Source organism: Rosa rugosa, chromosome 3 (assembly GCF_958449725.1).
Source record: "Rosa rugosa chromosome 3, drRosRugo1.1, whole genome shotgun sequence".
Lineage (NCBI taxonomy): Eukaryota > Viridiplantae > Streptophyta > Magnoliopsida > Rosales > Rosaceae > Rosa > Rosa rugosa.
The window spans coordinates 24,433,340-24,490,692 of NC_084822.1; the positions used below are offsets into that span (position 1 = coordinate 24,433,340).

The 57,353-nt window shown below is 37.1% G+C and overlaps 4 protein-coding genes and 1 non-coding gene across 8 annotated transcripts in view; 3 read left to right on the top strand and 2 right to left on the bottom strand.

Moving 5' to 3' along the window:
- Positions 1-207, top strand: part of LOC133740304 (protein ROOT HAIR DEFECTIVE 3-like) — a 1,658-nt gene extending 1,451 nt beyond the window's left edge. The window contains exon 3 of the mRNA XM_062168233.1: positions 1-207. This exon is cut by the window's left edge and continues 486 nt beyond it. The gene's annotated coding sequence lies outside the window, so the exon portion shown is untranslated.
- A 27,087-nt stretch (positions 208-27,294) lies between these two features.
- Positions 27,295-27,894, bottom strand: LOC133737458 (uncharacterized). The gene has a single exon (XM_062165002.1). The coding sequence runs from the start codon at positions 27,892-27,894 to the stop codon at positions 27,295-27,297; it is 600 nt and encodes a 199-aa protein (XP_062020986.1).
- Positions 27,895-29,958: 2,064 nt separating this feature from the next.
- Positions 29,959-31,633, top strand: LOC133737459 (uncharacterized protein At5g03900, chloroplastic-like). Its single transcript, XM_062165003.1, has 4 exons — positions 29,959-30,450; positions 30,533-30,619; positions 30,703-30,766; positions 31,556-31,633. Exons 1-4 carry the CDS (start codon positions 30,320-30,322, stop codon positions 31,631-31,633), a joined length of 360 nt encoding a protein of 119 aa, XP_062020987.1. The 5' UTR covers positions 29,959-30,319.
- A 2,009-nt stretch (positions 31,634-33,642) lies between these two features.
- LOC133741642 (small nucleolar RNA R71) lies at positions 33,643-33,749 on the top strand. The gene has a single exon (XR_009862075.1). It is a non-coding gene; the product is annotated as a small nucleolar RNA R71 (small nucleolar RNA).
- A 1,878-nt stretch (positions 33,750-35,627) lies between these two features.
- LOC133739689 (uncharacterized) lies at positions 35,628-44,634 on the bottom strand. 4 transcript variants are annotated; one of them, XM_062167478.1, is made up of 5 exons: positions 44,226-44,626; positions 43,308-43,427; positions 43,111-43,194; positions 42,056-42,109; positions 35,637-35,867 (listed from the first exon to the last, which is right to left on the bottom strand). In XM_062167478.1, exons 1-5 carry the CDS (start codon positions 44,227-44,229, stop codon positions 35,821-35,823), a joined length of 309 nt encoding a protein of 102 aa, XP_062023462.1. In that variant the 5' UTR covers positions 44,230-44,626; the 3' UTR covers positions 35,637-35,820. The 4 variants fall into 4 exon arrangements, with proteins under 4 accessions (XP_062023461.1, XP_062023462.1, XP_062023460.1 ...); XM_062167476.1 differs by having other exon boundaries at positions 35,642-35,867; positions 44,251-44,624; XM_062167479.1 differs by having other exon boundaries at positions 35,643-35,867; positions 44,240-44,620.
- Between the last annotated feature and the right edge of the window lie 12,719 nt (positions 44,635-57,353).

A 57,353-nucleotide genomic window follows, 5' to 3' on the forward strand; every position in this document is an offset into this window, starting at 1 on the left:
ATACCAAGCAATGAAGCAAAATATATTTTCTTTCATCATGTAAATTCAACTAGCTAGGAAACTTTATAGCAATGACATGTTACTTGGATTCAATATTTGGTGGATATATTGGAATTTTATTGATGTATCACATTGCTTTTGGCGTAAATATTAATCATTGTTCATTGGATAATGATTTCAAGCACTAATATAGTAAACTTCACACAATTAGTCACTGTTCATTAGGTAAAATGGAGCATTATTATCAATGCACAAAATCCAGAAAAGACGATTATCACACAACAGAATTTCTAATGTTAATAATGTTGTCTGAAGTAACAATTTGGATGTTCACACAATGAATCCTTATATAACATGCAACGGTTCTAACAAACATACGTTGTCTGATTTACAATCACACAACTGTAATAACTAGAATATGTTATCTAAAACTAACACACAACAATAAAATTTCCAAAAGTGAAGTGTGAGGATAACTCATACAACAGAGAAAATAAAATGCTGTTGTCTGATTCGCCTTTCATACAACGGCTCGGAAACAACTTTCGTTGTGTGAATGATGCCAATGACATGTGCAGCATGACTGCGCGGCAACTGTGGCTGCCATCTGTCGAGAGAATGCACAACAGTTTTAACCAAATAAGTGTTGACTGTTTGTGATTCACACAACGGGTTTCCACCGTTGTGCCATTTTTCATCACACAACGCTCCGATACATAATGGAGATCGTCCAAATCACACAACGAATTTGGTCTGTTGTCTGTTCGCTTTTTTGGCCTAGTGTGAAAAAGGTCCTAAGTGTGAAGACAGTTCAACAAGTGTTAATAAAGGCCACCCTCAACCTTAAGGGACCTGAACTAGGTACCAATAAGGGGTTTAGGCCAATATTAACAAACGCGACTTCACCTATTCCTCTCAAATTACAACTTACAATTAAAATTCGTGTTCAACAATAAAAATAACAACCTAAGTAATTTAAATTAATCTAAGTTTCGAACACAATATAATCAACAAATATTCACAATTTAACAAGTGATTTTTCAATCCCCGGCAACGGCGTCAAAAATTGATACGCTCAAAGCAAGCATATAATTTAACTCTATAAGATATCATTGTTAGTATGTAGTAAATAGGAATCGTTCAAATCTGAGGATTGAGGGTACACCTGTCATTGTAAGAAAAATAAAGAATTAAAATAAAACAAAGTATAATATTTACAAGAATATTCACAAGTAACGAAATTAAGGGGGGTGTTAGACTTAGGGTTTTCGAAAATAAAAAGAAAGAAAATAAACAAACACAAATACAAGAATGAAACATAAGAAACAAAGATAAAAACCAATTCCATAATCAAATTCTATTCAAACCCTACAATTGTTCTTCTAAGTCATGAGAAAGAAGTTGATCATGTAAAATATTCGAAGCAAATGATTTTCCATATTTTACTTTCCTTTACTAATTAACTTAAGTGAAAGCACTTAGATCAATCCTATTAAACATGCAATCAAAGTCTAGAAAGCTAGCTAATCAAAACATGTTCAACGCAATACACATAGAGAAAGGTTATCAACTTAAGTGCACAACCTAGTATGAATAAGTTCATCTATTTGCAATCCTTTTCAATTGAATTCGATTTTTGTCCAAAACTTTTACTACTTTTGATTTAAGTTCACAAAACTATTAGGTGAATCATTAACTTAAATCTAGCACCAATTATACATAAACCCTAAAAGTTTCGAACCAATTAGAATAAACATATAAAAGATATCAATCAAGCAAATTTAATTGAACAATCTCACATAAGCAACTATAGAATCACAATCATAAGAATCAAAAACTTCTTTCAATCATAAGAATTCGGATTTAAACTTTGTTCAAACATTGATGTCAACTAGAAACAATTCCAACGAAAATCAAACAAGGTTACAAAGAAAGAGGGCGAATTACACCGTGAGATGGAGATGGGGATGGAGGCTTGATGTTGGATTCTTGAATCTTGGAAGCAAGTCTTCAAGGTGGATGATGGATGATGATGCTCACGGCTCCTTCTTCTCTTCTTCTTCCTTGCTTGAAAACCGTGATGCTTGCACTAGAGGATGGAGAGAGCTTTGACGTTTATTGTGAATTTCTGAATGGGAGGCAGTCTTTCAACGTCAAAGAAGGGGAGTATATATAGGGAACGTAGGCCTTGCTCTCCAAGCTTCATGAATCTTCTATTATTTTCCAAGGAATTATTAAATAATTCCACATAGCTTCAACCAATCACAAATTGCCATGTAAGCCCTAGTGTGTTGTCCAACCAATCAAAAGTCTTCAAAATAAAGTCCATATCCCTTGAAATATATTATTGCCGAAATATATAAGATTTATTTCTGATTTTCTTCACCAATTTTGGCCATAATATCTTTAGAGAAAGTAGGGAACGAATCTAGACTTGTTTTGAACCTTTTCTTGTTGCACACACTTCTTCTTTCCTTAAAACTCTCCCTTGAATATCTCCAAACGTAATCTTTTATTCTCTTCTTGATTTTCACGTTGTCTCCTTCTTTCTCTCTTGGTATTTCACGGCAAACACATATAATTCTTCTCTTATGCGTCACAAACCCTAGTTCCAATGGGCTTTTATCCATTTTGCCGAAATCCACAACATTCTAGAAGGGTCTTGGGCCTCCATCCGTCATATTCAAGCCTTGATGCCTCCTAACGCTTCCAAGAGTCATTTCACTTCATTATTTCGATCATACTTCTTGGACGGCTTAGGAGTCTTGCTTTGTCAAAGTTTCCTCTTCTGAACAGGATTTCCTGGTTGAAACAGGAAACTTCATTTCAGCTCATTTATGCAGCCCTTTGTGTCTTGTCTTTAACTCCCTCCAACGTTGACTAGCTCCTTTTTCCACTTTTGAGCTCATTTATGCCAAGGACCTGAAAATAGAAACTATTACTAAAAATAGAAACTTTCCTAAACTAAAATGGAAAGTTTCTAGAAATAGGAAATAGAAACTTTCCTAAACTAAAAGGATTTTTTGAAGGAAATAACTAAGTAAATATGAGGAAATAACCATTAAAACGTCGCATTAAAATGCTCATATAAATAATGTATAATGTGCAATGAGCTTCTCGTAACACTTCATCCCTTAAATCAGGGGCGTCGGGGGTACAAACAGTCTCTCAACAAATTTTAATCCCCAATTCGGAATAATTGTCCAACCCTCTACCGCCTCCTCAAACAAAATTCGATTCTTTAACTCTTGATATTCGACATCCATTGTTTACTCTTTCAAAAAAATTTCCACCAGGATTGGGCGAGAAATCACGTTGTAAAGTACCCACGATTTCCCCGCATTTTGACATGTAAATCAAATTCCTGAATCGAGTCTGCCATTTTTCACCTTTGAATAAACAATCTCGCAATATAGCTGCGCGACATCCTACTCAAGGCATCGGCGACTTTGTTGGCTTTTCCAGGGTGGAAATGCAACCCGAAATCATAGTCTTCTAAGTATTTCATCCACCGACATTAATTGTCTCCAGTTCAACTCCGTTTTTTTTAAGAGATATTTTAGACTCTTGTATGAAAAGAGCATAAAATGCGGCAATTTTAATGTTTATATTCCCAGATTTTGCTAAGTATTTCCTTTACTTAATCATTTTAAACTTAGTTTTCATTTTCTAGGTACATTGGAGCAAATGACAAAGAAATGAGCTTAAGACACATAAGAAGCATGTGAGACGTTGGAAATGACATGTGCAAGGCATAAGGACACAAAAAATGATCAAAATGAAGAAATGAGGTATTCCCAATCCTATTAAGAAAATGATTTCAAGTTAAAGTAGGATTCCTGAGTCAACTAGGAGTCAAGCTCGGTAAAATGTGTGAAATGATGGAAGTGGAGTTCTAGTTGGACTAGGATACCTAAACCTTGCAGGAATAGGAAACTTGGTTGGACAAGAAAACTTGAAGGCACTAGGAGACCATGTGGCGTCGGGATTACTCAAGAATGTTCAAGAACACTCTAGAAGACTTCTGTATTTCGACAAAAAGGAGAAATCTAAACCAAATAAACCTATTTGGTTTAGAAAACATCAAAGGAAGAACCCTGAATCAACAAGGAAGCCTTGTTGCCATGATAATCATGAAGAATCTAGACGATTGACGTCATGAGGAGGAATTAGGAAAAGATTACAACTTGTATGTGATAAGGAAAGAAGAATAGTTATCATATTTGGATTCCTTATTGCATAAATATTATTTTGGTCAATATACTTCTCAGATTTATTATTGGATTCTACTTGCTCCTAGAAGACTTCTATTGGTTGAATGGTGCAGAAGAGATGACGTGGAATTATTTTATTGGCTCTTGTTATGTGGACCAATAAATTAATTCGTTGAGTTGCCAAGATGAAACAAAGTTGGAAAAGGAATTGTAGGATGTCGTCCCCTATATAAAGAGGCTATCTTCAACGTCAAAATCACAATTTAACATCCTATTCTCTCACACAAAATCCAAAATCCCTCTCTACCTTCCATAGTTATGCGTTTTCAACCAAGGAGACGAAGAAGCATCACGAGTATGAAAAATATGTGCAAATTTGTGTGATGTTCCCTACTCCCAAGATTAGGAGGTCAAGTTTTAGTAAAGAGCAAAAGTAAGAGTATCGTACCCAAGGGATTGAGTAACTCTACCCTAAGCTAGATTACAGCGAAAATAAAACCTAGAAAACACATGCAAGTCTATCCTTTTACAAATTAATAGTCTCGGCCCTTTGGAAGCCAAAAGTATCAATAATGATATTTACAATGATAAAGTGGTGAATCGGTTTTGTTGATTTTAATTTCTATAAAGTAAAATAAGTTGAGCAAAAATAAACTAAGCTAATAAAAATAAAATAAAATAGAGACTTTGATCAATGAGATAAATAGAAGCTTAGCTTTCACACCTAGCCTCCCTCATGCATATAATATAACCCAATTTTCAAATAACAACATGCTTTGATAAATTCTCCCTCGGTTTTCGCTAGAGAAACCGAGATACCAACTAATCATGCAACCTAAACGTGTCACTAAAGCAAAACTAGATTACACAACCTTAGTCCCATTTACATTCGCTAAAACATAAAAGGGCTTTGATGCCGCAAAACTTAAGGCCTCTGGACTCTTAAACTCATGGCACCAAGCATTAATTTTAAGGTAAGGAACCCAAGCAATCTAGTTCTTCCCGTAAGAATAAGCTAGACCACCATCCTTCTCGGTTACAACAGATTATCAAACTTAAGTTTCCGATTTCATTAATTCCTACAATATGCTTCTAGGTGACAAATCTAAAAACACATGTAAGAAAGCATTAAAGTAAAGTAGCTAAAGGATTCAAAACATGCATATTCAACAAAGACATGGCATCACATTATTTTATACATGAGTTTGGCTAGGGCTAAACCCTAGTCCCAAATTTATTCTACTCACAACCCATACTTACATACATCAAAGCTATAAACATAATAAACATCAAGAAAAAGAGAGGAAGACTGGTGAAAGTGGTTGGTTACCAAACTAGCTCCCTTTGATGCAAAACTGGTGAGAAATGTTTCAAAGTATGGAAGTTTCATAGAAATTCACAAAACTCTTAGAAACTATGAAGAACAAGGCTTGAATCTATAGAATCTAGAGTGTGATTGATTAAAGATATATAGATTCTTCGGTTTTAGAACAAACCCAAGAAGCTATACACTTTTATCTACACAAAGGCTAAACAAAACTACGTAAAAGATGAAGAACTAAGGAAAATGGAGAGGAAATGGAGAGATAAAGAAGATGAAATGGATGATGGAAGACATGAAAAACATCCAAAGTGAGGGGAGGGTCTATATATAGGCCAAATGTGATGAATGGAGGGTGGAGATCAAATAAAATGAAAGGTTGGATGTGATGGACAATTATGTAAGCACAAAATGTGGATCTAGTCTTTAAATCCACATTAAAATGACTTAAAAGCCCATAAATATTTTGGTGGAGGAGATAAAGTAAGGATATGAGGGTCATTGTGTAAGGGAACAAGTTAATAAATGGGACACAAATGTGTAAAATGTAAGAAGGGGACCACTTGTCATCTTTCAAATTTTGAATTTCAAAATAACCTAGACCTAAAGTCTCTAACTCTAGTCAGCTCTTCCCTGTCCTCCACACATGTTCTTGGCCGGCCAACTTGGCCGGAAATGTCCGAAATCCAGCGTTGACCTCTGTTGACTTCTTTTTCGTCCTTTTGAGCACTTTCTTCTCCTTTCTTCCTTCACTTAGATCTCCACCAAGACTTCCGAATTAACCTTTGACTTCTTCATACCAAATGTTACTCCATGAGTGTAGATAATCCTGGTAAAATTTCAGAGCTTAATTCACCATGGTGTGGCCGAAAATGCTGCCGGAATTCTTACAGGTCCGGTTTTGCAGTTTTTGTCTTCTAGTGTAGAAACTTGCACTGATCGTTTGAAGGCCTTTCATTCCAAAATAGCTCTTGCACTCTTCATAACAAATCATCCTTAGGATGTCTAGAATATATCTGGAAAATTTTAATTCATTTGGAGTTCATTTGGTCAATCTACCGCTCCTCCTTCCTTGCCTAGCTCGGTTTCTCCTAGTCGGAGTAGGAAAATGTGCTAAAGTTGAGTTTTTAGGAAATTTCCAAGCTTTTCCATTATTTCCTTGCATGATAAGGAAAACATAATAAATATATATAAATAAACATAAAGGTTAAGTAAAAGTGCAAGATTAGGGGAATAATTACTAGGTAATTATGGACCTAACAAAGCCATGCAATACATCACCAATCCTTGCTGTCTACCTCCTTTGTGGCATCACCTTGGAGTTGCTTGCTTTGAAGATCTTCCAGTCAACTTTTCAAAGTGTTGATCTTCATCCCTTCACAGTGTATTTCGTATTTTTCTTTAGAAACTGTTTGTTTGTTTGTTATTTTTTTTTTATTATTTTTTTTTCCGGTTGTATTCGTAAACTATATGTAACTAGCTAACCTAATGTTAGAGGAAAAGTTTGAAGTTCCGTTTATGTGATTGATAATATAGTTTTTCTACATCTTGATTTCGAATTATAGATATCTTTTGCATGCTTGTTTTGTGTGGTTCGAAACATATAGGATTTGCATGTAATTGAAGCTAGAATTAAGTAAACAATTCACCTAATAGTTTTGTAACCTAATTTCAAAGGTAGTAAAAGCTTTGGGCAAAAGTTAAGATCAATTAAATAGGATTGCAAATAGACAAACTTTCTTATACTAAGTTGCGCACGAAAGTTGACATCATTTCTTTGTTCTTATAGCGTTGAATATGGTGTTGATTAGCTAGCTTTCTAGACTATGATTACATGTTCAATAAATTTAATTTAGGTGCTTTCACTTAGATTAAATACTCAAGGAAAGTAACATAAGGGAAATTGTTTGCTTTTAACGTTTCACTGAGTCAACTTCTTTCTCATGACATATGCAATTGAACATAGAGAATATAACTTATTTCCTTCATATATTTATGGTGGATTTTTTTTATTTCTGACATTCCTTTCATCCATATCATTGTAAATCCCGAATTATTTATTTGTTCTATTTTATTATTTGCGTGAGTTCCCCCTTGTTTATTTTATGTCAAACTTCTTCTCTCCTTTCTTATTGTTTTTATAAATATCTTAATTCATTATTTGTTTACGTAATTACTTGTGTACCCTCAATCCCCGGCCTAGAACGACTCCTACTTACTCTATACGAATGATTAACACTTTTATGCATGGTTAAGTTGAGTGCTACTTTAGCATATCATTGTGATCCGAAAACAGTTCAAGTCTTTCCCCGTACAAGTAATGCCTCCATGTCTTCAGAGCGTGGACGTTCGCCGCCAATTCTAGGTCATGTGATGGATAGTTCTTTTTGTGAGGCTTTAATTGGCAGGAAGCATAGGCAACAACTCGATTTGACTGCATTAATACGCAACTCAATCCACCCAAGGAAGCATCGGTATAAATGATGTAATGGCGTTCATCAATCGCTAGTATGTTGCTCCGGCGTTCTTCATCCGAAAGGCATGACATTGTAGTAGTATAGGCCTTTGTCGGTTGTGAAGGTGGTGCATTCTTGGTCACTGGGGTGCATCTTGATTTGGTTGTAACCGGAGAAGGCATCCATCATGCTAAGCAGCTCGTGTCCCGCTGTTGCGTCGACTAGCTGGTCAATGCGGGGTAGAGGGAAACTATTCTTGGGGCATGCCTTGTTAAGACCCTTGAAATCTACGCACATTTGCCATTTTCCGCTGGGCATCTTTACCATGACTAAGTTGGAATTCCATTGGGGATAATTAACTTGGCGGATGAACCCAATGCCCTGGAACTTTGCGACCTCTTCCCCTACTGCACGATATCTTTCTTCGTCAAAGGCTCTTCTCTTTTGTTTGATTGGATAGAAAGATGGTTTAATACTTAACTTGTGCGTGATGATTTCAGGGGAGATGCTTGGCATGTCTGCATAGGACCACGCAAATACGGCGGCGTTCTCCCGCAGAAATTGTGTGAGTTCCGCCACTATCTCAGGGGCGAGCTAAGCGCCGATGCGGATCGTCCGTTCAAGGTGTTCGTCGTCTCTGGGGTCTTTAATTATGTCCGTCAGCGGCACATGATTTTCTACCGTTAGGATCTCATTGCGGCGCATTGACCGCGCCACTGTTGTCGAGTAGCATTCTCGCGCTAGCTGTTGGCTTCCTGTTAGGTCCATAATTACCTAGTAATTATTCCCCTAATCTTGCATTTTTGCTTACCTAAGTTCATATATTTATTATTTTTTCCTTATCATGCTAGGAAACAATGGAGAAGCATGGAAATGCACTAAAAACTCAACTTTAGCACATTTTCCTACTCCGGCTAGGAGAAACCGAGTTAGGTAAGGAAGGAGGTGCGGCAGACTGACCAAATTAACTCCAAATGAGTTGAAACTTTCCAGATTCATTCTAGACATCCTAAGGATCATTTTGTATGAAGAGTGCAAGAGCTAGTTCGGAGTGTAAGGGCTTCAAAATATCAGTCCAATTTTCTGCACTAGAAGACAAAAACGGTAAAACCGGACCTGTATGGATTCCGGCAGCATTTCCGGCCAAACCATGGTGAACTAAGCTCTGGTATTTTTCCCGAATGATCTACCTCATGGAGGAACATTTGATATGAAGAAGTGGAAGACCAATTCTGAACTCTCGATAGAGATCTAATTGAAGGAAGAAAGGAGAAGAAAGTGCGCAAAAGGACAAAAAATCGGTCAACGGTGGTCAACCATGGATTCCGGACATTTCCGGCCGAGTTGGCCGGCCGAGAACATGTGTGGAGGACAAGGAAGAGCTGACTTGGGTTAGAGACTTTAGGTCTAGGTTATTTTGAAATTCAAAATTTGAAAGATGACAAGTGGTTCTATTCTTACACCTTACACATTTGTCTCCCATTTATTATCTTGTTCCCTTACACAATGACATTTCTACCCTTAATTTTTCTCCTCCACCAGAATATCTATGGGCTTCCTAGGTCATTTCTATGTGGAGTTAAAGACTAGATCCACATTTTCTGCTTACACATTTGTCAATCACATCTAGCCCTTCATTTCCTTTGATCTCCATCCTCCATTCATCACTTTTGGCCTATAAAAACACCCTCCCTTCACTTTGGACGTTTGACATGTCTTCCTTTATCCATTTCATCTCCTTTTTCTCTCTATTTCCTCTCCATTTTCCGTAGTTCTTCATCATGTAGTTCATGGTTCTTAGCTTTTTGTGTAGAGAAAAGTGCATAGCTTCTTGGGTTTTGTTCTAAAACTGAAGAGTCTATACATCTTTGATCAATCACACCTTAGTTTCGTCATCTCAAGCCTTTGTTCTTCATAGCTTCTAAGAGTTTTTTGGATTTGTATGGCAATTTGGGTTTGAGAAAACTGAAATTTCCATACTTTGAAACATCTCTCACTAGTTTTGCATCAAGAGGAGCTAGTTTGGTAACCAACCACTTTCTCCACTCTTCCTCTCTTTTGCTTGATGTTATTATGTTTATGGGTTTGATGTATGTAACTATGGGTTGTGAGTAGAATAAATTTGGGGCTAGTGATTTGATGCCTAAAATGCAACTTACGCATAACAAGGACACAGTCATCAAAGAATTGGGAAATATTTATACCCGGAAATATCGTACCTCGGGGATCTTGAGCTAACTCAAATCCAATGGTTTATGGGTCACAAAAGTCACTTGCTGAACTACAAGAAAAATTGTAAAATGGCTAAGTGAGACACCAAGTCTCACACATGCACGGCTTGGGTCTCCCGAAGCCAAAAAGTAGCCAAGAACTCACCAAAATAAATTGTTAGGCTCAAGGCCTTATGGTACTTACAATGAAAAATGTGAGCAAATATTTGGGGCAATTAATTTTTGGTTTTGGAAATTAAAAACTAGGAAATTAAAATTTGCAAAAAAGTGAAGTGCTAGAAATTTAAAGGTTTGGAAAACAATAGACAAAATTTGGGTACCAAGGTATCCACTCTAGCAATCATTTACCGTAACAACACAATTTTGGCACACAACAAAAGGGAAATGGTGCAATCCCTAACTCTAAGCCGGACTAGGGCCTTAGAGCGATAATGCAAATCCAGACTAGGGCATTCACATTCTCATAGTACAAAAATAATGTAAATCCGGGCTAGGGCATTCACATTCTCATCACACACACATTAAGACCGGACTAGGGCTCCTAACATGCGTAAAATGGCATTAAGTCAATTTTTAGAGACTAACAATTTGCTCATTCATAAAATCAAGCCACTAATTAAATGAATTTCATGATGAGGACAAGAACTAGTCATAAAATTGGCCAATTGCTATAACAAATTCCCATCGAAAATTACGCAAAGTCATGAACAAAAACCACATCACAATTTCATTAAGCACAAAAAATTAATGTCATTACATGGTAAAAATTGCTAGGGCTTCAAGCCCTAGACCAAAATAAGAAACTACTCACAACCCATCAACATACCCACAAAGAAATTCATCAATTACAAGAAATTAAAGAAAGAAAAGAGTAAAGAAAAGAGAGAGACCAATACTAATCACAACTACACTGAAGAGTGAGCATGACTAGCTTGGAATTATACTCTCTCTTATACCTAAAAATCCGAGATCTTGAAAAATTGATGAACTTTGGGTGAGTGATGATGAAGAATAGATGGGAGGAGAGTGAGTAATTGGGTGGGTCGGTGTTAGAGGGTAGGAAGAAGAAGATGGGTCGGCTGTAAGGTTTAGAGAGAGAGCCGAATGGGTGATACGCTAAAAGTAAGCGCATAATTTAACCCTGAAATGTCATTAGTAGTATAAAGTAAATAGGGATCGTTCTATTCCGGGGATTGAGGGTACACCTGTCATTGTCAAACAATTAAACAATTAAAATTAAAACAAAGTATAATATTCACAAGAATTATTTACGACTATAAACACTATTTACGAAAATAGGGGGGATTTTGTTTTGGTTTTCTTTTTCCGAAAATAAATACTAAGTTAACTAAATAATTAAAATGCAAAAATATAAAAATACAAATGGACTGCAAGAACAAAGATCAAAGTCGAAACTCATGATTAAAATTGATTCAAGTTCATCATTGTTCATCATAGTCATGTAAGAGGAGTTGATCATGTGAAACGTTAAAAGCAAACAATTCCTCATATTTTACTTTCAATGCTAATTAATCTAAGTGAAAGCACATAGACTAATCCTATCAAACATGCATTCAAGCCCTAGAAAGCTAGTCAATCATACATGTTTAACGCAATAAGCACCTAGAAAGGCTATCAACTCAAATGTGCAACTTAGTATGAAAAAGTCCACCTAATTGCAATCTTCTTTGATTAAATTCGGTTTTTGTACAAAACCTTTACTACTTATTGAGTCAAGAACACAAAACCAAAAAGTTGATTCATGTTCTTAAATTCGTAGCAACATTCACATAAAAACCCTAAATGTTTCGAACCATTCAAGATTATCATACAAAAGATTTCTATCATGCAAATTTAATCAAACACTCACACAAAAGCAACCATAAATCGCAATATATGAATCTGAAAATTAACAATTAATCATAGAATTTCAGAAATCAACACTTGTTCAAACATATGTGTCAACTAGGGTAAAACCAACGAAAATACAAAGCAAAGTTACAAGGAGAATCGGATTACACCGTGATGAAGGTGAGATGAATGAAGTGATGATGTGGTCTCTTGAATTTCGAAAGCAATCTTCAAGGTGGAGGATGGATGGTGTTCACGGCTTGTCTTCTTCTTCCTTGGCCTTGCTTGCACTTCGTGGTTGCCCTAGAGGATGGAGAAGAGCACGGCTAGGCTAGAGAGTTTTCTGGTTTTTTCTAAGTTGTAAAATGTATGGGGGAGAGGGGGGGGGGGGGGGGGGCTTGACGTTGTGAATAAAGGAGTATATATAGGAGCACGGCAAACTTGGTCCCCAAGCACATATTTTCTGATTTATTTTCCAAGGAATTAAGTTAATAATTCCACATAGCTTCAACCAATGAGAAATTGCCAAGTAAGCCCTAGTGTGTCATCCAACCAATCACAAAACTCCATGGAGATTCCCTAATATATTCTTGCCGAATTCCCTTGATTTTTTTCTGATTTTCTTCTTGCAATTTCGGCCAAAATATACTTAGGGTTTCTAGGAATGAATCTAGACGCCTTTTGGTGCTTTTCTTGATGTCCACACTTTTTCTTTCCATAAAACTCTCCCTAGAATATCTTTTTGCCGAATTCTCTAGGGTTTCTTCATGAATATCACGGCAACTTCCTCCTTTTCCTCTTGGCTTGGACGGCAAGAGTCTCCTAGGGTTTATCTTTCCATTAAAATTACCCTAGAAAATCTCTTGCGTAATCTTCTTTTAATTTCTGATTTTCACGCCATCTCCCTTGTTTCTCTCTTTAGTTTTCACGGCAAAACATCTCTAGGGTTAGGGTTTTGCGTCACAAACCCTAATGTCATGGGCTTTGATGGGCCTTGGTCCAATTTGCCGAAAATCCATAGAGTTCTTGGGCCTCGTTGCTTCATCTTCTAGCCTTCTTATTTTCCAATGCAAAACACTTCATTTCTTTCATTTCTTTTCATAGTTGCGTTGGAAACTTCATTGGTAAGCTCTCCTCCATTTCGCAGGGTTTCCTGGTTGCACTAGGAAAGCTTGTTTCTTCATTTCTGCTCAAATGTGTGGACCGTTTTCTCTCATATTCGTTCGTCTTGATGTTCGCAAGCTCCTCTTTCCATTTGTGCGTTCATTTCCACTTTTTAGCTCGGAGGTCCTGAAAATAGAAACTAGTATGAAAAATAGAAACTTACCTAATTTGAAAAATAGAAACTTACTAAAAATGAAAAATAGAAAGTTACTAAAAATGAAAAATAGAAACTTGCCAGAAATGAGAAATGAAAACTACAAAAATAGAAACTTTCTAAAAATGGAAAATAGAAACTAAGAAAAATGGAAACTTTCTACAAATAGGAACTTTCCCAATCAAAGAATGGAAACTTTCCTAAGCAGAGTTTTACTAAGGAAATGACGCAAGAAATGTAAGGAAATGCAGTTAAAACGTCGCATTAAAATGCTCCTATCAAATTCCCCCACACTTAGCTTTTGCTAGTCCCTTAGCAAAATCAAACAAAGACACACACTAAGACTCAATGAAAATTAAAGACTCAAACAAATACAATGACTCTATTGCCCTTCAACTATTTGTCTCAGCAATCTCTTACTTTCACAACACCAAGATTAGCACTCCACCAAGAATCAATGTTTAGGCATTCGAGAGTTAATTAAAACACATAATTCACGTATACACAAGTAGGTCTTGGTTGGAACAGTGGTGATGGTTTCTGTTAAGCATGCTTCAAACAAGTTTGATTCAATTCCTCACAAGGTATATCCACTCTTTCTTCTCTCAGATCATGGCAATGCTTAAAAGCTTATACACTCAATTATATGTGAAAGATAGCAAGTATATCACATAATGCAAGAAACGAAAGCACAAGTATAATTTTCTTTAAAGATCTCATGAAGGATATCAACTACTTGCACAAATGGACTGCCATAGGTTCAACTCTTGTAACTCATCTCCACATCAAGGGCTGTCCCATCTTAAGGATCAAGAAGGTCTTCTCAAGGGTTATAATGGGGCCAAGGCTCAAGGTTTAAAGAAACGAAAGGTAAGGATTTATCAAAGTGTCCTAAAAACCTAGTAGAGCTCATGTGAATGTAGAGACCTCAAGAAATTCCACCAAGGCATTGTAAAAACGTCACTTCCCCTAGAGGTGATCATAAAAGGGCCTAATGTCTTCATGTTGGGCCCAATCTTCATTGTAAACTTCCCTTGAACTCTAGTGAAATGGACAAAGGCCAAATGTTTCTGTAGTGGGCCTTCAATTCAAATCAAACTCCAAAATCACTAAGTATGGGGGACTAAAATCCATAGATATTTCTTTTTTTTCTTTCTTTTGAGCCGTGACATTTTTCTTTTCTTTTCATTTTTTCGGCTTTCTCATATTTTTTTTTTCTTTTCATGGACAAGTCTATCCCCACACTTTAACTTTCACCTCTTCTCAATTTTCATCCTTAGCACCAAACCCATGTAATATGTCTCAAAAGATAGCTCCACTAAGTTCTTAGAACAAAGGGTAGGGTTGTAACTATACTAAGCTTCGTGGTTAAGGATTTTAAGGGTGATGAACGAAAAGGCTTAATGTAGGCTCAAAGGGGCTTATCTAGGGGGGTCCCACGACGGGCACAATTAGGGACACAAGTTTATATGGCAATGGTGGTAATTCCTAGGGTGCCTCTATCCCTTCCAGAATCAGGGCCATGTATTGATATAACGTCTCAACAAGCACAAGAGCGAATTCTAGCATTCTCTAGTCCATTAAACTTAATCTATGGCAAGCAGTCAATCAAGATGAAAGAATAATGAGATCACAAAACATCGCCAAGAAATTAAGAATATATTTTCATTTTCACTCCAAGAAAAAGGGACATGGCTCAAATATCTCACATTGGCTTATTAAATCAAAACTCATCTTAACATGCTCATATTCTGTACCAAGGTCATGCAATCCATATCCACTACACATGCATGCATTTTTCATATATCTCAATTAACCAAAGAATACCATGTTAAAATCATCTCGATATTGTGGTCCTCTTTTAGCCATAATTTCAGAGATATAGAATCATCCTAGACAGTTGAAAGGCATCCTATGACTCAAAATAAAAACAAAAGCAACGAATTTTTTTTTTTTTTGACATTTTTCGATTTTTTTGTATTTTTCAATATATATGACTCAAAATAAAAGACAAAAATATAAATCCCTTCCCCCACACTTAAATATTGCATTGTCCTCAATGTAATCAATTATAACCATGCAATGAAATACTTAAGCATATAGAGATGAAATTTACGAAAATAACTACTAAAACAAAGAGAAAATGAAGAAGTAAAAGGGGAAGAGAAAGCAAATCTGCGTTGATGACTCCTCCACAGCTACTTCTGAATTGGGTTGCCTCCCAAGCAGCGCTTAATGTTTATAGTCTATCAGCCTAGACTTGGTTTCCTCTCGTCCTCAGCTGGTTGGGCCTTCAAAGCCTCCTTTTGGATTTGGAATTGTGTTGCTCGGAAGCCTACCAGTTTCATGAAACTTGGTCATGAAGTCCACCACTTGTCCCATCTGCTTCTTAAGGTCAGCAATGTCCTTGGTGTGGTTCTGTTGTCCTTGTAGCAAAGTCTGTGTGGCACTAGTCAATGCCTGAGTGGAATTAGTCAATGCCTCAATCGTCTTATCATAGTGAGAATTTGAATTCCCTTGGTTTTGTTGAGGAGGCATGTAAGGCCTTTGCAAAGAAGGTCCTTGGAATGAAGGTCCTTGAGGACGTTGGAAACTCCCACCAAGAGGGTTCTGAACATTCTCATTGTTGGTCCACTTGAAGTTGGGGTGGTCCCTCCATCCAGGGTTATAGGTATTCGAATATGGATCATACCTTGGACGTGGGGGACCTCCTTGATTTCCTTGATATCCTCCTATGGCATTCACAGACTCCCAACCACCATTTTCACTTAGTTGAGGACATTGATCCGTAGGATGTCCTTGGGTAAAGCATACCTCACAAGCAGAAGATCCTCCTTGGACTTGAGTAGTCGCCACTTTGTTCACAAGAAGGGTGAGTTTGTTCAATTGATCCGCAATGGCAGGACTAGTGCTCACCTCATTGACCCTACGAGTGGTCTGTCTCACACCCTCATACTGTTGAGTGTTTAGGGCACGATTTTCAATAAGTTCCCTCCCAGCTGCAGGTGACTTGTCCACAAAAGCTCCTCCAGCTGCAGCATCAAGCATTTGCCTTTCCAAGGGTAAGAGTCCTTCGTAAAAGCAAGTAAGTAGGGTCTCATCCTTCATCTGATGTTGAGGGCATTGTGCAAGTAAGGAATTGAACCTCTCATAGTAGGCTCCATAGGACTCATCATGGGCTTGCTCAATTCCACTGAGCTTCTTCCTGAGTGTGATGACCTTTGAAGCTGGGAAGTATTTTTCCAAGAAGGCCTTTTTCATTGTGTCCCACGAAGTAATACGTCCAACAGGTATCTCATATAGCCAATCTTTGGCTCTGTCAGCTAAGGAGAATGGAAATGCCTTCATTTTCAGAATGTTTTCATCTGCTCCTTGTGGTTGCATGTTAGAACACACAGCCTGGAATGTTCTAAGATGGTTATTGGCGTCCTCCATATTAAGCCCATGGAAGATAGGGAGTTGGTGCAATAGTCCACTCTTCAGTTCAAACTCTGCTTGTCTTCCTGCTGCAGGGGCAGGGTATACAATGCCTGTAGGGGGTCCTCCCTCGACTGTTGCTGTGGATAGTTCCCTAATAGATGCCATTCTTTCTTCCCTTACTTCTTCAGGTGGTGGTGAAGGTGGTGGAGTAGAGTTGGATGAAACCACAGGTGAAGGTGAACGTGAAGGAGGAGATGGAGTAGGAGTAGGTGGAGTAGATTCCTCAGAAGAATAGACCCTCTTCCCTTGCTCGTTAATTGTGTACTCTTTGAATGTCAAGGAAGATGGTCTTCTGTACTCAAGTGTAGGAGGATTTTTCAAACGAGCGAGCCTTTCTTCAATCTCTTTCTTGCTAGGAAGTTTAGAAGGCTCGGACATACATGGAGATTCTGAACAACATTAAGATGTACAAAAGTTAGTAACTTACAAAAGACAAGAAATACAAGTTAATCTTTATACAAAAACGTCACTATTCACAAGCAACAAAAGAAACTTACAAATTTTGTACAAGTAAGAGAAGTAAGAAAACAAACCAATTTACAATTGAAAGTTATGTACAAGTATTTTATTTTTACATGGAAACGCTATAAACAAAGTTAATAACTCAATTGATTCCGAATTGTAAGTCGAGCCCAATAGAAACCACTACTATTGGTGAGCTACGATATAGGGATAGTCGCTTAGACATAAGTCACTTTCCTTTGTTGTTTCAGAAGGCCAGATAGCCAGATTAAGAGGTAAGTGAGAGGGAGGACTCATTTTAGTGATACTACGGAGGCTACTTCCTCATTGAGGTTTACGCCCCTATTGGCTACTTCCACATTGTGGTTTACGCACAGTCTATAGTATCTCTGAGATCCAATTTGAACCCATCACCCAGGGTCTCAACCTAAGACACCATCTGTAATGCCCCTTACTCAGCTTAGAAAATAACTCATGTGTTAAACTGTTCTCCAAGTGCTAATAAAGGCCGCCCTCAACCTCATAAGACCTTAAAAAGGTACGAATGAAGGGTTAAGGCCAATATTAACAAAAGGGCCCTTGTCTACTCATACGATTTTACACACTCACAACAATTAAGTATTTAACGAAATTCATAACTCCATTTTTATTTTCTTTAAGTAAATTTCTTTACAAATATAATTAGACAAAATATGTACCTAAACTCAAGTACAAAACGTCACTATTCACATTTAATTAATATTTTTTTTTTTTTGTTTTTTTTTTTTTTCTTTTCTTTTTCTCTTTTAATTGACAAATATTTTCAACACTTAGGTACGGGAACAGGGAATCTCGGAGTGCAATGGGCTGTAACAGCTCCCTTTCCAAGATTATGTTTAATCCAATATACCTTAATGTATCACAACATATTTCTTACATTTTCTTTTGTCATAAATATTATTGATATCAATTCTAATTCCAAGCGGTAAATCAAGTGGACGTGCGGCCCAAGTATAATCGTCTAGACACTAAGTCCCTCCTACATCCTTTGAGCAACCTTACTGAAATGGCCAGGTAGGGGAGGACGAACACAAGAGGTAGGATCCATTTTGGCATAGGCTACTCCCACATAGTGGTTTACGCCCATTTGTAGCACTTCTGAATCCAGAACCCGTTATGAACGTTGTCCCCTTCCTAGACACCACCCCACATAGGCTATACTTACTTGGATATAAAATGTCCTAAGTGTGAAGACAGTTCAATGAATGTTAATAAAGGCCGCCCTCAACCTTAAGGGACCTGAACTAGGTACCAATAAGGGGTTTAGGCCAATATTAATAAACACGACTTCACCTATTCCTTCTTTAATTTACAACTCACAATTAAACTCGTGTTCAACAATATAAATAACAACCTAAGTAATTAATTAACTAAATTTCGAGAATTACAAAATAATTAACAAGTAATTTTTTTTTTTTTTTATTTTTATTTTTTTTTTTTTCGGTCACAATATAAACAAAACATTACAAATATTCACAATATGACAAATGATTTTTCAATCCCCGGCAATGGCGCCAAAAATTGATACGCTAAAAGTAAGCGCATAATTTAACCCTGAAATGTCATTAGTAGTATAAAGTAAATAGGGATCGTTCTATTCCGGGGATTGAGGGTACACCTGTCATTGTCAAACAATTAAACAATTAAAATTAAAACAAAGTATAATATTCACAAGAATTATTTACGACTATAAACACTATTTACGAAAATAGGGGGGATTTTGTTTTGGTTTTCTTTTTCCGAAAATAAATACTAAGTTAACTAAATAATTAAAATGCAAAAATATAAAAATACAAATGGACTGCAAGAACAAAGATCAAAGTCGAAACTCATGATTAAAATTGATTCAAGTTCATCATTGTTCATCATAGTCATGTAAGAGGAGTTGATCATGTGAAACGTTAAAAGCAAACAATTCCTCATATTTTACTTTCAATGCTAATTAATCTAAGTGAAAGCACATAGACTAATCCTATCAAACATGCATTCAAGCCCTAGAAAGCTAGTCAATCATACATGTTTAACGCAATAAGCACCTAGAAAGGCTATCAACTCAAATGTGCAACTTAGTATGAAAAAGTCCACCTAATTGCAATCTTCTTTGATTAAATTCGGTTTTTGTACAAAACCTTTACTACTTATTGAGTCAAGAACACAAAACCAAAAAGTTGATTCATGTTCTTAAATTCGTAGCAACATTCACATAAAAACCCTAAATGTTTCGAACCATTCAAGATTATCATACAAAAGATTTCTATCATGCAAATTTAATCAAACACTCACACAAAAGCAACCATAAATCGCAATATATGAATCTGAAAATTAACAATTAATCATAGAATTTCAGAAATCAACACTTGTTCAAACATATGTGTCAACTAGGGTAAAACCAACGAAAATACAAAGCAAAGTTACAAGGAGAATCGGATTACACCGTGATGAAGGTGAGATGAATGAAGTGATGATGTGGTCTCTTGAATTTCGAAAGCAATCTTCAAGGTGGAGGATGGATGGTGTTCACGGCTTGTCTTCTTCTTCCTTGGCCTTGCTTGCACTTCGTGGTTGCCCTAGAGGATGGAGAAGAGCACGGCTAGGCTAGAGAGTTTTTTGGTTTTTTCTAAGTTGTAAAATGTATGGGGGAGAGGGGGGGGGGGGGGGGGGGGCTTGACGTTGTGAATAAAGGAGTATATATAGGAGCACGGCAAACTTGGTCCCCAAGCACATATTTTCTGATTTATTTTCCAAGGAATTAAGTTAATAATTCCACATAGCTTCAACCAATGAGAAATTGCCAAGTAAGCCCTAGTGTGTCATCCAACCAATCACAAAACTCCATGGTGATTCCCTAATATATTCTTGCCGAATTCCCTTGATTTTTTTCTGATTTTCTTCTTGCAATTTCGGCCAAAATATACTTAGGGTTTCTAGGAATGAATCTAGACGCCTTTTGGTGCTTTTCTTGATGTCCACACTTTTTCTTTCCATAAAACTCTCCCTAGAATATCTTTTTGCCGAATTCTCTAGGGTTTCTTCATGAATATCACGGCAACTTCCTCCTTTTCCTCTTGGCTTGGACGGCAAGAGTCTCCTAGGGTTTATCTTTCCATTAAAATTACCCTAGAAAATCTCTTGCGTAATCTTCTTTTAATTTCTGATTTTCACGCCATCTCCCTTGTTTCTCTCTTTAGTTTTCACGGCAAAACATCTCTAGGGTTAGGGTTTTGCGTCACAAACCCTAATGTCATGGGCTTTGATGGGCCTTGGTCCAATTTGCCGAAAATCCATAGAGTTCTTGGGCCTCGTTGCTTCATCTTCAAGCCTTCTTATTTTCCAATGCAAAACACTTCATTTCTTTCATTTCTTTTCATAGTTGCGTTGGAAACTTCATTGGTAAGCTCTCCTCCATTTCGCAGGGTTTCCTGGTTGCACTAGGAAAGCTTGTTTCTTCATTTCTGCTCAAATGTGTGGACCGTTTTCTCTCATATTCGTTCGTCTTGATGTTCGCAAGCTCCTCTTTCCATTTGTGCGTTCATTTCCACTTTTTAGCTCGGAGGTCCTGAAAATAGAAACTAGTATGAAAAATAGAAACTTACCTAATTTGAAAAATAGAAACTTACTAAAAATGAAAAATAGAAAGTTACTAAAAATGAAAAATAGAAACTTGCCAGAAATGAGAAATGAAAACTACAAAAATAGAAACTTTCTAAAAATGGAAAATAGAAACTAAGAAAAATGGAAACTTTCTACAAATAGGAACTTTCCCAATCAAAGAATGGAAACTTTCCTAAACAGAGTTTTACTAAGGAAATGACGCAAGAAATGTAAGGAAATGCAGTTAAAACGTCGCATTAAAATGCTCCTATCAATGGGCGAATGGAATTAATTCTGGGTCTGCGGCTAAATTAGGTCTAATGAATATATATGGAATGAGGTAAGGTCCGCTCCTTTTGTTTCGGTGAAGAGAGGATGGGGTCTGTCCCGCGGTCATGGTGAGAGGAGAATGCAAAGGAATAGATGAGGTGATTGTGAGGTGGCACAATCTGACTGGGTTAAGGAAGAAAGAAGGAAAATTGTGGCTGGTGGGTGCTTGCACATGCAGCTGTGCGTTTTGCCAGCAAAAGAAACAAAGAAAGGCTGCTATCCGGCTATCCCCCCCCCCCCTTGCATAATTAAGCCCCAATGCTTAATTGTATTGCTGCCATGTGTGAAAAGGATAATAAAGCAGTGGGTGCCCATCTTTCCTTGTATGCTGCACGTTTTGTGCTTAATTAACCAATTAAGCTTAATTGCATTAATCAATTAACTTAATTGCTTAATTAAGATTTCCACAATTTCGTCCTTTTGCTAAAAATTCCGAATTGCTCCATTTTGCGTCATTTTCTCACGATCTCCGTAACTCCGCTTATTTCCTACAAAATAAATAAAAATGGATTAACTATATATTAATTAACTTGAGGATTAGCTTAATTATAGTATTTTAGATATAATTACACGTATAAAAATGCGTGTAATCACACCCCCACACTTGAACTTTGCTTGTCCTCAAGCAAACTAAATGAAATCTAATCCAAAAATCTACTAACTTACAAAAATAAAGAAAGTGTAGTATTAGCCTTTCCAACCAAAACCCTCGGAGAACTAATTATGTAGATGACCATGAAGTAGGTATAAGCACAACATAAGATTTTCAAATTTCTAAGGCAATTAAGATGCACATGTGAGACATGCTCAAATATATGCATGTGTTGACCATGTGCCAAATCAATCCACCATAATCAAATAGGCATATAGAAGACCCGATATAACCCACTAAACTCACAAAGGTTCACTAAATATTACCGCTCAAGTGTTTACGGGTTATATATATTTCACTCAAAAGCAATTTCACAACACACATCGCCATATGCTTGCTCTTTGATCTCATCTCCGCTAGGTAGCCCACAACATTCAAGATCAAGAGGTCTTTTATTTGGTTGTAATGGGGCTAAGGGTAAGTGGCTAATAGAAATGAAGGATAAGGAAAGACAAAGTCCATGGAAATCGGTGAAGCAACTCTCTCTTGTAGAGATATATGACTTTTGCTTTCGAATGCTAACTCACTCACTCTAATCCCAATGTACAACCCACACTATACTACGTAAAATTTTTATTTTTTTTTTTCACACGAGTTTTTCTTTTCTTTTTTTTCTTCTACTTTTCTTTTCCTTGAACTTTCTTTCTATTTTCACAATTTTTTTTTTTTTGAACAAACACACATACTCACCCCCACACTTATTCTTTTGTAACCTCACACTTTTAACTTTTTCTTTATTTTGAAGCACTTAAACTTAAAGTCATTCTCTCGAATCGCTTCACCAACTACCATGGAAGGGTAGGATAAAAGTGTATAGGCTAGGTAGGAATTTGTGGTGCAAATGAACAAAAAGGCTAAAAATATAAATAGGCTCAAAGTGGCAATCTAGTGGTAAATATCTTTGGGCACATGCTTCTTTGGCTATGGTGGTATTAACCTAATTGCCTCAATCCTTTCTATCCCGTCGCAAGCTCAAAGTAGCCTCGAGAGGTCTCAAGCAAGTTCTAGATACGCAATGTCATGAAATTCTACACACATGAAAGAATAAGTGAATGAACGATGCATACACTATAGATATAAGCACAAAAGCTCACAAATAAGGGCATGCAAGTCAATCAAATCATCTATATGCTTCTCTAATTATGATGAACCAACCTAACCATAGGCTATGTGCACACATATAGTCAAGCATAGATCATATATACACTTAATCACAAAACAAATTCAAAGTCCTAGATCATGCTTAATCTATCCACAATCATAACAAGTTAAGTCCATGGCTCGTCATTGGGGTTGGAAAAGGCATTAACCACTAAATTCTAATTACAAAAAAAAACAAATCTAATTTTTTTTTTGGGATAGGGTACCCTCACCCTCACCCCCACACTTAAAACCAACATTGTCCTCAATGTTGCAAAGTGAGCTCGAAAGCCAAATCCATGTCGGATTTAGGCATGAGAGTGAAGTTCGGGCGTAGGCACAAAAGATAACTATGAAAATGAAAAATCTAAATACGGAGAAGAAATGCGAAAACCCCCTTTTTGAAGACATCCCATAACGCGCGACCTTCGGAGAAGACCAATAGACACCAACCTCAAGGCATAAGCCTTGACTTCCTTTGCGTATGCTCCAAGCTAGGCTCCATGGTGCTTAAATAGTTCAAGTCTCCATTTTCAAGTGAATGTGGTCCTTGGAGCTTCAATCCTCCCCAAAATAAGTATCAAGCTTCACCCAAAAACAAACTCCATCTCCATACCCTCCCAACCTCCAAAAACATGGCCAAGAAGGCCTTATTCAACTACCTACTTCGACAAAAAGGATAATCAAAATTTCAAAATTTGGTAGGGTTGCCTCCCCACTAGTGCTTCTTTTTAGAGACCTCTAAGCCGGTCTATCTCATATTGCTTCTCACTTCAAGGTGGTGTCATCAAGGAATTGCACCTCTTTAAAAGCCTCATAAGTATGGTCAAAGTAATGCCTTAGGCGATGCCCATTGACCTTGAATGTTTCCCCATTCCTCAAGTTCTTGACTTCAATGGCTCCATGTGGGAATACCTCAACCACTTCATACGGTCCACTCCAACGAGATCTTAATTTTCCGGGAAAAAGATGAAGCTTAGAATTGTATAGGAGCACCTTTTGATGAGGCTCAAAGATCTTCTCAACAAGTCTTTTATCATGTGTTACCTTTGTCCTCTCCTTAAACGATTTGATACTATCATAAGCCTCCCTTCTTATTTCCTCCAACTCATGGAGATCAAATTTTTGCTTCTCACCCACTTTGGCTAGATCAAAATTTAATTGCTTTATTGCCCAAAATGCCTTGTGCTCAAGCTCTACGGGTAAGTGGAAAGCCTTGCCATAAACAAGTCGGAATGGAGTCATGCCCAAAGGGGTCTTATATGCGGTACGGTATGCCCACAAAGCATCATGAAGTTTGGTACTCCAATCCTTCCTTGAGCTATTCACCGTCTTCTCTAGAATTCCCTTCACCTCCCTATTGGAAATTTCAACTTGCCCGCTTGTTTGCGGGTGGTAGGGAGTGGCGACCTTGTGTTTAACCCCATATTTCTTCAAAAGTGAAGCAAATGCTCGGTTGATAAAATGGGAACCACCATCACTTATGATGATCTTGGGTGTGCCAAATCTAGTAAAGATGTGCTCTTGGAGGAATTTGAGAACTACCTTAGCATCATTGGTCCGAGTTGCTTGCGCTTCTACCCATTTTGAGATGTAATCCACCGCAACAAGAATGTACTCAAACCCATTTGAATTAGGAAAGGGCCCCATAATGTCTATTCCCCATGTGTCAAAGATTTCCACCTCAATGATGTTAGTCAAAGGCATTTGGTCTCTAGAGGTGAGTCTCCCCACTCTTTGACATTGGTCACACTTCTTGGCATAATCATGAGAATCTTTGAATAATGTGGGCTAAAAGAAACCGGCTTGTAGGATCTTGAAAGCGGTCTTCTTTCCACCAAAATGTCCACCACAAGTGTGGGAATGACAATGCTCAAGAATATTAGGAACTTCCCATTGTGGCACACATCTTCTCAAAACTTCGTCTTGACCAACTTTCCATAAAATAGGGTCATCCCATACATACTGACATGCATCTCTTCTAAATCTCCTCTTGGTTTGATAGTCCCAATCCTCCGGAATAAATGTACCACCACTTGCCCAATAATTGACAATGTGAACAAATCATGGAAGCTCCTTTGATGTAACGGTAAAGAGTTGCTCATCCGGAAAGGAATCAACAATAGGAATAGTACAATCATCTCCCCCATCAATAAGTCTTGACAAATGGTCCACTACAACATTTTCCTTGCCGGCTTTGTCATGAATCTCTATGTCAAACTCTTGTAGAAGCAAAACCCATCTAATAAGTCTTAGCTTGGACTCTTTCTTGGCTAAGAGATACTTCAATGCCGAGTGGTCCGTGTGCACAATCACTTTAGAACCCCAGAGATAACTCCGAAACTTTTCTAAAGCAAATATGATAGCCAAGAGTTCTTTCTCCGTTGTTGTGTAATTCACTTGAGCTTCATTCAAGGTTCTACTTGCATAATAGATAGCATGCATCAATCTCCCATGCTTTTGTCCCAACACCGCCCCTAAGACAAAATCGGAAGCATCACACATCAACTCAAATGGGAGTGACCAATCGGGAGCACACATAATAGGAGCACAAGTCAAGAGTCTTTTGATTTCATTGAAAGCAATGAGGCAAGCTTTGTTGAAGTCCCAAGGAGCATCTTTTGCCAACAAATCACATAGAGGCTTGGATATCTTGGAGAAATTTGGGATAAATCATCGATAAAAACCGGCATGTCCCAAAAAACTTCTTATACCTTTGATGTTCACCGGTGGAGGTAGCTTTTCAATTACTTCAATTTTTGCTTTGTCCACTTCAATTCCCCTCTTAGAAACCACATGACCTAAGACAATGCCCTCTTCCACCATGAAATGACACTTCTCCCAATTCAAGACCAAATTGCTTTCTTCACAACGCTTCAAGACTAGGCTCAAATGGTGTAGGCAATCATCGAAAGTGTTACCATGAACCGAAAAATCATCCATAAAGATGTCCATGAATTTTTCGGTCATATCATGAAATAGAGCCATCATACATCTTTGGAAGGTTGCCGGAGCATTACATAAGCCAAAGGGCATACGCCTATAAGCAAATGTACCAAAAGGACAAGTGAAAGTCGTATTTTCTTGGTCTTCGGGAGCAATCACAATTTGATTATATCCACTATAGCCATCTAAGAAGCAAAAATAGGAATGTCCCGCCAATCTCTCCAACATGTGGTCAATGAAAGGTAGAGGGAAATGGTCCTTTCTAGTAGCACTATTCAACTTCCGGTAATCTATGCATACCCTCCAACCATTTTGCACTATTTGAGAAACATCTTCTCCTTTGTCATTCTTCATCACCGTCATTCCTCCTTTCTTAGGAACGACTTGTACAGGAGAAACCCATTTTGAATCCGAAATAGGATAAATCACACCGGCATCTAGAAGCTTTGTCACCTCATTCTTGACCACTTCCATCATAGGAGGGTTAAGTCTTCTTTGAGCATCTCTAGAGGGCTTGCTATCTTCCTCCATGTAAATGTGATGCATACTCTTGCTAGCACATATTCCCTTTATGTCTTCTATAGTCCACCCCAAAGCTCCTTTGTGCTCTTTCAACACTTTCAATAACTTGGCTTCATCAACGTCACAAAGCTTGGAAGAGATAACCACCGGCAATGTGTCATTAGGTCCCAAAAATGCATACTTGAGAGTAGATGGGAGAGGCTTTAGCTCAAGTGTAGGAGGAGAAATAATAGAGGGCAACAACTTCGCTTGAAGATCAAGCATGCTAATAGGAGTGTGTGAGGAAGAGGTGGGCATAGCAACTTCAATAGTGGAATCATCTTCTTCAATACTTTTGTCATTGAACTCTTCTCCATGATGCATAATAGAAGCTACTAAAGAATCCTTGGCACTTGTTTGAATGAAAGTCTTCTCAACCATGGAATCAACCATATCTACCCGAAAACACTCACCTAAGTGAAGAGGACTTCTCATGGCATCAAAATTTCGGAAGCCAATAGTAGTATAAAAAACGGTCATCGTCAAGATTCCCTTCTTTACACTAATGTTGGTATCGGCAGTGGCCATGAATGCTCTACCAAGCAATATAGGAGATTCATCCTCCTTAACATCAATACTCTTAGCCATGTCAAGAACAACAAAATCCGCCGGCACATAGAGAGAATCAATCTTCACAAGCACATCTTCTAGCATCCCTCTTGGGTAGACAACACTCCTATCCGCCATTTTCAATGAAATTTTTTAAGGCTTAAGATCATCAAGACCAAGTGTTCGATAAATATCATATGGCATCAAATTAATACTTGCTCCTAAGTCCAACATCGCCTTGTCAAAGAATCTTGACCCAATAGTGCATGGCATGGTGAAACTACAGGGATCTTTAAGTTTAGGAGGCAATTTTTCTTGAAGAATAGCCGATACACTCTCACTTAGACAAACTTGCTCATGCTCCTTAAATGCTCTTTTGTTTGTGCACACATCCTTTAAAAACTTAGCATAAGAAGGCACTTGCTTTATGGCTTCCAACAAAGGGATATTGATGTTGACTTTCTTGAACAACTCAATGAACTCTTTCGTTTGTGCTTCTTGCTTCTTCTTTAACTCTTGCTTTCGCTTCACTTGAGGATAAGGCAATGGAATCTCACAATCCGTCATATCTAGAGGAGGCACACAAATTGGACCCTTTCTTGGCTTTTGAGCTTGAGTAGATGCTTGACCACTTGATGGATCCCTAGGGTTACTCACGGCTTCATTGGGGTCTCTACCCTTTATAGCCTCGCCCAAATTATCAAGAGCCATGGAATTCCCATTCTTAGGATCTACGACATCACTAGAAACCATCGGTTGCACAATAGAAGGATTTGTAGTCTTGTCTTGAATAAGAGTGGGAGAAACCGAAGCTTGGCTAGTGTGAGGCTTGTCAACATTAGAAACTCCTCCGGAGGGTACATTTTCTTCCCCTCCGGCTACCTTATCCTCCTCCTTACACTACTAAAAAAAATTGCATTTGCGACGGTTTTTTACTTCGACAGCGATTTCCGTCGCAATTGTTATCAATTGCAACGGCAAATATTCCGTAGCGAATAATTTTTATTATTAGCGACGGTAAATCTTTACCATAGTAGAATTAGTTATTAATTGCGACGCATTTTCATGTTGTCGTCGCAAACATATACATATCTAGTTTATTAAAAAACCACCTCCCTATCACTCCTTTTCCTCACTTAACCACCACTCCCTTCCCAAACCTCAACTGTCGATCACACCCTCCTCTCACAGATCCATGCCCAAGCTCGACCTCCACTGCGCTGCCACCGAGCCCAAGTTCCAGGGAGGCCGCTTCGAGGAGGGCATCACCGACGCCATCGAGCGCTTCACCGACGCCGTCGAGCCCTTCACCGAGTCCATCTCCTTCGACAAAGCCCTCTACAAGCATGACATCATGGGCAGCAAGGCCCACGCCTCAATGCTCCCCAAACAGGTCCTTCACTTTAGTTTCTCCATTTTCAGTTCTCTCAATTTCTCAATTTCTAGGGTTTGATTTGGCTACTATTAGGGATTCATCACTGTCGATCTGATAGTTATGAACTGAGTTGGATGGAATTGATAACTCGTTTACTGTTTGTATCTGAGTCTTTAGCTTCCAGATCTGATTTGATTTCGTTTTTTTTTGTCAACTTCCAGTCTTTAGCTTCCAGCTCGATTTCTCAACTTCCATAATGCCGCTCGGCTCTTCTCCGATGCGCCTCCTCCCTCCGGAGAGCCTCCGTCGATTCCACCGCCTCCTTCAATTAATATGGTTTCAATTTTTTTTGGGTGATTGGTTTGTTTTGGGGTGCTCATGATTAGTTTGTTTTGATTTTGTAGGTTCTATGCCTCAGACACCCTCTACTCCGCGCCACCTTCAATCTCTAACTCTCTGAACGTAAGTTCCAACTTTTAAGTTTGAATTGGTATTTTAGTTAGTGGGTAGTTGGGTACTGAATCTATTTTGAATTGGGGTTGAAATTTGAAGAGAAGAATTTGTTCTTCAGTTCTTCACTTCTTCGTATCTGTTTGAAACTTTGAATTGGTTCTTCGTCTTCACTAATTGGTTCTTAAACTAAAATGTTTGCACTACAGGCATGTTGTTCTTCCTCCAGAAGTGTCCAAACTACTTCCAATTTTCCAAAGAATCGGCTTCTTTCTTTCTGAGGTAGTTTTTTTTTGTTGGATTTGTGTTGGCCTTTTGGAGATATGTATTAGCCATATAAGGTCTCAAAGATTAGGGAATGATTATTGTTAAAATTCAAAGAGATTGTATCCAGTTCCTTTTGTAACTCGGTATATGTATTTGACTGCTGCATTAGTTTTTCAGGTCTAATGTTTGATTCGATATTTGGTTGTTGTCCTTCTCCTTCGGTGCCAAATGTTTTCTCTTTTTTCTTTTCTAGATTGGGTTTATTGATTTAGTATCATTTTGGATATTTAACTGGGTGAATGCATCAATTTATTGTTTGCGGCACTACATCTAGTGGTGGACTGGTGGTTAACTTGCTTTTTTCTTTTTAGCTTGTTGTGTGTTTGGTTTATATTGAAATTGAAAGAGGAATAAGATAGTGACATTATGTATCATGTATCGTGTACCATGTTCTTGAAGCAAAAATAGTAATTAATTTTTGAGTGCAATGTGTTGATGACTTAATGTTGGAATCCTAGTCCCTGAAATATAGTTATAAGTTCATAACCCAGATTTTTGTGCTAGCTCTGTTAATGCTCTGCTATTTCAATTCTAATCAATTATTATGTTCCATTTAGTGCTTTCTGTTAATGAATTATGATCATGGCATTCTGTTTGTTTATGGGAATTATGGCTTAATGCTTCATGCTAGCCTGTTAGTTCAATTCTATTCTTGTTAATGCTGCTGTATCAGTTTTGGCCTTTTGGAGATATATTGTAAATGTGTAATGTATCTTGTTTTGAGGACTCTTTTGAAATATGAATATTCTAGATGCAATTTTATTACTCCATAAGTCTTTCCATATTTTTATTTATATAAATAAAGAAGTATTGGAAAAATCAATTTCTGTTTTGGACTGTGATATCCTTGCAATTTATGAGATTATCACATTAGTTAGTAGTGTTTCTTGCATGGTGTTGATACTATTAACTCTTGGGTCTCAAGCCATTATGCTTCATGCAATCCCACTCATGCCTTTTTTAATGGCTTAGTTCTCTTAAGATAAGGAAATATATTATTCATTCAGAAATATTTAAATGTAAAAAATGCATATTATGTGGGGAAACATTCTGTACCAGTTTCCATCTCTACGGCGCATAGCTTCTAGGAAGATGAGAATATGTCCAGAGTTTGTTGGAAGAGCTGATAATTTTTTTAAGGAGAAATGGCAATTCAGGTCCTTATTCTATTTGCCTTTTCCAATTGTTCCGTGAGTTCCATCTGCAATTAAATTTAGCAATTAAGCTTTCTCTTTGCAGAAAAACTAGTAATGCTAAGAGAGCAATGGTCGTTGGACTTGGTGGACTCAAAGTATTTGGGGTTCTCATTCTAAGAGGCCTATTAAAGTATGTTTGACTTGAACTTTGTTATTGCTTGCTTCTGTTTGCTCTATATTTTTCTTATCTCACCAATCCATTCTCATTCAAAGGGATCCTATAGTTGCACAAGTTGGCTTTATCAAGTTTATTACAAGCATAAATCCTCTACTTCAGGTATAATTTAATTGCAGTTAAATAGAAAGTTCCTACTTGTTGCTCAGTATGTACATATTTTTGTGAAATACTTGAGCTAGAAAGTATTATGTTGTGAATACGATGCAACTGTGAATACATACACCGAAACTTATGTTGTGAATTGCTAGCATCATCTGAGTCGATAACAGATCAACTGCTCATAGAACTGTGATTTTCAATTTCATTATAATATCCTGGTATCAAATATAATCTATTGCATAGTATTATTGAACAATGATTGCAGATTGGGCAAAAGTGAAGATTATTTTTCAATCATATTTCAATACAAGGACATGTGTGAGAGATGCATGCTTTAAAATTTTAAAATTTGTTTGTAGAACAACTCAAAGCATGCATCTCTTGCAGCAACTAAGGAGGTTTGAATAACCAAAATGATAGTTTCTGAAGTTTTAGGAAAGAAAAAAAAATGATTTCTGGTATGTTTAGGTGCTAATATCAGATTAAAAAGTGTTTCGAGTGTTACCTGTGTGTAGTAACTAAGTTGACATGAAGGTTCAAGATATGGATCCTATATTAGTGATAGGTTTTCAGGAATACATTCCAGAGTTCGATAAATTTGTGTCATACCCCTATGTCAAGTATGACCATATCATGTGGAATGAGAAATATTATGGAGCTGAAGATTTACTTTCCTTCAAAGAAGACAAAAAAAAAAAACATTCTCATTTTGTCTCATTCGATCCTTACCTTGCACTCTGCATTCCTGATTTTTATGAATCTCTCTCTTATATTGTGTTCTTTTAGCAGGGCAAATATCCAGTCTCATATACATGTGGTGCACTTTGTCTGCAACTTCTCTGTGTATGTGCATCACATATACTGTAAAATATTTTTTTCAATGTAACTATATTTCCTTCGAAATAAATCTGGAAAGCACTTGGGATTAGATCTCAGGTGACCAAATGATCTAGATCTTCTGTTATAAATGATTTGCCGTCAGAATATTGTACATTGTGCTTCTCTAATGCATGTACAATAATTTTCATTTTTGCATGTTCTTGTAATGAAAATATGGTGCAATTTTACACCATATTTTTTTTTTTTTAAATTTCTTTTTTTGCGACGGCAACCTTGCCGTTGCAAATACCTCCACATGGATTATCCTGAAACAGACATTGCGACGGAAGTCACCGTAGCAAATAGCCGTCGCAAAAAAATAACTGATGCGACGGCAAGAGAATACCGTCGCAATTAGCTTTTGCGACGGCATTTTACCGTTGCAAATGGATTTTGTGACGCCACCTATTGCAACGCCAACATTTTCGTCGCAAAAGGCTCAATTTTCCGTTGCGAAAAGTTTTTTCCGTCGCAAAAGCCCAATTTGCCGTCGCAAAAGCAATTCTTTTTAGTAGTGTTATTTCTTCCTTTTGCATTCAAAGCCACATCACCCACTCCAATTCCCGGGGGTATATTTTCTTCCCCCCGGTTCCCATCCTCCTTTGAATTAAAAGCATGCAAATAATCATTATTCAAATTGCCACGAGATACATTTTCTTCCCTCGTGGCACCATCATGCATATCACTATCATATTCCTCAACCAACACATAACCATCATTAGAATGTAGAGAGGTAGAGTTGGGAACATGTGTGGAAGGGGAAACACAATTACCAAGAGAATGTGATATAGTAGGAGAGGGAGCATTAAATGGGGCATTCACATGCAAAGGGGATTGAGAAGATGAAGGTAAATATACCTTATTGTCGTATGTCCTCCCGCTTCGAAGAGTAGTAATAGCCTTGGCTACATGCTTCGGGTTCTTCTCCGTTGTGGAAGGAAGAGCTCCCATTGGTCTCTCACTCAAATTGGTGGCTATTTGGCCCATTTGTATCTCTAATTTAGTCATGCTTTGTTGTAGACTTTGATACCCTTGAGCTAGTGAAGAGATGTTTTGCTTGGTCTCCACATTGGTAGAAGTTTGAACCTTGAGGAACTCACCCATCAATTCTTCAAATTAGGCTTCTTTGGTTCACTTGGAGCTTGAATCGGCATGCCTTGAAGAATAGGTGGGGAATTGTAGCTCTCGCCTTGATTTGGACCTTGAAATGAGCTAGAATTGCCTTGAAACTTGCTACCACTATAGCCAATACCTTGTGTAAACCCGGGAGAGACATTTGGAGCTTGGAATCCTTGTGAAAAAGTGGCTTGACCATGAGAATAAGGCATATATGCTTGCTGCCTTTGTGAAGAAATAGGCATAAAATGAGTGTTTCCTTGGTGCACATTGCCATGGGGCATGAAATTGGATGATCCTTGGCCTTGGTTGCCTCCAAAGCCTTGCTTTCCTCCTTGGTGCATATTAGAAACTCCACCTTTATCTTTCCAAGAAAAATTGGGGTGATTTCTCCAACCGGGGTTATAACTGTTGGAGTATGGATCATTTCTTAGGTACCTTGGCACAAAACTACCCACTTGGTTAACATGCTCCTCCATAAATTCTGGATATTGAGAAGATAAATGGCTCTCTTGAGTGGAATGTGCTAGGCTCTCACAAAGCAAACATGGTGTAGAAGTCACCATCTTGACTTGTGCTTGAGGAGGGTTCCAGTTAACTTGATTTAGAAATTGGTCAATCTTACCTTCTAACCTTTTGAATTCATGCATAGAATGCCCGGTTGATGTCCCTTGAACCTAATAAATACCACCTCGATTAGGTATACTCTCCTTGTATCAAGATCATCCCATTGAAGGGAGTTGAGAGAAAGCTCCTCGTATGTGTCCCAAGCGGCATCCGGGAGTTTACTTGCAATAGTTCCACCACTAAAAGTGTCAACCCTTTGCCTTTGATCCGACATCAATCCTCTATAGAACTTATCCACAAGGAACCACTTCTCTAACCCATGGTGAGGACATGACATCTCCAAGTCCTTGAATCGCTCCCAACACTCATTAAAACTTTCTTGTGGGAGTTGTTGGAATGCAACAAGCTCATCTCTAACATTGGAAGTTCTTGAAGGAGGAAAATATTTTCCCAAGAAAGTTTCTTGCATCTCAATCCATGTGCGTATGGATCTAGGAGGCAACTTACTTAACCACTTCCTCGCATAGTCCTTGAGTGTGAAAGGGAACAATCTAAGCTTCAAACCATCGAGATTGAGACCATGTAGTTGAACGGTAGTACACACTTCTTCAAACTCCGCAATATGATCATATGGATTATTTGAGGGCATGCCATGGAATACGGGTAGAATGCTCAAAGTTCTTGGCTTGATCTCAAAATGATGCTCACATGGAGGGAGCACAATACAAGAAGGATGATCAAAAATTGTGGGACTAGTGTATTCCCTCATTGTCTTTCGCTCCCCCATGGTGTTTGTAGGTTGTGACCTTAATGGACTCGGTGAAAGACTTCTTGGATGTACTGGTCTAGGAGGTGCTCGCTTTCTTGGACGACCTCTTTGTCTCTTTGGAGCTTCACTCATGCACCTCGCAAAAATATGACCACGTAAGAAATACTCAAGAATTCACAAAATAAGCAACTTGAATCCAATTTCACGCTTCACAATGAATGAGAGATGTAATAAGATAAGGTAAGACAACAATTAAACGAGAAAATAAAATAAATTAAAGCAAATAACAAGTGAAAAGCTAACAACTCAAGAAACTAACGACTAATTAGAAAATGTAATAAAAAGCTAGCAAACAAGTCAAGCCAAGTGATGATCGCTATCGATGCTCATGTCTTACATGTACTACAAAGTAATACAAGGGCCGTCACTTCGATAGAAATAACCACAATGTCTCAATAACAAATCACACAAGTAAAAAGTAACAAAAATACGCAAAGTAAAACAAACAATCACCAAATTATTATTATTATTATTTTTTTAAGCTACACACAAAAAGAAAAATTAACTACAACTAAGAAAATAATGCAAGTGGCCTAACATCCTAAAACCAAGGGATTAGAGTGTAATATCTCTAATCCCCGGCAACGGCGCCATTTGATTTGATGCCTAAAATGCAACTTACGCGCAACAAGGACACGGTCATCAAAGAATTGGGAAATATTTAAACCCGGAAATATCGTACCTCGGGGATCTTGAGCTAACTCAAATCCAATGGTTTATGGGTCACAAAATTCACTTGCCAAACTACAAGAAAAATTGTAAAATGGCTAAGTGAGACACCAAGTCTCACACATGCACGGCTTAGGTCTCCCGAAGCCAAAAAGTAGCCAAGAACTCACCAAAATAAATTGGAAGTCTCAAGACCTTATGGTACTTACAATGAAAAATGTGAGCAAATATTTGGGGGAATTAATTTTTAGTTTTGGAAATTAAAAACTAGGAAATTAAAATTTGCAAAAAAGTAAAGTGCTAGAAATTTAAAGGTTTGGAAAACAATGGACAAAATTTGGGTACTAAGGCATCCACTCTAGCAATCATTTACCGTAACAACACAATTTTGGCACACAACAAAAGGGAAATGACGCAATCCCTAACTCTAAGCCGGACTAGGGCCTTAGAGTGATAATGCAAATCCGGACTAGGGCATTCACATTCTCATAGTACAAAAATAATGTAAATCCGGGCTAGGGCATTCACATTCTCATCACACACACATTAAGACCGGACTAGGGCTCCTAACATGCGTAAAATGGCATTAAGTCAATTTTTAGAGACTAACAATTTGCTCACGACAACATGCTCATTCATAAAATCAAGTCACTAATTAAATGAATTTCATGATGAGGACAAGAACTAGTCATAAAACTAGCAATGTTGCCCGCACTTTGCTGCGGGGATTGGAGCTAATTCTCCCGTGCGATGGTGTGGGTTTTTTTTTTTTTTTTAGAATGATAATTTTGAGCAAAGATATAGTTCAAGATTAAACTAAAATCAACCACTACATAATTGAACAATTACTTGCTTGGACCTAAAACTCAGAGCATAGCTTGTATACATAAAAATATGATGTACATCATATCATATTACAATTGAGCAAGTAGAGAGAGATTTCATGGATTGCAGCTTTAAGAAAATCAATGAAGCCCATCATATTTGTCAGTGTTCAACCCCTTCGGTCTCCATATCCTTGTAAGTTGTTGCTGTGTCCATCTATGATAGGAGCATTTTAATGCGACGTTTTAACTGCATTTCCTTACATTTCTTGCGTCATTTCCTTAGTAAAACTCTGTTTAGGAAAGTTTCCATTCTTTGATTGGGAAAGTTCCTATTTGTAGAAAGTTTCCATTTTTCTTAGTTTCTATTTTCCATTTTTAGGAAGTTTCTATTTTTGTAGTTTTCATTTCTCATTTCTGGCAAGTTTCTATTTTTCATTTTTAGTAACTTTCTATTTTTCATTTTTAGTAAGTTTCTATTTTTCAAATTAGGTAAGTTTCTATTTTTCATACTAGTTTCTATTTTCAGGACTTCCGAGCTAAAAAAGTGGAAATGAACGCACGAATGGAAAGAGGAGCTTGCGAACATCAAGACGAACAAATATGGGAGAAAACGGGCCACACATTTGAGCAGAAATGAAGAAACAAGCTTTCCTAGTGCAACCAGGAAACCCTGCGAAATGGAGGAGAGCTTACCAATGAAGTTTCCAACGCAACTATGAAAAGAAATGAAAGAAATGAAGTGTTTTGCGTTGGAAAATAAGAAGGCTTGAAGATGAAGCAACGAAGCCCAAGAACTCTATGGATTTTCGGCAAATTGGACCAAGGCCCATCATAGCCCATGACATTAGGGTTTGTGACGCAAAACCCTAACCCTAGAGATGTTTTGCCGTGAAAACCAAAGAGAGAAACAAGGGAGATGGCGTGAAAATCAGAAATTAAAAGAAGATTACGCAAGAGATTTTCTAGGGTAATTTTAATGGAAAGATAAACCCTAGGAGACTCTTGCCGTCCAAGCCAAGAGGAAAAGGAGGAAGTTGCCGTGATATTCATGAAGAAACCCTAGAGAATTCGGCAAAAAGATATTCTAGGGAGAGTTTTATGGAAAGAAAAAGTGTGGACATCAAGAAAAGCACCAAAAGGCGTCTAGATTCATTCCTAGAAACCCTAAGTATATTTTGGCCGAAATTGCAAGAAGAAAATCAGAAAATAATCAAGGGAATTCGGCAAGAATATATTAGGGAATCTCCATGGAGTTTTGTGATTGGTTGGATGACACACTAGGGCTTATTTGGCAATTTCTCATTGGTGGAAGCTATGTGGAATTATTAACTTAATTCCTTGGAAAATAAATCAGAAAATATGTGCTTGGGGACCAAGTTTGCCGTGCTCCTATATATACTCCTTTATTCACAACGTCAAAGGGGTTCCTCTCTTCCATACAATTTACACTTTAGAAAAAATCAGAAAAGTTCTCTAGAATAGCCGTGAGTTCTTCCATCCTCTAGAGCAAGCCACGAGTTCAAGTAAGGCCAAGGGAGACGAAGAATTGCCGTGAGCATCATCATCCACCACCATCCTTGAAGCTTGCTTTCGAGATTCAAGAGACCACCACATCAATCGTTCATCACCATCTCCATCTCACGTTGTAATCTGATTCTCCTTTGTAACCTTTGCTTTGATTTCGTTGGTTTTGCTCTAGTTGACATATATGTTTGAATGAATATTAATTTCTGGAATTTTTTATGATTGAATGAAATTTTCAGATTCATATTATTGTTCTTCGAAAGTTGCTTATGTGAGTTTGGTTAATTAAATTTGCTTTATAGATAACTTTTGTGTTTTAATCTTATGTGGTTGCAAACACTTAGGGTTTTGATATGAATGGTGCTACAATTTAAGAACATGAATCAACTTTTTGGTTTTGTGTTCTTGAATCGAAAAGTAGTAAAGGTTTTGTACAAAAACCGAATTTAATTAAAGAGAATTGCAATTAGGTGGACTTTTCCATACTAAGTTGCACACTTGAGTTGATAGCCTTTCTAGGTGCTTATTGCGTTGAACATGTCATGATTGACTAGCTTTCTAGGGCTTGAATGCATGTTTGATAGGATTAGTCTTTGTGCTTTCACTTAGGTTAATTAGCATTGAAAAGTAAAATATGGGAAATTGTTTGCTTTTAACGTTTCACATGATCAACTCCTTTCTCATGACTTAGATGAACAATATTAGGGTTTGAATCAATTTTAATCATATGTTTCGGTTTTTGATCTTTGTTCTCTCATTCCATCTTTATTTTTATGTTTTTGCATTTTAATTGTTTTGTTAACTTAGTTTTATTTTCGAAGAAAACCAAAATCAAAAACACCCCCTTTTTCGTAAATAATGTATATGTGTGAATATTATACTTTGTTTTAATTTTAATTGTTTAATTGTTTGACAATGACAGGTGTACCCTCAATCCCCGGAATAGAACGATCCCTATTTACTTTATACTACTAACGACATTTCAGGGTTAAATTATGCGCTTGCTTTGAGCGCATTAATCTACAATAAAAGAGTAAGTATGAGTAGTTAGTTTTTTTGTATCAGATTCAATATGTTAACTTGAATGGTAACTTTTTTTAACATTTTCAATTATACTTATGTCTTTGTTAGGGAAAATTCTAGTATATGTTGACGTATGTCATACATCAACTTTTTTGAATATTTTAGACCGTTGGATTTAATTAAAAGTTGAATATATCTGACGGTCTGAAATATTCAATAGTGGCAACCTGCTTACCCGTTAACCTGTATCAATTTTTTTTTTTTTTTTTTTTTAAGATTCCCAATTACATATCAAAAATAAAATTAAAAAAGCCCTAAATTAAAAAGAGAAGAAGAAGATTATCCCCGTCCAGATTACTCGTCCAAATAACCTAACATCTATACAGTGATGAGTTAATAACAAGCGTAATCTTGTCTTGACAGAAGAAGTCTAGCAGTCCAGCCTTCAACCTCCTTGACACCAACATCAAAGCAAGGATTGATAACCAAACATAATGAATAAGATCATAGCTCTACACAAAAGTCTCATGCTTAACTAGGGATGATTATTGGAAATGCGAAACATAACGACAAGCATAATGGCAGAGCAACACCAATTTCAAATTGGAGTTTCGTTTTTCTCTCTAGGATTCTATAATCTGGACCACCACCTCTTGTATAAATAATCCACTGTCATAAAGCAAGCAATTAATACAATTTCAAATTGATTTTCTCTCTGTTCATCCTTGCAATACATTGCTTCAATCTATCAAAGCAAACTCCTGATTCATTGCAAAACCAGCGTGAAATTTTGGAATTTCACCCTGGAGATCAAGAACAGATAATTACGGGCTACAAAGCCTCACAACAATCTATAACATACAATTGAGATCAAATAGTTAAATTTCACACGAAATCAATCCAAAGACTCAAACTTCTCTAAAGATTATGGGTACCCAAATAGAAATCAATCCAAACAACAAACAAAACTGAACATGAACATGAACAAACACAGAATAGGAGTACTATATATTAGGGTTTAGGCTTTAGATAAACAATATTTAATACAGAATAGGAGTACTATTAGGGTTTAAGGTTTAGAGTTTCAGTATTAAGATCGAGGACCTTTAGGGTTTAGGGTTTAGATAAACGACTTTAAATAAATTTTGTAGTAGAGCTCTAAACTATGGTAATGCAATATATAAGTGAACTATTTTATCGAGGAGCATATATCTCGTTGAGAAAGAAATATCTTGTTGAAGAGCAAATATCTTATTGAAGAGGAGATATATGTTGTCAAGGAGGAGATATATTGATGAGGAGCAAATATCTTGTCAAGGGTGAGATATGTTGTTGAGGAGCAGATATCTTGTCAAGAAAGACATATGTAGTCGATGAGCAGATATCATGTGAAGGAGGAGATATCTCATTGAGGAAGAGATATCTTATCAAGGAGCGGATATCTTATCGAGAAACATATATTTCATTGAGGAAGAAATATCTTATCAAAGAGCTTCGTAATGAATATATAAATTTTTAGGGAATAGGGTTAGGGTTTACAATTTAGGGGTTAGGAGGATCTTGATAATGAATATATCTTGTTGTTTTGTAATTTGTTAAACAACATTTAATACGGATTAGGAGTACTATTGTAGTTTCCAAATAACTGGATGGGTAATGCAGCCATTTCGACCGTCATTACTTCGTTACGGTTTTGTGACGCTAGGTCCCGAAAAAAGGTTGATGAGAGATTAAGACAAATTGAAAACTTTAGGGTTTGAGAATTCTGATTTGGGGGTTTTGGGGCTTCTTCGATTAGATTTCTGTAAATTCAAAGACAAGAGAAACTAAGGATGGAGAGAATTGCAGCGGAGAAGTGAATCAAGTGATAGCGGAGCGATGTTCAGGCAGCCATGGATCTGACACGCTAGAATTTCAACTATGAACCAAGGAGGAAGAAGGAAGAAGGACGCTGGAAGAGAAAGACAAATAGAGAACCCCAATCCTCAGTTCGGAAAAAAAAAAAAAAAAAAAGGGAAAAAAAAAAACACAACACAATCTCTTGATAGAACAAATTATTGTAAAAAGTGGTAGTCAAGTTGTAATTAGTGTTAATATTTCACTATAACAAGTTTGAGAACAGTTTTACCAATAAAACAACGAATTGTGGTAAAAAGTGGTAATTTAGTTATAATAAGTGTTAATACTTCATTAGTACAAGTTTTCAGAACCACTTTACTAATAAAACAACGAATGTGTTGCTATAATAGTAAAACTTCATATATTTAAGTAAATTTATGGTGAGTCCTTTATGGTGTAATAAGGTTGTCTATCTTGTAATTACTGTCTTTTATGAGTTATTTACATATTTAACGATGTTTTTTTCCTGATTTTACGACAATTGAGGTCCAAAGTAGTAACTAAGGTTGTATTTATGGTAATTCTTTAATATTACAAGTTTGAGAACCATTTAACCGATAAGACAACGAATTATTGTAGAAGTAGTAATCAAGCTCTTATTTGTAGTAATTTTTTATATTACAAGTCTCAGACCCATTTTACTAATGTGACAACGAATTGCTGTTAACGTGGTAAAACTTTATGTATATATTATAAATGAGGCGTGAGTCCTTAATTGTGTATTAAAGTTCTATATTTTGTAATTTAATACTTTTCTTGTGTAAATCTCATCATCCATGAGATAATTACTCGTTTGACAATGCATTTTACTATAAATTACAACAATTGAGGTATAACGTTGTAATTATGGTTGTTTTTATGATAATTACATGAAATGTGATCCATTTACAAAAAAAAAATGATCCCTTTACCAATGCTACAACAAATGTTTTGTTTATATGGTAAATAATCATATTAGACCTAAAACTTTTCAAGTCCTTATTCTTGTAATCCAGTTGTTCTTTTTGTAACTAGAGTCATTTCTTTTGTAAATTATATCATCGATGAGGCATTTTACAACAAAAGACCACATTGGACGTATTTAGTGATAATTATAGTTGTAATAAAAGTAATTACAACATTTACGATCTTCATTACAAGTTTTTGAACGATTTACGTATAAAAGAATAAATGAGTACTTAGTATGGTAATTTTTTTTTTAAGTACACATGTCAAATTATAAGTGGATAACCTGTTGACCTGTACAACAGGTTTCACTAACTAATTTAATTTAATATATATTAATTAAAAAGTTGATGTATGACAAACATCAACACACCTTAGACTTCCCCCTTTGTTAGATAAATACTTGCCATGATTACAAAGGCCAAAATCAAAATTTAGCTTTAACAAAGATAAGGAAAATTCTACAATGTGTTAACGTATGACATGCATACAATTGCCTTAAAAGTGGTAAAATGAGTCCTCAAAATAGTAATATTAGTCCTTAAAGTAGTAACATGAGTCCTTAAAGTGGTAAATTTTCTTAGTTACCACATGAGTCCTCAAAATAGTAATATTAGTCTTCAAAGTGGTAACATGAGTCCTTAAAGTGGCAAATTTTCTTAGTTTACCATATGAGTCCTCAAAATAGTAATATTAGTTCTCAAAGTGGTAACATGAGTCCTTAAAGGGGTAAAAATAGTTGATGTATGAGAAATGTTAACATACCATAGCTTTACCCCAAAGATAAACAACATTCTTTATGGGTCATTAATCCTAGAAGCAGAATTCACAACTTCTGTATCTACAGTTATGAATGAGAGGTGCACATGAGTAAATTGTGCTTTGTGTATCTGACTCACACAGTCACACATATAACATAGCACATCATAATTAAAGGAAAAAAAGTTGTTTAAACAAAGGACTGCAAAGAAGTAAACAAAGTAAAAATATATAATTAAGAATCTTTACTACCATCAGTTGGGAGGTGTTGGAAAGAATTATTTTCATTTAATTCCACCAATGAATCTGCAGGTAAAACAAGGCAAAAAACTAAAGTTACAGAAAATGTTAAATTAATATATAATAATCAATCAAATAACCACTCATCCAAAATCAACAATACGTATGATACACTTATAATATGTTTCTGTTTAGTACTTCCAGTTTTTGCTCTGTATCCCTAGCTAGTCTACAGAAAACTATATTCAAGTCAAACAATTACCATTTATATTTTTTACACAGAAAGCCAGAAACTAAGAACCTAAAACAAACACCGAATCAAGCAAAGCCCACTCATAGAATACACATTCACAATTACAGCTTTTTACTTTTTAGACACATTAATTTTTTTCAATTACTGTGTATCAAGTGTTTAAAATCAATCCTTTCACACCTGCAACATGTATAATGGGAATGATACATGAACATCAAAAATTACTCACAATACTAAAAAAAAAAAAAAAAAAATCACAAACAGAATTGAATACATAACAAAAGAATTCATGTCTCTGAGCAAATCATTTTTAAAAATTTGACAAAGCAAAGGAAACATGTAATAGGAATTGTACATAAACTACAGATTACTAATTCAGTATTCTAAATCAACACCAACAACAAATAGAAACTTACATCAAGAACAACAGAAGTACACAAAGAAGAAATAAAATTTAAAAGTATTGATACCGAGTCTTTATCAGTAACTTCATCAAACAATCTCTGGATACCAAGCCTCCACTAATCTCTAAACCAAAGCATTACAGAAATAATCAAGCAAAATCTTAAACTCTCATCGATAAAGAGAAAATGCAGACCAACAACGTAAAAACTTAAAATTGTGATTTCTGAACCTCTAAAGTTTATTCTATGGCAGCCATTAAGCTCAATCCAATTTGAACAAATTAGTTTACCAATACTGACTCAAAAACTAACAGTAACGAATACCCACGCCAGATACAAAGTAGCTCGTAAAGCTTCCATCTTTACCTAAATAAATCAAACATCCAACCATAAACAGAACTTCATTATACCTTGAGTGACATTTTGATCATCATCTCCTGATTGTATTTCATTCTGACATTCATTAGATCCTCCAGCGATTTCTAGATGAAACACTGTAACCAACAATGAAACAATATGAATTAATTTACATTGCACAGACACAATTATTTTTCTTCACACCACATATAAATGTCAATGTTTAAGAAAGCATAAAAGTTGTACTCACTTGTTTTCAATCTCTTTGATTTGACACAACTACATTTAGATTCTCCTTGATCAACTCGGTCACTTGTGGATTGTTCCAAGAACCTCTTTATTCCTCTCTTGGCATTCTCAGCTGCCATCTCTGTAGTTACATATATAATCCAATTAAAATTTTAGATCATAATCCTCATTCATGATAATTTATCAATCAACCTGATTCCAAAAGAGTAGGACAACAATTCTAAGAAGTGATTAGTCAGATAAATAGATAGACAGATGTATGCAGCTACATGTTTAGGGAGACAATTAAGTCTACGGTGAATTTGTGTTTGACAAATGATAATGTGAAACATATTACCTAGTTAGGTCCAAAGAATACGCTTTCTATACCTTAATATCTAATGGAGTAGTCCTGTCTTTATAATATATATAGATATATTGAGCACAATTGTCAGAAGAAAATACACAAACTAAACATGGAAAAAGAAAATATTATCACTTAATAAACAAATATCAAGAATATTGTAACAAACTAAGCACAAATTGCATAAAAGCATATGCAACGAAAAACAGAGAAAAGAAAAACCTGCCTCTAAAAATGCTGACGTGAAAAAAAAACATTCATTTGAACTCAAAAAGAAAAGCAATGTTAATAATCTTATAGTCTAGCTGCCAGTGATATGCAGCTAATTAGTCAAATCTACAGAGTAAAACCCCGAGATTAATCAAATCGGCTACAAAGAACTGCAATTTGCACAATTCACTCTATACCCAAACCAACTTTAGCATACAAAGACAATTTTAAAGTCTCCACATTTGGAATTTTTCAATTGTAAAACTCTAGAAACTAAAAACCCAAATGCTTACACGACTTGGACTAAATCCTAATATCAAAAAGACAATGAAATTCAACACTATGCTGCAATAGATTAATTAATACCCATAGAGGTTTACCCAATTCTTACTGTTCTTGATTTCAATTCCCCCGCCGAGGTCGGTTGAATATGAAGCTCGATTTGGATAGAGGCTGATCATATTTAATCGCTGATGTCGGTGGATTATCAGATTGGATTTCGATTTTGATAGAGATTTCCGGAAAAGTATGAGGTCGGTTGCAACGCTTGGTTTAATAAGGATCAACTGTGGTTCTCTATATTGCCTCAAGATAGAGACTTCTGGAAAAGTATGAGGTCGGTTGCCTCATATAGAGATGTCTGGAAACGTATAGAAGCATGGTAACCCGTAATTAGAAGAAGAAGAGAAGGGCAAAAGCGTCATTCAATTGGGGCTCGAATGAACAATGGCCACGCGAATGAACAGTGACGCGCCTGTGAACAGTCCACGCGCTTTAGATTATAGATAATTGGCCAATTGCTATAACAAATTCCCATCGAAAATTACGCAAAGTCATGAACAAAAACCACATCATACTTTCATTAAGCACAAAAAATTAATGTCATTACATGGTAAAAATTGCTAGGGCTTCAAGCCCTAGACCCAAATAAGAAACTACTCACAACCCATCAACATACCCACAAAGAAATTCATCAATTACAAGAAATTATAGCAAGAAGAGAGTAAAGAAAAGAGAGAGACCAATACTAATCACAACTACACTAAAGAGTGAGCATGACTAGCTTGGAATTATACTCTCTCTTATACCTAAAAATCCGAGATCTTGAAAAATTGATGAACTTTGGGTGAGTGATGATGAAAAATAGATGGGAGGAGAGTGAGTAATTGGGTGGGTCGGTGTTAGAAGGTAGGAAGAAGAAGATGGGTCGGCTGTAAGGTTTAGAGAGAGAGCCGAATGGGCGAATGGAATTAATTCTGGGTCTGCGGCTAAATTAGATCTAATGAGGTAAGGTCCGCTCCTTTTGTTTCGGTAAAGAGAGAATGGGGTCTGTCCCGCGGTCATGGTGAGAGGAGAATGCAAAGGTATAGGTGAGGTGATTATGAGGTGGCACAATCTGACTGGGTTAAGGAAGAAAGAAGGAAAATTGTGGCTGGTGGGCGCTTGCACATGCAGCTGTGCGTTTTGGCAGCAAAAGAAACAAAGAAAGGCTGCTATCCGGCAAAAATTTTTCGCGACTGCAAATTGAGTTTTTTGTGATGGAAATGTTAGCGTTGCAATAGGTGGCGTCACAAGATCCATTTGCAACGGTAAATTTGCATTGCAAAAAGTATTTGCGACGGAAAACTATTGTCGTCGCAATGGCTAAACTATTTGCGACGGATACTTTGCCGTCGCAAATAGATATTTCGTTTTAAAAAAAAAAGAAAAAAAGTGGGGCAAATTGCACACCCAAAAAAAAATATTGCACACCAACGCTAGTACCATGTTCCGCAAATATTATAAATTGACCAATATCAAAATACAATATCCATCATTCTTACACCAACCAAAAATCACAAATCTAAAAAAAAAAAAACCAAAGACTAGTTAATCCAACCCCAACACTGTAACACCTTCATTAGCTAGCTTCCTCAACAGTTTCAGGTTAGAAATTGGAAAGAACACAAATCTGCATAACAAAGAGCAACCTATCAGACTCTTACAGGAATGGTAAAAGATCATTTACTTCAAGCAACAGTGAAGAAAATGAGCTTGCAAACTATTGCAGAAAACATGATTAAGCACAGCACAGAAAACACAAAAAACCTAATGTTAATATAGGAAGTTGGAACCATACCTTCTTCTTCGCTTTCGGTTTCAGTTTCGATGTCAACCTTATCTGCACTAAAATCATAGACCTTAGGCTTTATATTTTACCATAGAATAACAGATACAAGCAATTGTGACGGATAGTAAAAGCCTACCTACATCCATCATAATCACTTGTACGCAGCAGATAGAGAACAATATGAATATTACTAGAACAGAGCTCTAGCCGTATAGATAACTTTCAGACCACAAATAGATAGCAATCAGCTCTAAGTAAATTTTCCAAAATTAAAGAACAACATTCTAGAAAAAATGCAAGAACCTGTAAAAGAGTTTCTCACAGGTATCCTCAAAGATACTTGCCATCAACAATCCCCATTCAGTATTGATTCCAACACTCGTTATCTGTGTACAGATAGACATAAGGTTTAATAGGCTAATATTAGATTATATATAGAAAATAAAGGTATCAGTTGTTGACAACACTTTATCCTCTCATTTCTGAGAGAATTTGAAGTTCAATCTGGCAACATTTCATTCAAAATTTCATACATTCATATAGACCAACTTTAACTTTAAGAATCTGCATCTTTTATCGCTTATTTGCCTTCGAACCCTCAAAATCCTCATCTATTTCAAATAGCAACTAACAACTATCAATGAACTAGCAGAATGCATCAAATAAGACATCTTAAGCTTGTTTCAAGGAGGAAATACTTGTCAGATATGAAGAGCCTGCTGAAGTCTCTGTAATTGAATCCATTGCTCAGTAACCATGTCATTCAAATTACCATCTCTAAGACATTTGAATAAAGAAATTCAAATTAATTTGTGATAAGGAAACACACTAAACAAAGAAATCCACTAAGCACTGCCAAATTTTCGGAAGATTTGAAGAGAGCATTTTCGGGTTGATCACCACTTGATATTCTCTTATTGGGATTTTTAACAAGCAACAAAAAGAGTGCCATGAAACTTCAATAGAAGTAATACCTTAAAAGAATGCAAATGTCACTATAGAACAAAAGAACTAATTGAAACTGACAAACTATGATTAGAAAGTCAAGAAAAGAGCTTCAAAAGTAAAAAATCGCATAATTCAATCAAATGACTTTAAATTAGAAGATGGTATCACAGCCACAGCCCCCTTGGCAGGAGGAAAAGGTGAGTCATCAGAATGGAACTCAATCTTGTACTTTGGCTCACGAGAATTATGACTAAAAGTGCCACCTGTTGATGAATATACTGAGACGAAAACAAACAAAAAGAACATAAACTTGCAGCATCAAAAATTCAATTAGGCGCATGGGCTCGATATTGGCAACTACTGGCGGTGGCTGTCGCACTTTGAATTGTTCCAGCTTGCCATCCCGATATAGAGTCTCGATTGCCGTTTTAAGAGTGTTGCAATTGTTGGTGTTGTGACCGCTGTCTTCGTGGTATTTGTAACACTTGCCGGTGTTCCTTGGTTTGCCCACTCTCGGGTATTTTCTTGGAGGTGCCGATGGGACTTGGTCCTTGCATTGGTCGTATATCTCTTCATATGAGGCTGTGAGGACTGTGAACACTGCGTACCGCTGGGAGGACTCCACCTGCTTGTTACTGTTGTCCCCGTGGAACGAGCGATTGGCCTTGTTGTGGTAATGTTAATCCTTTTGCCACTTGCTCTGGTAGTTGTTTTGCTGTCACTCTTTTTTTTTTTCAGTTGGCGGTGTGGCAAAGGTTTTGTTAGCGGTTTCTTGCTGGCTGGAGGAAGGCTGAGTTGACTTTGCTGGCATTTGTGGAGGTGGTGGGGTTTCTCCATATGTGATGAATTCTGCCTGCGCGTGGAGGACGGCCTCGCTCATGACATGGTCATACGCGGCGTTTGGATAATTGTAATTGAGATGATAGAGAAATGGTCCCTTTAGGAGTCCTTGCTTAAAGGCTGCCAGTGCCATCGACTTGTCAAGATCGCAGCACCGAGATGCTGCTGCTCTCCACCTAGTGAGAAACGCTTTCAATTTTTCCTCTGCGCCCTACTTGACGCTGAACAATTGGCTTGTGTTATGATGTCTTGCGGCCAAAAGGATAAACCGCAACAGGAAAGCATTCGATAGTGCATGGAATGAGTCGATGGATCCCGGTGGGCACTCGAAGAACCAGCTCATTGCCTCACTATCCAACGTCTTACTGAATAAATGGCAGAGGGTAGCGTCATCGAATCCCTTGTTGTTAGTGACCTTCTTGAAGGTGTCCATATGGACGAAAGGATCAGTGAGACCGCTGTATTGTGCCATTTTTGGCGTTTTTGCATGTACTGGTCTGACGGCCTGTAGGATTCTGACGGTGAACGACCCTGGCCTTAACGCAAAGAGTGGATTTTGGATTGGTAATGGGGCGCCTATCTCGACCCGGATCAGTCTTTGCTCCAGTTGCTGCATCCTTTCCAGGATCAGGGCTGTTGCGTCGCTAGCGGACCCTTCCTGGAGGTTCCGCTACACTAACTCCCTCCTGGGGGCAGGTGGTTTGCCCCCGGTTCTTGCTCTGGTTGTGTTGCAGTTGGTGCGCGGTTGTGATTCCGTTTCTTGTTCTATCATTAAACGTGGTAGGGGTGGAGGACCCATCCTCAGCAGCTCGGATGGGTTCAACGGGACTTGCATCTGTATGACAGGTACGGGTATTAATCTTCCGTCGCTGGGTCGATCACGTCTGGTGCTCTATGATTGTTCGCTCTGCGCAGGGTTAGCGTTTGCTTCCAGCGCCTTCTTTAGCTCGTCAAATTTTGACATCAGCGTGGCCACTTGCTTCTGGGCTTCGGTCTTTTCCCTGCGTTCTTGCTCGCGTTCCCTGTTTGCCTTGTGGAGGTCCGCCAGTGCCAGCTCATACTTAGCGGCAAGGTTCTGGCCCGGTGGTTGGCGACTGCCGCTTGGACGAGACTCCGCTGTAGTTTCAGTTCGTGGGACCTGGGGGTGTCCTGGGGCTCCGTGTTGGGGTTGACAGGACTGTTGAAGAGTGCGCGGTTAACGTTGTTAATGTTAGTTGCGGGGTTGGTGGATTGGGGGTTGACAGATTGGTCCGTTTGCCCTTCGGCGACTTCCCCACTACCGTTAGTCATGGTGATTGTTGTGGTGGGGTGACCTTTTGTTCAAGGATTCCCACAGATGGCGCCAATGTTAATGTTTTAGATTCAGCGGTAGCCGAACCTTGATCAACGCGGGTCCGAGAGGCGGACCGCTACTTGTGATGTTCTTGTTTCTTCCGTTATCTGTCAAATAAAATACACAGGGCGTCAGAGGGAGACCGCGGTTGGCGGTCTTCTCTACTCCGATGCCTAAGTCAGTCAATGTATTTGTGTTGACAGAATAATGTTAGGTAAGTAATAAATGTGTAATTAACGAGGAGAGAGGAGTGGACCTTTTATAGGCCGGGAAGAGACTGATCTCTTCCTTGTTTTCAATGTGGGACTGATATGCTTCTATTCCCAGCTTCTGATACTTCAGCGAGGTGATATTGGTGCGGCGCGTGGTGGCGCGTCAGCAGTGATCTTGGTCTGAGCCGGAGCTCAGGCGATAGCCTGTCTGGTGGTGTTTCCTTAGGTCACACCCTTGATGGCTGTTTGGAACCGCTATCGGTAGCATGAGCATGGTTCATTGGAGCTAATTATGCTTTAGGCAAATGCCCATGTAAGTACAGCTGATAGGATGATGGTCTAGCTTATTCTTAAGGGAAGAACTTGATTGCTTGGGTTTCTTACCTTAAAATTAATGCTTGGTTTCATGAGTTTAAGAGTCGAGAGGCCTTAAGCTTGCAGCATCAAGGCCGTCTTATGTTTTAAAGAATGTAAATGGGACTAAGTGTCACGCCCCGAACCCGGGTCAATTTTTTTTTAATATTTTCCCGAAATCCGAGGTGGGAGTAAAAATTAAAATAAACGAATAGAAAATAAAATCGACACTTTGTTAATGGAATTGGCTTTTCATTTCGATATAAGGATAAATCCAACTCAAGATCGCTAAAAGTACTCACTTCCGGAATAATGATCTTACATATGCAAAACTCCAACTAACTCTAATTTCTTTCGGTCACTAATCTCCATAGTTCTTGTGTTTAATAACCTGCAAGACTGTTAAGGGGTGAGCTCAATCTGTGGCTCAGTAGGGAGCTATTCCTCTTCAAACAACGATAACCACACAATCATCATAAGGTATGCAAGAATGCATGTTCTATTCCCGTTAATTCACATAGCAGAATAAACTGAGCCTACATGTCCCATGCCATGTATTTTACCACGAAAGTGACTCAGAATAGTTAACTATATGAACTAACCCCCTAGCCCTCTTTTGCTAGTCATCTTGTCCATGCCCCTTTTGCCAGTCCCGAATAACCCTTTCAATCCTATACTAATTGCGCATTAACAATGGGCATACCTGGGATCTGGTATCTGCTGATAGGAGCATTTTAATGCGACGTTTTAACTGCATTTCCTTACATTTCTTGCGTCATTTCCTTAGTAAAACTCTGTTTAGGAAAGTTTCCATTCTTTGATTGGGAAAGTTCCTATTTGTAGAAAGTTTCCATTTTTCTTAGTTTCTATTTTCCATTTTTAGAAAGTTTCTATTTTTGTGGTTTTCATTTCTCATTTCTGGCAAGTTTCCATTTTCAGTTTAGGAAAGTTTCTATTTTTCATTTTTAGTAACTTTCTATTTTTCATTTTTAGTAAGTTTCTATTTTTCTTACTAGTTCCTATTTTCAGGACCTCCGAGCTAAAAAGTGGAAATGAACGCACAAATGGAAAGAGGAGCCTGTGAACATCAAGACGAACGAATATGAGAGAAAACGGTCCACACATTTGAGCAGAAATGAAGAAATAAGCTTTCCTAGTCCAACCAGGAAATCCTACGAAATGGAGGAAGGCTTCCCTAGCAAGTTTCCAACGCAACTATGAAAAAGAAATGGAAAAACAATGTGTTTTGCGTTGGAAGATGAGAAGGCTTGAAGATGAAGCAACGAGGCCCAAGAACTCTATGGATTTTCGGCAAAATGGATCAAGGCCCACCAAAGCCCATGACATTAGGGTTTGTGACGCAAAACCCTAACCTTAAAGATGTTTGCCGTCCAAAGCAATGAGAGAAACAAGGAAGAGGCGTGGAAAATCAGAATATTAAAGAGAAATTCGGTAGAGATTTTTGAGGGAGAAATAAAAGGAAGGAGAATATATGTTGAACTCGAAAATCTCTCAAAAGAAGTCTAGATTCATTCCTTGAAACCCTAAAGGAAGTTTGGCCGAATTGGAAGTGCAAAATCAGAAAATATCTCAAGGAATTTCGGCAAGTTTATTTAGGGAGATATTCTAGAAAATTATGTGATTGGTTGAACCATGTCATAGGGCTTATGTGGCAAGCTTACATTGGAGGAAGATATGTGGATTAAACAAGTCATTGCCGTGAGAAACCCTAGAGAATAACACGGCTTGGAGACCTAGGGGCCGTTCCCTATATATTCTCCCCTCTTCTCAACGCAAAAGGGGTTCCTCTCTCCATACAATTCACAACTTAGAAAAAAAATCAGAAAACTCTCTAGCCTAGCCGTGCTCCTCTCCATCCTCTAGGGCAACCACGAAGTGCAAGCAAGGCCAAGGAAGAAGAAGACAAGCCGTGAACACCATCCATCCTCCACCTTGAAGATTGCTTTCGAAATTCAAGAGACCACATCATCACTCCATTCATCTCACCTTCATCACGGTGTAATCCGATTCTCCTTGTAACTTTGCTTTGTATTTTCGTTGGTTTTGCCTTAGTTGACACACATGTTTGAACAAGTGTTGGTTTCTGAAATTTTATGATTAATTGTTAATTTTCAGATTCATATATTGCGATTTATGGTTGCTTTTGTGTGAGTGTTTGATTAAATTTGCATGATAGAAATCTTTTGTATGATAATCTTGAATGGTTCGAAACATTTAGGGTTTTTATTTGAATGTTGCTACGAATTTAAGAACATGGATCAACTTTTTGGTTTTGTGTTCTTGAATCAATAAGTAGTAAAGGTTTTGTACAAAAACCGAATTTAATCAAAGAAGATTGCAATTAGGTGGACTTTTTCATACTAAGTTGCACATTTGAGTTGATAGCCTTTCTAGGTGCTTATTGCGTTAAACATGTATGATTGACTAGCTTTCTAGGGCTTGAATGCATGTTTGATAGGATTAGTCTACGTGCTTTCACTTAGGTTAATTAGCATTGAAAGTAAAATATGGGGAATTGTTTGCTTTTAACATTTCACATGATCAACTCCTCTTGCATGACTATGATGAACAATGATGAACTTGAATTAATTTTAATCATGAGTTTCGACTTTAATCCTTGTTCTCACATCCCATTGATGTTTTATTGTTTTTGCATTTTAATTATTTAGTTAACTTAGTTTTATTTGTTTTCTTAACTTAGTTTATTTTTCGAAAACCAAAACTAAAAACCCCCCTTTGAATTCGTAAATAATGTGTATATGTGTGAATATTATACTTTGTTTTAATTTTAATTGTTTAATTGTTTGACAATGACAGGTGTACCCTCAATCCCCGGAATAGAACGATCCCTATTTACTTTATACTACTAATGACATTTCAGGGTTAAATTATGCGCTTGCTTTGAGCGCATCACCTGCTGAGGTTATGGACTCAACTACGCAAAAGATAAATTTCAAACTTTCTTATATCGATAACATTATACATATCACCATCGCCACCCTTATACTTCATATGTACTCAATGGATGATGCATCAATTGATAATATATACTTCGCAATGTAATTGCATCAAATATTCATTCATTCCATAACAAACATGTCAGGCAACATATATGCATACAATACAGTTGAGTAGAGGTTCCCCAGATCCCCTTACCTGGATTTCAAGCTATTGTATAGATACATGTTCCTACTGTTCGCTCAAAAATCGTCTCGGCCACGTGTCACTCGGCCGAGGTCTTCTTGGCTTACACGTGTCCTTCTGGATTAGTGACGTGTGCGCGGGCGTGCCAACTCGCGGCCAAGAGACCGAGCGAGGTTTTGATCTAGGTTAATGAGTTTGCGCTGATCTGACTTCTAATTAGTTGATTGTGGGCCGATGAAGGATCGATCTCGACCGCGGGGTTCTCTATGCCTTGGATGCAAGGACTTTACACAATTCAGCTTTGCTAGCCGGAGTGTTCGTGCTGTGCAACTCGGTGAGTGAATGTGAAACTTGTTTATATAAATTTTCTAATATGATTTGTGAAAAAGTAAACGCAGGAAAGTAGATGCAAAGAAATTAAGTGCAGGAAAAATATTGAGCAAGAGATATAGAGAACGACAAAATAAATTTGCAAGAATGTAAAGTGCAGGAAAGACAAGAACAATACCAGTAAGTAAAATAATTCACTAGAGATATTGTAAATTGATAGAGTGTAGAGATGCGATAGAGAATTTGAGAATGTTGAATTTGTATTCAGTTGTTGTGTTTTTGGTCGTGGACCTTTAACAAAGATGTCTACGGCCCCTTTTATAGTATAGAATAAAGATAATAAAACTAATACAATCTCAGCTTTAATTGTTGAGACTGGATTGATTACAAATTGAATTCTAAGAATAAAATTCCTTTGATGTGCATAACTCGCAATCAACCATCATGACTCTTTAATGATTGTTTTTGTAACTGCCACACTTAGTGCTGTAATGTTTCTGAACATAGAATTTGGCATTTAGTAGCTTTTATCTGCTCATAATGTCCTGCTATCAGTGTCCCTGACCAATTGAAACGAGCATTTAATAGGACTTTCTTAGCCACAAGTAAACCAAAAATCGACTCATGTGAGCCAGACCTCAGCTGAAGTGAGCCGGGCCTCGGCTAAGGTGAAGTGAGCCGGACCTCAGCTGAGGTAAAACGAGCCGGAACTCGGTTGAAGTGAGCTGGGCCTCGGCAGAGGTGAAGTGAGCCGGACCTCAGCTAAGTGAAGTGAGCCGGGCCTCAGCTAAATATTTATTATATCACGGCTCACTATGACCCAGGCCTGCTTCATGTGGGACCCGGTTTAACGTCACGTAGGCCTTGCCAAATTTAGGTTCAAACACCTACATAAAAAGTAAATATCCCAAGTACAATTCACATTTCCTATGCATAAGCACATAATTTATTTTAAACACAAAGCTATGATTCTGGCTTAAGAACATACTTCAATATCGAGCTTATGTCTTAAGAAAATGGTACCTAAAATCTCAAGCCATTTTGATTTCATTTGGAGTTCTAACTAACCAACCAAAATATCTTGCAGATTTGTTATGACGAAAAGCAGATATGGCTAGCCAATTTCACAATGACATAACTATCTGAAATAAAGTCTAAAAGTGGTGTCATAAGTTTTGTTGGAAATTTAAGAATGGCTATGTTCAGTTTGTGAACAAGTTCGAATAAAGGAAAGTATTGAAATCAAATGAAACAAACAGAAACATAGTGACAATTGAAGAATTTCCTGATGCAGACCCTCAACTTCGAAAAATCATAACTTGCTCTAGAAAACTCCTTTCCATGAGATTTTAATTCTGAAATGATCTTTAAGATGTCTACTGAAACTTTTAGGAAGACACCAACTTCAAATACTCAATTAAAACGTACAATTTTCAATAAAAATGCAACTGGGTCAAAAACTCAGAAAAATTGATTTACAGAATGCAGACCTCTGTTTTTAGCCTCAAACTTAACCAATGAATCTTTAATGAAATTGTAAAAAACTATACAGATATCAAGCTTACATTATAAGCTTTCAAGACATTAAAATGGTTTCTAAAATGAAGGTCTAGATCAAAGGATATGGTTGATCAAAGAAACTTGTTCTGCTAGCTTTCTCCAATGCTCACAAACTAATGTTTGAGGTTACTGCTCAGTCTAAGGTTGTTAAGCTGATGCACATAGGTTCTTTGATCACTGTAACCTCTTGTTGTTTAGAAAAAATAAGAATTCTAACCCAAACAGCAACGTAAGAATTGCTTAGGGTACCCATTCTTATGGAACCAGTTCTCTAATTATCTTGATTAATTTGTTTCTAACTGTGCAGAAGATCATTTAGGTTACTAACTGTGCAGAAGCTTAAACCAATTTAGACAAGAGCTAAGCTAAACATAATAACAAGAATAACAATTGGAATAGCTTATAGGATTGAATTCACCTTTGAATCCCATCAGAATATCTATTGAACTAATCCTGCTAATTTTTCCTTCCTTCTTCACTTCAGATATCTCTCTGATGTCTCACATCTCATGTTTCTCCTTTCTCTTTTCTTTTTGATCCTAATTCTGTTTCTTCTTTCTTTTCCTAGCCTCTTGTCTTCTCTCTTTTTGTTTTTTTCTTTTCTTTCATGCTCCTGATCTCCTATTCCTCACGTCCTTTACTTTCTCTCTTTAGTTTCCTTCCTGTTTGTTTCTTTCTTTCCATTCTACTCCAGCCCTTCTCTCTATCTCCCTCACTCTCACATTATGTTCTATTGCTCATATTGTACGGTGAATATGAATCAGGTAGATAGCTTCTATTTATACTAGTCTGGTTCTTGGCCATCAAGCAAAACAATCATAATTAAATCTGCATATAGATCTGTTTGTCCATACCTATCACCTAATGATTTGATCACCAAGCATTCAATAGATATACTTGTACAGTCCTATCTCTTAATAGAAACCTTCATTAGTAAGTATTGCAGAGATAGGTATGAAAGCTCTTATCCCTATGTAACTTAATGACCAAGGAAACCATATATGAAGAAGATAAGCTTTATTTCTACAATCTGGGGATATCCATGTGATAGTAGTAGACTAGAAGTTCTATGATGGATAAATAGAGCTTGAGCTATAGATTGAGTGATGCCACCTCTAGCTACTAGTTAGCTTAGTTTATAGATTCATCAACACTTATAATTCCTAAGGTTACGTAATCTAGCTTTCCTTTAGCGACATGGTTAGGTTGCATAATTAGTTGGTATCTTGGTTTCTCTAGCGAAAACTGAGGGAGAAATATTTATCAAAGCATGTTGTTATTTGAAAATGGGTTACATTATATGCATGAGGGAGGGTGGGTGCAAAAATCTATGCTCCTAATTATCTCATTGATTAAAGTCTTCTTCTTTTTTATTAGCTTAGTTTATTTTTGTGCAACTTAGTTTACTTTATAAATAACTAAAACCAACCAAGCCTTTCACTACCATAATTGTTAATACCATCCTTGCAATCTTTAACTTCCAAAGGGTTAAGGTTGTGAACTTGTAAAAAGTTAGATTCCATGTTTTTCTAGGCTTTCTTGTAGAAATCTAGCTAGGTTTGAGTTTCTCTCAATCCTTTGGGTACGATACTTTTCACTTCCCTATATTAAAACTTGGTGTCACGCCCCGGATTTTGAATGATAAATTCAAATCCGAAACCTGAATAATTACAATCACAAAAAAACCAAATCTCGAAACTTCGAGTTCATTATTACAATTCAATCTCACAATATATTATAAAGCTCAAATGAGCATAACACACCTCACAACTTACAATTGTTGTAAAACTCTAACAATTGCTCTAACCGCACGATCACCGTCCTGGTTCTCCTGTCCTGTAGGATTACCCGCTACACAATTTGAATAGTGTACCGGGAGTTGCAACAACACAAAACCCGGTAAGCTTTTTACAGCCAGTATGAGTAAACAAGAAAGAACTGTTGATTTATTAGATTTCAAGACTACCACAAACCCACGTTACTTTCTCACTCTCATATATATATATAGACACTTATGAGTTACTCTCAATTTAGCTCATAAGATCACTCACTCTCATATATATATGTAGACACTTATGAGTTACTCTCAATTTAGCTCATAAGATCCCTCACTCTCATATATATATATAGACACTTATGAGTTACTCTCAAATTCGCTCATAAGATTTCCCAACATTTGGTAGACAGACTCATATATATATATAGACCCTTATGAGTTACTCTCAATTTCCCTCATAAGGTTACCATATATATATTGACACTTATGAGTTACTCTCAATTTCACTCATAAGGTCACTCCACATTTGGCAGACAGACTAGAGCTCTAACTGAACGTAACCACTCGTCCGGCCATAGACGTGATTACGATTTAATACTATTAATAACCACCAGCCCGGTACGAGAGCGTGATTCACTAATAGATGCCATGGTCACCTCGTGACCTAGTGATCTCCACAGATCACAACAATTTATTGTTCCTCAACAATAAAACTCAACACCTCTCACAATATATTGTTTCTCAACAATAAACTCAATACCTCTCACAATATATTGTTTCTCAACAATAAACTCAACACAACTCCAACAATACATATTATTTCACGTAATAATATATATACAGACATTCACACAGGAATGTCTAG

Excerpts from the sequence above, each read along its gene's own strand:
- LOC133737458 (XM_062165002.1), bottom strand. The coding sequence starts at position 27,894 with ATGGTTTCTAGTGATGTCGTAGATCCTAAGAATGGGAATTCCATGGCT.
- LOC133737459 (XM_062165003.1), top strand. The coding sequence starts at position 30,320 with ATGCATATTATGTGGGGAAACATTCTGTACCAGTTTCCATCTCTACGG. Across the intron at positions 30,451-30,532 it reads AAGGAGAAATGGCAATTCAG|AAAAACTAGTAATGCTAAGA; the intron begins GTCCTTATTCTA and ends TTCTCTTTGCAG. Across the intron at positions 30,620-30,702 it reads ATTCTAAGAGGCCTATTAAA|GGATCCTATAGTTGCACAAG; the intron begins GTATGTTTGACT and ends TCTCATTCAAAG.
- LOC133739689 (XM_062167476.1), bottom strand. The coding sequence starts at position 44,320 with ATGATCAGCCTCTATCCAAATCGAGCTTCATATTCAACCGACCTCGGC. Across the intron at positions 43,195-43,307 it reads ATCAAAGAGATTGAAAACAA|TGTTTCATCTAGAAATCGCT; the intron begins GTGAGTACAACT and ends TGTTGGTTACAG. Across the intron at positions 35,868-42,055 it reads CCAACACCTCCCAACTGATG|ATGGACACAGCAACAACTTA; the intron begins GTAGTAAAGATT and ends CTCCTATCATAG.